The 66,172-nt window shown below is 39.0% G+C and overlaps 1 protein-coding gene across 2 annotated transcripts; it reads left to right on the forward strand.

The window, feature by feature from the left end:
* Positions 1–17,900: 17,900 nt before the first annotated feature.
* TMEM26 (transmembrane protein 26) lies at positions 17,901–60,040 on the forward strand. Of its 2 annotated transcripts, none has more exons than XM_057735614.1 (6): positions 17,901–18,175; positions 34,870–34,948; positions 39,053–39,166; positions 40,834–41,054; positions 56,285–56,361; positions 59,192–60,040. In XM_057735614.1, exons 1-6 carry the CDS (start codon positions 17,985–17,987, stop codon positions 59,614–59,616), a joined length of 1,107 nt encoding a protein of 368 aa, XP_057591597.1. In that variant the 5' UTR covers positions 17,901–17,984; the 3' UTR covers positions 59,617–60,040. The 2 variants fall into 2 exon arrangements, with proteins under 2 accessions (XP_057591597.1, XP_057591596.1); XM_057735613.1 differs by having other exon boundaries at positions 39,053–39,220; positions 59,192–59,737.
* Positions 60,041–66,172: the final 6,132 nt, after the last annotated feature.

Here is a 66,172-nt window from a genome sequence, read left to right on the forward strand (position 1 = left end):
GGGATGTACACTGCAGTATGGAGATGAGAATCCTGGCTGAAGTAGATGCCTGGGAAGTTTGGGCTTCTGTCCATAAGCAGTGATGTGATGCACGGGGAGATAGATGCTTAGAAGAAGGAGAGTAACGAGTTCAAGTTTTAACTGCCTTGAATCCAACGAGATGGTTTTTCAAGATAGTGAGCAGGTCAGCAAGAGGAGATGGTTGCTTTCCCAGAGAGCAAAAGGTCATAATTCTTCCCTTCTGCATCTAAAGGCTGAAGACTCTTAAATGGCATTTTCTCCAGCTCAGACTTTCCCAGCCTTAAGGTTTTTCCAGACTCATTTTTGCTATGTCTTCACTTGGATGCCTAACAGGAAGATGAACGTGAAGTCAGCTCCTGTCACAGTCAGGGTCTTATCACGGCGTATCTGGCATCCTCGAAGGTTAATTTTTGTCTAAGGAGACAAGCTTAATGAGAAACAGTTTACAGAGGTGTGGGTAGAATTTAACGGAGCCAACACAGGATGCTGAAGCACCCAAGGATGGGTAACATCGGGAAGCTGTTATCTCCTTTCAGCCTACGTGTAGGGACAAAGGCAAGGAGCCCAGAGAAAGCTTTGAGCCGTGGAACACGGCCCATTTGATTGAAGCAGTAATCCCAAGAGGCAGTCACTGGCAGAAATGAGGTTAGACAGGAAGGGATCAGAAGGAGTAGATCCTCCTATTTTTCTTTTCTCCTGCCTCCTGCTGTTACCTCACATATAAACATCTTTGGAATACACACACTATCTGTCTATCTACCTATCTATCTATTGGGTTGGCCCAAAATTTCCTTTGGTTTTTCCATAAGATGTCCCAATCTCTCTCTCTCTCTCTACTGATCTCTTATCCATATAACTATATATAAATTCCTCATTCATATATGTGTATGGAAGCATGTATATATGCATGTATAAGTCAACTTTGTTCTATATTTAAAGTAAACATAAGAATCAATGTCTGTACTAGTTACTATAGATCACTGGGCTGCTTGGTCCTCACATGAGGCAACTGGCTTTGAACCCTTGCTTCTCCTAGGTCCCTCCAATGCCTAACAGTGAGAGCCCCCAAAGGCTGAGTCCAGTCCACCACCCTCAGCTCCTTCTCCTTACATTCTATTCCCAGAATTCAACCACTGCCTTTATGCTATTGTGGGTTCTGACCTCAAGGCAAGTGATAATTCACAGGAACGGTATTTGATTAGGAGTAGAGAATTTAAAATGAGGTCTCTCTTTTGCTATGAAAAAGTGTAGAATTAAAAATTAAATAGACTCACTTTTGCCCTTTCCTGATTAAAAATGAAGCAATCCAAACAAGCAAAAAAGAGAAAGGGAGCAGGTGGTCCAACAAGCTAGCAGTGAATGCCTGAATTACATTTTTTAAAAATTTTATTTATTTGTTTGTTTGTTTGTTTGTTTATATTTATGGGCTGTGTTGGGTCTTCATTGCTGTGTGCGGGCTTTCTGTAGTTGCGGAGAGCAGGGGCTATTCTTCATTGCCGTGTGTGGGCTTCTTATTGCAATGGCTTCTCTCGTTGCAGCACATGGGCTCCAGTAGTTGTGGCACGTGGGCTCAGTAGTTGTAGCTCGCAGGCTCTAGAGAACAGGCTTAGTAGTTGTGGAGCACAGGCTTAGTTGCTCCACGGCATGTGGGATCTTCCTGGAGCAGGGCTCGATCCCATGTCCCCTGCACTGGCAGGTGGATTCTTAACGCACTGCGCCATCAGGGAAGCCCCTGAATTATCTTCTTAACACTAGCATTGGTTTGCTCTGTAATCATGAATAAGTCTTGATCGAATGTGGTTTAAGTTGTATGTAACTCAAATGTTCCCGGGTCTCTCCAGCTTGTGGCTCTCCAGCTTATAGATAAAGTCACCAAAAGAGTCTTTTCTCAAGCCTGTGAGGGCAGATGGTTGTCATGTATGACTGATACTCCCTCCACCTGGTTTCAGGGTCAGTGCTCTTGTGACAGATGATCATCTCCAGAAGTACCAGAACTTGCACTTAGAAATTCACGGCCACTTGCCTTGGACTCTTTGGTTTTCTTCCTTAAGACAGTAGGGAAATGCCTTTCATTTCTCACCCCTACACTTACAGGAGATGTGACTGGTTCCCTAGTCACAGCTGGTTGTAATACTCACCCAAAGCATATAGATGACTCAGGGCTGGAGGCGTTACAGAACAGCCGCACGCAGCACCCAGGACCTCTCCTTCCTCCCCTACTCTGGCTGTGCACCTGAGTTTGGCTCACAGAGCAAGAATCCGTCATTCTGCTTGGTAAGTGATTTCTCTCAGGGGTGCTCCTACACGTTGTCTCCCATTTTACACTCACCAGCTCCCCACCCCACCCCACCCCACGCATCAGGCTACATGCCTGTTGTGGATGAAATTCAAGGTCTTTGAGACGTATGGGTCCCACAGAAGCCTGGGGCGTGGCTAGGTCTATGAGTCTGGAATGTAGAGGTGAGGGGTGAGTGTGCAAAGGGAAGAATGAACAGCCTCTTTCTCTCTGACGTCAGGAGAGTAAGTTTCGGTAGCTGCATATGGGGTGGGGCTGGGAGTGTGTGGAGCAGAGGCAGGGGGTGTAGAGAAGGAGTCTGCGGTGGGGGAGAGGGACTAGTCATCTACCTTCCATGTTAGCTTGCCCAAGCCTCAACTCTGCCCTCAATATTCCTTGATAGGTTTCTGTGGTCAGCCGCACCGAGGTTTCATTCTTTGTAATCAATTTTTAGCTTATTCGATTAAGGATATTTTCATCTACGACTAAATTTTCAGCTCTTAGTAGTTTTAGAAAATGGTAAAAATTGTCTTCAATGCCCTTGACTCAAAATTGGACTGGGTTGATTCATAAGAGACTATTTTTGAACTTTCTTGAGTTTCTTGTAAAAAAGCACCACTGTTTATTAACCTACTCCCTACTGTTTCCTTTCATCATTCATCACTCATTTTACCATCCCATCTTGGGGAATGTGTTGTTGTTTTTTGAAGGGCATCAATTTGATACCATAGCAGAAGTGGTGTTGATGTATGATTCTTCTTAAGGCTCTTTGGGATACAAAGGCAGCATTGGTATAATTCTTGGATCTTGGGCTTGTTAAAAAATTCCTTTTATTTCCCCTACATTGGGGATTTTAAAAAAATGCAGCACTAAGAATTGCAGTCAATTTCATGCGCAATACAAAATACTATGAACTGAAAAGTTTTGGAGGCTTCAAAGAAAAAAAAATGTACATATGGTTCATTTTAAACGCATAAAGCTTACCTATTCCATGAAGTAATTTGGAGAGTCCACATAGCTTCAGCCATTGCTGCGAAGTCTCCACAATTTTCTGAAGAAAGTTACTCTTCAAACCACAACTGCTGTTCACATAAAAGATGCTGTAGTTATGGTATTTGTGCAGTATTTCTGCATTATCAACTTTTAACTCAGAAAGGGGGAAAAAAAACCAAAACACTTTAGTTTCTCCGAGGAAAGTCTGTACCAATCTATTAAATGAATCTATCATTGTGCCTATTGGAGAGTTTAGAAATAGTTTCAGAGAAAAAATTGTGCTGCTTTTATTTACAGCTTCATAGGTCATCTCCCAAATCTATGAATGCAGTACAGTGAAAGACTGAAATGGCCAGGGCTGCCGTAGACCACACTCTGGTTGGCTTTTCTTTAGAACTTACAGCATAGAGGTGGTATATTAACATTGAAAATATGTCAAGAGCTCTCTTCAACTTGTTCAAAAAATAGTTTCCTCAAAGAATGAAAAACAATTCCTCACAAATATAGGGGCCGTGCAACAAATGAGGGTCCTAGAAGTTGTGTGATTACACACACACACACACACACACACACACACACACCAGATACTGTGTTCATTAGTCTACTTTATCCTCCAGGCATACATTGATTGCAAACTCCTTAGACCTAAATCAAGTCTTCTACAACCCAGTGGGTAGCACAATGTCAAGACATCAGGTTAACCAGGCACGGCATCTGCTGGCCCTGACGACAGCCAAAGATGTTAAGTGAAAAAGTGTACACTCTCCCCAGTGAGGGAGGAGTAACCTCCAGGTAAGCCTATATGTATAGCTAGGGTTTCTGCTAGAACCTCCAAATAAACTTTTTAAAATCAATGTTTTGTTTTTTTTTTTTTTTTGTCACTACAACCCTAAAGATTCAGAGGAAGAAATACACTACACCCACCCTAGAACCTAGGTCACTTGCTGGAATACTGCCTGCACCTTTTCCCCACTGTGTCACAAAGGCTCAGCATTTGGTAAGCTTTCCAGAAAAGTGACTGACTGCCTCCTCTCTTTCCCATCATCCCCCTACTATGAGCAACTTTGCCATACTACCTTTGAAAGAGCACGAGAAGATTCAGCAGTTAATAATTTATAATCTAGCCCTCAGAACACCAGGAAGGGGGTTTTGGATCTACACCCAGCCTAGAAGTTTAGCAGAATGGATTAGCACATGCGGACGACGATTGGACTGATATACTTCAAATAAATCCCCTCCTCTGTGACAGTAACAAACGTCCTCGGGGAGGGCTGTGGTCATTACTGTAGTCAGCTCAGAAGAAGATACCACATACGGGGTGGTTATAGCGGTCCCCAGCCTTCTTGGCACCATGGAAGACTGGTTTCATGGAAGACTGGTTTCATGGAAGACAATTTTTCCAGGGACCAGGGGCTGAGGGGATGGTTTAGGGATGATTCAAGCACATTACATGTATTGTGCACTTTATTTCTATTATTATTACATCAACTTCCAACTCAGTTCATCAGGCATTAGACCCTGGGGGTTGGGACCCCTGGCAACAGCCATTTATGGTCCATAGTTCTGGAGGCTGAAAATCTAAGATCAAGGTGTCTGCAGGGTTGGTTTCTGGTGAGACCTCTCTTCCTGCCTTGTGGATGGACACCTTCTTGCTATGTCCTCACATGGGCTTTCCTCTGTGCATGCACAGACTGAGAGAGAGAGAGAGAGAGAGAGACCTCTGGTGTCTCTTCCATTTCTTATGACATCTGTTTTATCCAATTAGGATCCCACCCTTATGACCTCATTTAACCCTAATTACCTCCTTAAAAGCCCTATTTCCAAATACAGTTACATTGGAGTTTAAGACTTCAACATACGAATTTTGAGGGAACGCAATTCAGTCCATAACATTCCACCCTCATAGTGCTGAAATTATGACATATCAACGAGAAGAGTAAATATCGCTCAAGGGTTTTTTGTCCTCTTCTGGGAAAAGGCTTAGTGTGTTTTGGTTGTACACACTTTTGTATATACACGCTTTTGTTTGACAATTGTATCATGTTAGGTATACGGATAACCTTGTTATTTGCCTTATTTGGAGATTAAATATGGCGTAAGGAGAAGTATATGGATGACAAGTCAACAAGGGGTGGACTTGTGATGATTAATTTTGTGTGTCAACTTGTCTGGACCATGGGGTGCCCAGATATTTGGTCAAACATTATTCTGGGTTTTTCTGTGAGGGTGTTTTGGGATCAGATTAACACTTTAATTGGCAGACTGAGTACAGCAGATTGCCCTCCACACTGTGATAAGCCTCATCCAATCCGTTGAAGGCTTGCATAGAACAAAAGGCTGACGCGTCCACAAACAAGAGGGAATTCTCCTGAATGATAGCCTTCAAAGTGGAACAGCTGTTCTTCCTGGTTCTACAGCAGGCTACCATTCTTCAGACTCCAAAATCTGTGGACGTGGACTCCACAGATGTTGGACTTGCCAGCCTCCCTAAGCGCATGAATTGATTTTTTATAAGTAATAAATAAATACATAAACACATAAATACATAAATAAATTCTTTTTTTCTGGAGAACTCTGACATAGTCATTCATGCATTCAAAGGCTGGCTATCTCCCACTTGTGGTCACTTAATCATGTGTCCACACATTTATTGTAAATGTGTCCTGTGTAGTCATGTTCAGGTTTTGTTGTTGTTGTTGTTGCAAAATTTAGGAATCAGAAAATCCTAGCCAGAGTTCCCACAGTTCAATGACTCCTAATTTGAGTCAGAAGTTTGAGTGGTTACAAAATATTCAGCTGACTATAAAACATTTCCTAAATTCTCTAACTTACCAGCTGCATGGCCTTTGATGAATTATCTGCTCTGAAACCCAGTTCCTCATTTGGCAATAGGGATAAAAATACATCCCCTTTCTATACTGTGAGATCACTTTAGAATCTCACAAGATGACTGGTAAAAGTTCTTCTAAAGATACAAAGTGTCATCACATGATGGGAGGTTTTACTATTACTGCATGACATGCATATGCATGTGTTACTGTGGGTTTATTTTAATTTAAAGATTCTCAAGCCTTAGGAAACAGATGTTTTCATGACAGACAACCTCAGGTTAAATCAAGGATGGTTACTAAGTGGCTCATCTGCTGCTACCCTCCCTGCCCTCTGCCCTGGCCAATATCCAAAGTATACTGGGATGCACTTTCCCACTGAGCTTGGGAAGAGCTTTAGAATTCTTCTAATGCCTCGTATTCCTGGCAGCTACTACCAGTGGACCTGAGTAGGCATACAAGCGGATACCTTCCTGTCATCTCTGAATCTGTTATTAATTAATTAATTCTGTGGGCCCTACAGTTCCGCCAAAGGAATGTCTAGATTACTGTTAATTTATATAATGCAACATAGATCTGTGAAGAGTGAGGAACATATGTCCAACCTTAATTGCTGCATTTAGCAGCCATCAACTTTACAGCTGTGTCCCTCAGCCTTTGTAACATTTGTGGTTGGAAATACGGCCATGTCTGCTCTCCTCTGCAAATTTCTTTACAAATTCTGCGGTTTGTGGAAGCTGTCTTTGTAGAAGGGAGTAGTCTGAAAGGGAACAAGAAAGCAGAGAGACTGTGCCAAGAGAAGAAAGTGGGCTAAATTATCCACCTTCCTCACCGGACCGATCTCACCTTCCTCTCCCCACTAGAGGCACAACTAGTCCTTCTGGGGCTATTTTCTCAATTCCTCTCCAGGTTACACGGAAAAACCCACAGTGCTCTGATTAAAGTTAGCATAAGATTTTATGTTTCTTTTTTCACTGAGTCATACAAAAGAAACAAAACAAAACACATTCAGCCCAATCGAAATCTAACCAATCACATAGCTTTATTAAACATAGCATCAACTGAAAGAAAATATGAAGTCCTTGCCCAGGAAGGATGGATGCCAAGAACAGAGTAATTTTCTGGCTTTGTCTTTCATATCTATAAATTTTATTTTTTGTGCAAGTCACTACGTTCCTGAATAGCTGTTGATATTAAACACTGGGGGAAACTTACAAATGGACAGTGAAATGCTTTAGGGATTACCAGATGTTAGCCAGCCACACTCTGTGACAACCTTACTCACATCTGTTTTTGACCTGCAGAGTACATAAAATACTTTCTTTTCTCTTCTATTATTCGATCTCCTTATTTTTGTGGCCAAGTATATATTGGATGTAAAAACTTTTTCAGACCAAAACTTGGCATGTGAACTCTTGATTTGGGTTACCACCAATTTGCAAAATAAAGTATGAATAATAATCCAAGCTGCAAGAGTGCAAAGTAAAATAAATCTTTACCATCTTATCAGGGAATATAAATCATTCTGGCACATACGTCAACCTTAATTTCTGCGTAAAAGTTCCAGATGTAGTTATGAGTCTATTTTATAAACATAACCAACTTGTTAGAAATAATGAGAGTGAAAGACCCCATGGATCTCATGAACGGCCCTTCCTCATGAACGCATGAGGAATTCGACTGAGTTCACTTGACAGTGCTGCCTCTACACAGGTTTTCCTCGTCTCTTTGTTCCTGTCCCTTACTCAATTAAATGCCCTTTCCCTCTACTTATTTTCTGCCATGTATATGCTTCCTCTTGACCTACAAACAATAGATTAGCCTTTTGGGCTGCAATCGGGGCCAAAAAGGAAATGTTTTTTAAAGCACATCTGCAGCAATGATTTAGGATACCAACCTCCACTAGTTTTTGTATTTCAAAGTAGGTGTCAGGCCTTCCTTGGTGGCGCAGTGGTTAAGAGTCCGCCTGTCAATGCAGGGGACATGGGTTCCATCCCTGGTCTAGGAAGATCCCACATGCTGCATAGCAACTAAGCTCACGTGCCACAGCTACTGAGCCTGAGCACCACAACTACTGAAGCCCAAGCACCCTAGAGCCTGTGCTCCACAACAAGAGAAATCACCGCAATGAGAAGCCTGTGCACCGCAATGAAGAGTAGCCCCCACTCGCCACAACTAGAGAAAGCCCACGTGCAGCAACAAAGACCCAACACAGTCAAAAAAAAAAAAAAAAGACTTCAATATTAAACTCTTGCTATGGGTTTTCAAACCTAAGTGCTAGGTCATATAGACCTGCCATTGCCTGCCTGGCACCCGGGCATCACCACCTCTCTGGCCACTGGGTGCAGGTCTTGTATAGACTGGCCAGACCACCCAGGATTCTCAGCCACAGTCATAGTTGGCTCTCCTTTATGAGGTACCAAGCACATTAGCTTCTCCTGAGCCACAATAGCCTGTTAGAACAGAACTCTTACAATGAGGAAAGGGGGACTTAGATTAATGTATCAATACTTGCCTGTAGTTACATAGTTAGGTCACTTGGTACCTAAGCCCTTCATTGTGAGCTGCTTCTTTCCTGACCATATTAGAAGCATCTTTTCTGACCATTCCTCCCATTTCAGCAACCCTTGGTCATTGAGCAAAAGGTATTGCCACTCTAACTCCTCTCCTTGGTGTGTTTTTATCCCTTACTGTTCTTCAATTCTGTATCCCTGAACAATCCCAACATGCCAGATGCATTCTCCTGACACCCCCTTGAGCTTCTACCTTCACGTAACTGTCATCTTCTGTCGAAGTCAGTGTCATCTGGATTTAACGTCTTCTGCCTCTCTTAACCCTCCAGACATCTCCTTTTCTTTACTCAGAAGCTTGACACATGGATTAGTTTTCTAACAAATTTAGTTTTAAGAGACTGTGACTTTGCCTTATCCTTATAGGAACACCTGAGTTCCTCCCTCTCCCTTTTTGCCCTGCCTGTGACATTTACAGCTGAGGTCTGAACAGTAAATATTCACCATCCTCGGTTCTCTTAGATCCCCACACTCTGCTCACACTGTCTGGGAAAACTGAACCCAAGATGAATGCTACAATCCACTTTCTCTGTACTCTCTCTACAGCTGGACAGTTGAAGGTTGCCGGAGGAAACTGCGTATTCCTGTAATGTTGGTGGTAGTGCTAGCTCAGCATTGTTCATTATTCCTTTATTTGAGTCTACTCCCTTCTCCCTCAGATACAGGCCCAAGGCTTTACCACACTCAAGAGCCTCACCCTGAGCCTACCCTTCACTGTCAGCTCATGGCCTCACACCCTACTTCACGGTGATGACTGAGGTCCCCAGGCCTGATCTCTGTCAACTTCCCGTCTCCTTTGAGCCTCTGCCTTATCTAGATCCACATGCTTCCTTTCTTTCTTGCAATCTCAGAGGACAAGAAGTCCCTTCTCCTGCCTGGAATCCTTTCCCCTTCCTCTCCATTTGGCTAACTCCTCACTCCTCTTTTAAGGCATCTCAGATGGTCACCCTTCTAAGAAGGGCTCTGTCAAGCTGGTCCCACAGTTGGGTCAGGTGACCTCCTGGAACTTTCTTGGCACAGACGTCTATCCTCGCACTTCCGATGTGCTAGTGTAAAGCTGCGTAGGTGTCTGCTGCCTGGACCAGGCTGGGAGGTCCTCAGGGTCAGAGACCTGATCCTGCTCACCTTTAAATCCTCAATCCAGTGCAGACCTGTCACCTAAAAGGGACACAGTTTTACTAATTTGTTTTTGTTACCAACTTCCTTCCTTCACTGAACTGGATGTGTTTCCTGAACAGTCTAGACAAAAAAAACAAACAACCCCCCCCCCAAAAAAAAAAATCACACCAGACTAACAGACTCACTAAGGATGTCCTATGTTTTTACATCTCATTTCTATTAAAAAGAAAGATTTTATAGATAATGCAGTTTATAACATATATTGTGTTGTGTATATATATTTATACACATACACATTCATATTTTTCTAGTACTTTATGTGCAATAAAAATTATCTTTTGTTTTCCATTCTTAACACTGTTATAGACTAAATAACTCATGACTTTAAATAAGTCACCTGCCCATTCTGGGCCTCAGTTTGCAAAGTGAGGACACTGGACTTGGTAAACTCAGTGGACTCTTCAGCAATGAGATGACTGCTTGATGACAATGACAAGAAAGCAGAGGCTCTATGCATGGGCAACAGTAGAAGAATAACTGACTATGCTGCTGTAAAAGTGCTGGGCTCCCCTGGTGGCGCAGTGGTTAAGAGTCCATCTGCCAATGCAGGGGACACAGGCTTGATCCCTGGTCCTGGAAGACACATGCCATGGAGCAACTAAGCCTGTGTGCCACAACTACTGAGCCTGAGCTGTAGAACCTGCAAGCCACAACTACTGAAGCCCACACGCGTCCTAGAGCCCCCACACTGCAATGAAGAGTAGCCCCTGCTTACCGCAATTAGAGAAAGCCCAAGCACAGCAATGAAGACCCAATGAAGCCAAAAAAAAAAAAAAGTATTTTCAGATTATCACATAATAATCCCCTTACCTGACGTTTCTAAAGTGAGTTTTTGAATTTATAAGCCGCTTTCAAATAAAATGAAAGAATCAGATGAAATTATATTAGCATATCATTATGATTAGTATATCATTTTCTCTATTAGTATCATTTTCTTTTTTTAAAATATGCCTTTTAATTTTATAGTAATTTTAGATTCACATACAATTTACAAAGATAGTGCAGAGAATTCCTATATACCCCTCCTCCAGTTTCCTTTTGTTAATATCTCACATTACTACCAACCAAACTCTAGACATCATTTGGATTTCACTAGTTTTCCACTAATGTCCTTTTTCTGTCCCAGGATCCCATCCAGGACACCACATTTAGTCATCATGTCTCCTTAATTTCCTCTGGGCGGTGAGAGTTTCTTAGTCTTTGCCTGTTTTTCATCACCTTGATGGTTTTGAGAAGTACTGGTAGGGTACCATGCAAAATGTCCCTCGATTTGAGTTCGTCTAATGTTTTTCTCATGGTTAGACTAGGGTTATGGGTTTCAGGGAGGAAGACCACAGAGATAAAGTGCTATTCTCCTCACATCATATCAAAGGAATGTATACCAACGTGACATCACTGTAATGTTAACCTTGACCTCAGTGTCCTTCTATGGAGCAATTTCATACTCATGACCTCATGGGACTCTTTTTAATGATCATGGCGTATACAAGCCTGGCCTCCTCAGCTCCATTTGACAAAAGAAGAGCCTGAGGTGGGGGCTGGAGCTAAGGCATTATGACTGCGGCCCTATCAATCTCCCCCAAACCCCCAACCACCTCTTCTAAGTCACACCTAAAAGAAGCATTTTTAAGAAGCAACATCTTACAGTGCTTTCCGGTATATGTTCACTTCAGTGCTCCTGTGGTTGAGAAGCTCCATGATTAAATGACAATGTATCTTCACAGCTGCAGCTAAAATTCTAGGCTTATATGGACAAATCCAAGACGGATCAACACGTCCAATCAACCAATCCAGTCACCAGCAACAAACTACATAATCATGCTGTAAACGCACGTGTGGGATGAACTTTCTGTTTTCAAGCCGATTATTTTGTGTTTGATAGTCACACTTTTTCTTAAGGATTCCAGCCTTCTTACCAGACCCCAAAAACCCTTTAAAAGAGAGTTGTTTCCTCATCTGTAACATAGGCTTGTGATTTACATATAGATACAGTACTTGGGGTGTGTAACAATGTTGCTGATTTTTTCAATCAGATAGGAAGGGCGCCTGATAACTCTCTCTGGAGACACTAAGAACAACAATCATCATCATTGTTACCATTGTGATAGCAATAATAATAACAGCTAACATATCTAGCCCTTACAATGAGGCAGGATCTGTGCCAAATGATAATCTCATTCCATCTTCGAAATCTACAGGTGAAGTGCTACTTACAGCCTCATGTTGCAAATGACAAAACTGAGGCTGAGAGAGAGAAAGAAACCACCAAATGTACACAGATCATATTCTTGGAGCATTTAGTTTGCTAGGGCTGCCCTAATAAAATACCACACACTGGGTGGCTTAAAGAAGAGATATTTACTTTCTCACAGCCCTAGATCACAGAGCGCCCACGATCAAGGTGTTGGTAGGTTTGCTTCTGTCCGAGGCCTCTCTCCTTGGCTTGCAGATGGTGGCCTTCACCCTGAATCCTCACACGGTCTTTCCTCTGTGATGTACATCCCTGCTGTCTCTGTGTGCCCAAACTTCCTCTTTTTATAAGGACACCAGTCAGACTGGATTAGGAGGACCACCTCTTTAAAGACTGTCTCTTGAAATCCAGTTACATTCTGAGTTACAGTACTAGGGACTGGGACTTTAACACATGGGTATTGGGAAAACGTAATTTAGCCCATAATGGGAACTGTGACTCAAACCCACGCTGCGTGACTCCCAAGCCATGACTCCCTTAACTATTTAGCTACCCTGGGAGGTGAGTCTCACGTTATGCAGGGTAGTGAAACCGCCAGCATTTTTAGACTTACTTATCATCACAGCCAGTCATGCAGTGTTTCCACTGATCTGTGATCTCCCTTCGTGTGACAGAATGAAGTACCGACCTCATATCAGTGACATTCACCGCTTTATTATTTACCCCATCACTTACAAGCAGCTGGCCTTAGAAGAGGACTCAGCTACGATACCAGTTGGGGAATAACACATTTCTGTTTTGGGGTGTTGTTTATCCAGCCCTCACTTGTATCTTCATCTATTTATTCAACAAATACTTACTGAGTGCCTGCTATATTGGGGGCATTTTTCTAAGCACTTGAGAAATATCAATCAGTTTAATTCTCATCATACATGAAGGTATTATCATTATTCTTATTTTATAGATGAGAAGTCAAGGCTCAAAGAGGTTAAGTAACTTGCCAACAATCATTTTAGAGGTGGGGCCAAGGCTTGAAGGAGGCAACATGAAGGCAGCCTCACTCCAGACCCCTTTTCTAAAGATTCCTCTTCCCTGGGACTTCCCTGGTGGCACAGTGGTTAAGACTCCATGCTCCCTAAGCAGGGGGCCTGGGTTCGATCCCTGGCCAGGGAACTAGATCCCACATGCCGCAACTAAGGAGCCTGAGAGCTACAACTAAGACCTGGAGCAACTAACAAACTAACTAAATAGATAAATAAAAAAGATTCCTCTCCCTTGGTAGCTGTTAAAGTGTCTGAAGATTGACAATTACCCCTGACTTACTTTTTTAAAATAAAAGTAATTATTACAGTTATTAGTAACTTAGTAAAGCTCTGGTTTTCCTCTACTATTATATATAATGTGAAACAGTTGCAATTATACTTCCTATTTAATCCATACTTCTCAGAACAGTAAATAAACCTTCAGTTTTCTGGTTCAAATTTGTGATCTAGGAGCCAAGACTTCACCTTTGAAATAACAGAAAAGATTTTTAGAGCCAAAAAGGATGCCATTAAAACAGTGCTAGAAAGCATGGGGGAATGGACCAGCCATTCTGAGGAATTTCAGGAAGATAGAATACAGATAGGACAGGGTCAATGGAGAAACCAGAGCAGAAGAGAACAGCCTAAGAGAACAGAGGTGAGCACAGTGCTCTCTATGAGAGCTCCCAAGAAGCTCAAGTCATATCAGCAAGTGTCAAGGGCAGCTGTGCTCAAGGTATTTATTCCATAACTATATTCAGACCATCTATATTGGGGACCATCTCTACTCTTTACCTAGAGTCATCAATGATCTCAAGCTAAAATCGGAGAAATGTGCTTTAAAGAAAGGTAGGGGTGGGCTGGGTGAGACTCCTAGTGTGGGTGTAAAGAGAATCAGAACAGCCTTGGTGATGGACATGGGTCTCTGCAGCAACCAGGGCTGGGGGAGGGGATAGAGAAGTCAAGGCAGCTCTACCAAGGCCTGAATGAGACGCATTAAGCACCAGCTCTCAGATGGTCAAGGGAACCCTCCTTTCTTTGACACCACTGCCTGCTTCTGTGTGTGCATTTCTGTGTTAGAGTGATGTCTGAATAGGATCAAAATAGGGCTAAGGGAGAAATGAACATTGTTAGGAGGTTGTGGCTTTTGAGACCAGCCTCCAACTTTGGTGGTCCTGGATGCAGACATGACTTTGGATGACACTGTTATTGGGAGGCCATAGGTGGGTCAATAATTGTGTGCACAATATTTGGATAGTTTCAGGCAGAGACATCTCTAGCACTGTAGGTGTAGGATGTGCGGGTGTCACCCCAGGGCTGGATGGTACTAGGTATGTCAGTCAATGTGCCTGCCATGTCTCCTTCCTCTCCTGCTCAAAGTGCCCTGCCCAGATCGAAGCATGAGGGTGCTTTCTTGAAGGATGAAGAAAGAAGCACTAAATTGGTCTGTGCACAGGCACAGCCAATGACTGGTCTGCAGTTAATCAATAGCCTATTCAGTGGTCCATGCTGTGAACTGGTACTTAGAATTGAAGGAATCCAATCACATTCTTTCTCTCAGGAAGCTGAACTCAATATGGAGAGATCTGGCTAGAAGCCAACAATATTAGAATTGCTGTGAAAAGTCCACAAACTGTAACTATAAGATCCCTGGAGCCACTTAAGTCCACAGCTGTCCTCTAGCTCTTGTTGCCCAAGGCCTGTCCTATTATACCTCCCGTGCTTGATTTCCAAAGGATTCCATCTCCCTCGTTGGAACATGAGTACCCTTCCAAGAACTGCTTTCTCTACTTGAGCGAGCTTGAGAAAGACTCTTCTGTGCAACCAAAATCACTCCAATCGTAGGAAAACGTCGACAACTGTGTTCGCTTTGCATTCAGCAGGGAAGAGAAGCCTGGTGCCTGCTGTCCCCTGGGTCTTTGGAATGAGCTGGTCCTGATCTAGTTGTACAACACCAGCTTGCACCACAAGAACTGGGAGCTTGAGGCTGCGATCACTCTTTCAAGAAGAGTAGATGTTTAAATTGCTTAATTTGTTTTTCTTTTTAAAAGATTATTGGACTATTGGCTTGAAGGTCTTAAGATATTTTTCAAAGCCTCTAGTTTTCTAAAATGGGTTTAGGAGAAAACTAAAAAGAACTAACCTTAAAGTTCTCATTAATGACAATCTTGATTTTCAGATCCAGAGACAACAGAACCTATACTGAATCTAAACCTTTGAAACAGAGAAAAACAAAGATATAGGGAAGATGTCAGAGTGACCTCCTTCCTTTTTTGTGAACCCCTTTTCCTGGAGAGCCCTTCCTAGGAGACCTGAGAAAGAGAAAAGCAACCCCCCTAAAGCAGGCAACTGGTCTGGCGACGTCAGCCAGGTCTTGTGAACACAAAAGTTTTATAGAACATCCGCATCAAGCAAGGCCACTGTGTGAGCGTGATGGATCGAGACAAAAACAGGACCACTCTGCAATCATGTCTGAACACAGACAAAACATGAACACTGTCCAAACCACAAAAACGACCAAACACTCCCCACCTATCTAAATTAGCTATATTAAGACACCCACTTGTAGAATTATGAACCCCACTTTCTGACAGCATCCAATGTAGAGTAAAGCCCCACGTCTTCAGCCCTCCTTAAAATCACCTAACACAAACCCAATCCGTTCTAGTAAGTCTTTTCTTACCTTTCTAACAGCTTCTTAGTGAGATGCCCCACAGTGCTCATGGAGTGTTCTCCCCGCCTACAAACATAATAAACCCAAATTGTTCAGTGACAGATGTGTTCCTGGTGTTGTCGGGCTGCAGGATTTTGACAGGTCTTAGGAATGTCACGTTTCTCTCTCCACTTTTATTATTACTTGTTGCAGATCATCAAAGAGCAGTTCCCCTGGACTAATTATCTTGGCCCAGATAGTAATTGCTAAGGTTTATCAAGCTCTCATGACCTGCAAGGCACTTTATATGAATTAACTCATTTTATACTCACAATGGCCCTAGAGTCGAGAGGCTTCATACCCCACTTACAGACGAGGAAACGGAGACACAAAGAGTACAACACAACTAAGTGGCTGAGCTAGGAGTCCAAGACAGCCAGCAGACCCAGTGTTAGGGGTCCAATGTCCACACTGTGCTGCCTCCTGCCATACAGTGTCACTGATGTACAGTCACTGGTCACTGTGCCATCAGCCTACATTGAAAGGCACTATAATAAACAGCCCCAGGATATCATGGCTGGGTTTCCTGTAAGATATGGAAGAATGCAGACCCACAGGGGAAAAAAATCTCCCTAATCACAGCACCATAAATGAGTTTCTTTTAAGCAGTTAGATTTTTTCCCTCACCTAATGAAGACAGTAATCACATAATTCAGAGATGTCAACCTAATTTTAAGAAAGATATGGGATGATTTTAAATTGAATAAACCTAAGCAAGGAAGATATTCTCTTTGAGTTTCACTTTCAGTTTTACTAATGTGGTCAAGAGAGCATTCCTGCTTGGTAGTAACAGGACTAACTTTTTTTTTTTTTTGGCTGTATCACGAGGCATGAGGGATCTTAGTTCCTCGACCAGGGATCGAACCTGCGCCCCTGCAGTGGGAGCGCAGAGTCTTAACCACTGCACCACCAGGGAAGTCCCAGGACTAGCATTTCTTTATTTTCCCAGGAAGAGGGAGGTTGAGGCACAGAGGCTTGGAAGGAAATAATATCTAGCAAGTGCTCAACAACTTAGCTTCATTTTATTTTATTTTTGTAATTACCTTCCATTTATAGCCTACAACACTGATTTTCCGTTTACAAGTGATATAAAGTTTCCTTTAAAAATTATTTCAGTAAAACTTTGAGTTCGTTTAAGGAAAAATGTTAAGTAAATAGTGGTACAGGTGGTAGGAGACCAAACAAGGAAACAAAAACCACAAAGGTGTTTTGGGAAGCCCTGACTTCAGTTTCCTCTTTGCCTTGGATGCTGTAAAGTCAGAGTTCACTCCATTAGTCATTGATGTCAAGGGTACAGTTCCCCACTCCATGAATTCTCCTCCTAATCTAAGCCTGACTTTATCCTCCATCTCCTCCAAACTGTCCCCTGTGCCTTCCTGTATTGGTACCCTGCTTCCTTTCAGAAAAAAAAAAAATAGTTGGGGTAGAGGGGTGAGGGTGGGGGAGACAATACAGAATATCTCTTTGCTTTAATAACACCTTGTCCAGAGAGCAGAAGTGACCCAGGCTACCCATCCACTATGGAGGTGCAAGGAGCTCTCGGAAAGCCCAGAGCACCTCATTTCCTCTAGTCCTGGGAAGTTTTAATTCCTCAAACTGGGCTGGAACTGTATTTCTAAATCTGTCTGGACAGCAGATTCTTTGGCTCTCCTGCATCCCATCTTAGAGTCACCATGAGAGCCTGTTCCTGTAAGAAGTGTGAGTGAATTAAAGTATTTCAGTGGAAAAGTAAGGGACACCCCCCCCTTGCATCTTCCTCCCCCTTTCTGGCTATGCAGCCCCACGACCTACAGTCCACCTCCCTCTTTCCAATCCCTCGGAGTGGGGAAGTTCTCAGGGACCCCACGGAGGCCTGGGAGTGGGGGTCGACGGCAGGGACGGAGAGAGGCCCTCCGGGATTGGGAGGGGGATGGGCAAACGTGGGAGAATAACACCTGGGAGCCCAAGCGGCGCGGCCCCAGACTCCCCGGAAAGCCCTAAACGCTGGATGTAGAATCTCAGCTCTTTCAAGAGTTCTCAGGAAGTTCGGGGGAGGGGCGCTCCGCTCTCCCCTGTTCGCGGGCGAGTGAGGGAGGAAGACAGCAGCGGCAGGTTTCGGAGCTGTCACGTTCCGCCCACGGGCAGGCTCGGGTGCTCACGGCGGGGTCTGCGGGGCGCGGGCGCCGGGCGCAGGGCAGAGCGCGCCGGGCAGCATGGAGGGACTGGTCCTGCTCAGCGCCCTGGGCACCCGGCTGCTCTTCGTCCTGCACTCGCTGGTTGGAGTCTGGCGAGTGACCGAGGTGAAGAAGGAGCCATGGTACTGGCTGCTGGCGCTGCTCAACCTCTTGCTCTTTCTGGAGACGGCGCTGACCCTCAAATTCAAGCGCGGCAGAGGCTACAAATGGTGAGCGCACCCTGAGCTAGGGAGGGCGCCCCGAGTCCCCGGGTACTGTCCCCCGAGGCACTCTCCGGCAGTCCAGGAGCCGGTCTCCTTGCCGATTCTTTACTGGGATGCGGACCCCCTTTGTCCTCACTGGGAGCGTGGAAGGAGCTTGGGATGCTTGAGCGTCTCTTGGATACGCCGGAGTGCCCCAGGGTCCCGGGGCAACACGGGAAGGCTCCATCGCAGCCACGCGCCATCCAGTCCCAGGTCTGGCAAGAGTTGAAAGATGGGAAAAAAGAAGGGACGCGCGTGTCTGCTCTGCAGAAAGTGCTCCAAAGTGAGAGAGTAGTGGGGCAAGGGGGGTGTCATGGGCCCTGCGTTCTGAATGTGGGGTGTGGGTGTGCACGGCTTAGCCTGAGTGCATGCAGTGATGGGAATGCCATTCGCCCGGCATCAGCGACTTGTGTAGGAGCGTGTGCGCATCAGGCAGCCCCGGAGGCAGCCTCCCGTGGTGAGAAGCCACTGGCACCACGTCTGTGGTTTCAGCCGTTTCGCTTCGTACCAGCCCGGGAGCCCTGGCGTAGCACCAGCTTCGGGGTTCTCCGGGCTTGATTGCTTCGGAGCCTTGGTTAATGGTCAGCCTATCTTGTCAAAGGTGGGTTGCAATGCTGGTGGAGGGACTAGCAGGCAGTGGTGCAGCAGTAACCTCAACGTGCCAAATTACAGGCTCTGTGTGATGCTTCACTTCCTCCCCAAAGACTTGGATGGCAATCGAAGAAATGAGAAAAAGATTCCCTGCCTTTGACAAAGAGCCTCTACCTCCATTGCACCACTCCCAGGAGATTTTCATCCCAAACTTGGGCCTTTCCCTGTATTATTTTTTAAAACAATGAGTCTGTGTTTTCATATATATGTCCATATTAAAAAAAAAAACCTACTCCTATGAGAAAGAGTAAACTACTATTAGCCAATTTAAGAATTATATACATAATGGCATATTAAGAAAAAATAAAAGAAAAAACCCCTCTCAACAGTTTTACATACTAAACTACTCAAGACTGTGTATTTCACGACAATCCAAGGGAGAGAATGTGTTGTCTCTTACAGTGATGTGAATTCTTGCTTACATTTTTCACTGTCGAAAAATTTCTAGAATTATCAATGAAGAAATTATTCAAGTAGAATCTTAATACAATAAGGATTAGAGGCATGTCACTGCCCCTTCCCCCATTAACAGTTTATGAAGCTGGAGAGATGTGAGGTACTTTCCAGCATGCCTTTCAGAAATCTCAGAGAAAAATGGGATTAGTGCCCCCAAATAAGCCTTAGGGTCAAAGAAACAAAAGGGAGAAAAGTGTTCACCCAGCAAGCAGGTCACATGAGATTTAGTTTCTACTGAGTAGCTTTAACATGCTAGGATAAGAAATACCTTCAATATCAGGAGGATGAAATCTGAGGCTGAAAAATGTTCCATGGAAAGTAGTCCTACCACCATCATCAGAGCTTCTGGGAGAAATGTCAATCTCAGAAGAGGGACCAGCTCAGCCAGCCCTGAAATATCCTCCTCCTTCTCCAAGAGTGGACCAGAGGGCTTAGCTCACATTAAGTCAAAACTCCATGCCAGTTGTGTATAAATACTGTAGCCAATGGTACCTTTATGTCTACATCACTGTTGACTGCCGGCTGACTCAGACTGATGTATAACTTAAAAACAAGAGAGGAAAAAAGGTTGGGGCAACAACAGGTGATGGTCAATGCATCAAGTTAAACAGGAAACTGGGGACATGTTTGTGCATAGACTGTGGACTCAAAATCAGACACATAATGAAGTAAAATATGGGCTTTCCTACTCACTGTTGTGAGGCATTGGCAAGTTATGTAACCATTTCGAGTCTGTTTCCTCCTCTATAGATACTTACAAATTAAATGAAATAATATATGTTGATGATCAATGAATACAAATAGATGGTCTTTTCTAGATCCTAGAGTTTTTCTTATTAAAAGATATTCTGTGTCAAGTGGACACATATTCTAAGTCAAGAAACTTTACTTGAGAGACTGGCTAATAAACTATTGGTTCAGAGCCAGAAAGTACAAAATAATTCATACCTTTATTTCAGAACGGGCCCATGATGTATACTGTATATTACAGCACTAATTAAAAAAAAAAATTTGCTGGCTCAATATCTAGATTACATTTGAGGATAAGAAAAAACAACTTGATAGATTTGGCTTATAAAATTTCAGGAACAAATGCGTCTTTGTAAAATGATCTAAATAGAAATGTGATTAGCATGCTTTGTTCTACTGATGGTACCAAATACAACTGAGTCTACATATATGGTCATTTTCATGATGGACAAAGCTCACACAATGTTCTTTCATAAATTTGAGGAAAAAATCAGAAAATGGAATGCTAAAGAATTATAGAAAATTATCCCTGATATAACATGGTGACAATTAAAAAGGGTTTGATTTGGGACATATTTCATTTCTGGGTTAACGTTCTCTGAGAAATGCAAAGCATAATTTTTTGTTGTTTTTGAATGTTTAAAAAAAGTTTTCATTAAAAAAACAAGGCTGGTGGAATAAAACAAAGATAAAGTAAAAGTTATGGCAGTATCTATACCTCTAAGTAGGAAAATGTCACTATAGAGATCTATATGTAGATCTGTATAAATATAAATATGTATGTATCTTTTGATCCATTGGTCTTATATTTTTGAATATACCCTCTAGAACCAAAAGTACCTGTATGTAAAGACATATAAAAATACTAATTTTCATCTTGTTAGTGGAAAATAAAGATAAAAGCAACCTGATTATTCATCAATAGATTGGTTGAAAAACTGTAATATATCCATACTACAGAATATTTTGCTGGTATTAAAAATAATGAGCTAGATTTTAGCTATTGACTTTGAGGGATGTCCCTGATATGTTGTCAGCAGAAGAAAGTTACAGAGTTATACATATTATGGCCTCAATTTTTAAAAAAATGGGCTTGTCAAAGAATTACCCTTTGTATCAACTGAATACTTTATCTATTTACCAGTCAAGAAGAAGGAGGAGGGGGAGAGGAGGAGGAGGGGAGGGAGCTGGGGAGGGAGGAGGAGGAAGAGAATGAGGAGAAGAAGAAAAAGGAGAAGAGCAAGAAGAAGGAAAAAGAGGGAAAACCCTCTCATACTGAAAACCAATCAATCCATCCATCAGTCAGTGAAGGGCTGAATGGTGGACTAAACTCTGTAATACACATGAAATGAAAATTTCTTTTCTGGAACATCAGATCCATGAACCTCCTTTAGACTGCTCTGGGCTAGTCTGAACACTGTTTTTTTTATTAAAATTTGCACCTGGCCCCAAATAAATCAAATCTATAGAAATCATGGAGCAATAAACAGAGCTATAGAGGAAAATGTGAACCAAATTTCTTGAAACATAGCAAACATATTACACTTGTCCAAAGAATGTTTCTTTAGCTATTCTTTGGAAGGAAACATGGAACTAGAGCTGCTGAGCTCAGCTGTCCAGGGAGAGGCAACATTACATCAACACTAAGAACTTGCCAGTTGGAGAAGCTTAATTTGTTGGAATCCTATAGGATAAAGAGGGGAAGCCAACGCACATTCCTCGAGTCCAATGAATGTGTGCTGGTGGAAACTGGCCCTTTTCCCCTTGCATGTATTAATTTCATCTGCTATTCACTTACATTTCTTTAAGATGAAAATTAGTATTACTGCTTTATTTTTTCTTGATTTTATTTTCTGTTGTCTGGGCATCAAATCCAAAGGATCTGTGAATTACCACTTAGGTAGAGTCAAACAGAAGACAAGATCTCCAGTTGCTTTCTAGCTAAATACTGATAAAATATTCCTCAGGAGATAGAAAAATGATCAAGACTGTGACAGATGTGAAGCCCATTCACTTAAAAGGAAGTGGTATCTGAGAATAAGTAGAAATCTAAGTTGAATTTATTGATAAAACTGTAGAATTGTAAGCACTCAGCTCTCTTCATCAAAGTTTCAAGAATACAAGGTAAATATCATTGAGTTAATAAAATACCTCACTCACTCGGTCACCTTTCTGCATTATCTCTTTCCCTTCTCCTTTCTTAAGTTGAATCAGACAATTACTCATTGGCCTGCCTAATAAGTAAGCGTGACACATGCTAGACACTATGCGAAGAAACAGAAGACAAACACACTGGATATTTTAAAATAAAACATAGCATTTCAGTGAAGTGTTCAAATGTGTGAGAATAATTATGAATATTTAGCATTTAGTGATGTTCAGGCTCTTTGAAGTGTTTTACAGAATTTCCCACTTGATCCTGACAACAGCTGTAAGTTATTTTCTGTTTCTGTTTTCTCCCAGTTTTAGATGAGGAAGCTGAGGCACAGAGCTGTTAAATCATTTTACTTAAGATCACTGAGTTGGCAATTGGGAAAGCAGGATGTTAAGATGAACAATTTAGCAAAAGGATGTGAGGAGGAGTGATGGGGGAGGAACGTGGGCAGGGGGTGGTGAGTTGGGAGGGAGAGGGGACTTTACAGCATTTGAGCTGGAGCAGGAAAAATAGATACAAGAGAGAAGAGTGCCAAGCTGGGTAGGGAAAGGATATCCTGAGGGAAACGAGAGCAGATTTCTCTTTGGGAAGCACAAAGCCTTACCATTCTTCAATCAGCAAAAATACCTGGAACATCTCAAATGTGCTAGATATGGACTTTTTTGTTTGTTTTTGTATTTTTGTTTTTTTCTTAGCATCAAGAATATGGAGATGAATAAAGTAGGTAAAATCCTGCCCTGAAAGAAGCCCTATTTTAGTCAGGGGACTCAGAAAATACAGAAGTAAATAATAAACTGTGCTGAGGGGGGAATTGGATGAAGGTAGTCAAAAGGCACAAATTTCCAGTTATAAGATAAATTAAGTACTAGGGATGTAACGTACAACACGATAAATATAATGAACACTTCTGCATGTTGTACATGAACGTTAGGAGAGTAAATCATGAGTTCTCATCACAAGGAAAAATTTTTTTTCCTATTTCTTTTACTTTGTATCTCTATGAGATGGATGTTCACTAAACTTACTGTGATAATCATTTCATGATGTATCTAAGTCAAATCATTATGCTCTACACCTTGAACTCATACAGTGCTGTATGTCAGTTACACCTCAGTGAAACTGGAAGAAAAAAAACCAGGTATGCTGATAAGTAACAATAAGCAAGTAAACAGATGAGTGATCAGAACTATGAAAGGCCTAAGTGGGATGGGTTATAGAGGGATGGAGGAACCGGGGGAAGGTTTCACTGGATGGAAAGAGAGATGTCTAGCTGGGGAGGCGTCATGTGAGCTGAGTCTGCTAGAGAGAGAAAGAGGCAGGCATGGGAAGAGCCAGGGAGACAAAAAAAGAAGCCACAGGAAGAAGAGTTATGCGTGCTTTGGGACACTTCTGACATCCTCCCAGAAAACAGAGAAATACTGACTTTCTCTTCTACTCTTCATTTGCTCTTCTCCCCATGGTCCCCTGCCTCCAAGTGAAAAATTCCTTCTAAATTTTATATTTTACCATATATCATTTTAAAAAATTGAAATATAGTTGATTGATAATGTTTTAGGCATACAGCAGTGATTCAGTTATACATACATACACACACATATATATAGTCTTTTTCAGATTCTTTTCCATTATAGGTTATTACAAGACACTGAATACAGTTTCGTGTACTATATAGTAGGTCTTTGTTGTTTATCTCTTTTATTCACAGTAATGTGTATCTGTTACCATATCTCATTTGAAACATGTGTTAGAAAATGTTTGGGGAGCCCCCACCTAAAAACAGGAAAGATAAATTAAGAATCAAAAGAGGTTCTATCCTAAATTGATTGCAGATTCAAACCAAATGTGTAAAAAAATCCAATGAAATCTGTGTTGATTATTCAATTATATTTAGACAGTTCAACCGCAGAAATGAAAAACCTAGGCTTGATAGGTATCATATGAAGTCTGATGTTGAACAAGTTTTGTGTAGTGTAGAAGAGCTCTGTAGGATATAGTGCTGTAGTATTTAATAATACGTATCTTCCTCTACCAAAACTTACAAAATGCTTACAAAAATGCCGCAGAGAAAGTTGGGAAATAAAAGCACTCTTTTCTTGATCTTGCTGGATAGCAGGGAGGATGAAATGGAAGTGTTACCAAGTCCAAGCTCATTCTGCTCGCCACACAACAGGCCAATGCATCGGAGATGAGGTGATGAGGCAAGGAATACAACTTTATTCAGAAAGCCAGCAAACTGAGAAGATGGCAGACCAATGTCTCCCCATCTTATTGGGGGTCTGGATGCTAGTTTGTATTACAGAACCAGAGAGGGAGGGGCCGTGGGGAAGTAAAGTTAAAGGGCCATCAGTCTTACAAAAGATCCTCTGTGAGGGGATATGTTAATTTCCGTCATGCACACAGGTGGGCAGGGAAGGTTGTCTGCCCATGGGCCGAACAGAGGCACTTTAGTTCAACAACCAGGCAGAGGGGCAGTGCTCCCGGGGGCAGGCCATCAGGTATGATTACGACAACAAAAGCAAAAAAAGCAAAGGTTAAAGTCAAAGAAATAGATCTAACACGGAGTCCGATTTAGTTCCACGCGGTAACAGGAGCATTTGGAAGGAGACTATGATTTCCACACGGCCAGCATGGGCACTGGAAATTCCCCCAGCAGATAAACTGTTTCTCTCCGTGTTCACATTTGCTGTCCGGATTTCCTAATCTCTCTCCTTAACTTGTTAGTTATTCCCACAATACTTTCCACTGTGCGCTGGGTCCATCAGCCCTGCCTGCAGCGTACATCCCCAGCTCTGTGATATGCATTGCCTTCACATGTGTTTGTGTGGATGCGTTTTCTATCCTGAGCCTTGAGCTCAATGCAAAAGGATGACTTCCATGTGCATCCTTTTTGTAGGCATACACTGAATGTTACCAGCAAATGACTTTGTTTTTAGTGATCCGAGTCATGGTTTAGGAAGAAGAATCTTACCCTATCTTGGGTTAGTACTATGCTTCACTCCCAAGAAGAAGTCATATTTTCTTCTTTTATTTCACAGTGGACTTGGGACCAAATCAGTAATTATGTCTGTGCTTAGAAGGGGACCCCCAGGAAGCTGAACCATTGGAATCATGCCCATGTTTTTCTGCATGGGCATGTTCAACTGAGACATTTAGAACTGAAAATTAAGGCTAAAATATTTTGTAACTTCCTGTACTTGACTGGGAGAAAAACAAAGTGCAGATTCGTATGGGCAGCTCCCATGAGTCAGCACACACACATATATATATCCCTACTTCTAAATCTCATGCATTTCTCCTTCTCATAGCAGTGACATTATTAGGCAAACAACATCACGACAAATCTGGATAGCTTCACTTTTTCAAAAACGGAAACTTCCCCTTTACATCAAGGTTTATTTTCCCTATGTGCCTTTCCCTCCCAACTCCAGAAGTTCCTCTAAAGTGCTGGTATCATGTGTGTTAGACCTGGGGTGTACAAGTCATTTTGTTAAAGAAAGCCAGTGTTTTTAAAAAATAGTTTTTAGAATATGTAAGTATGAGAAAATGTACCTTCTTTGAAAGTCACATTAATGATTATTAACAATTCACAACTGTTAATATAAAATGCCAAAGTAGGGGCTGATCTTGTTTATTTTCTCTGAATATAAACTTACCACCCACAGTTGTCCAGGGAGAGGGGTTATATTTTATCTTTGGGTTGTCTGACTTCCAGAAGGTAGCTGGTGTACAACTGACTTCATGTTCTATGCTTATTAGAATAAAAATGAATAATCCTTAGAAAGAAAAGAAGTCCTCTCTACGATGGGTGCCCCTGCCAGCCCTGGTTTGGTCCTGCAGGTGTCCTTTGCTTTCTTATTTCCCCGATGGAGCCTCCTGTTCCACGCACCTATTATATTATTAGGAACAGCCTCTTAATAAATTGGCTGTGCCATTTTCTGACAGTCTGTTAATACTGGGGCCGAGGAGGATGAGGGACGTGATGGTGATGGCGTTCCTGGTGGAGGCGGTAACAGTTGTTCATTATCGAGTGCTGATGATGGTCCCAGCCTGCTCTACAGCCATAATCGCATGTTATCCTCACAATGGCCCGATGAATTCGTTTTCCCCTCTGTTACCATTTTATGATGAGGATGCTGCAGCACAGCAGGCCCAGATCACTTATCTCAAGTCACAACTAGTAATAATAAGTCACAAAAACAATGCCTAGCCTCTGGTGAGCCCTCGCTTTTACTGAGCCAGGCTTTTGCACTGAATGGATGACCTTGTTCACGCCTCACAATAGCCCTGGTGCTACTATTCTAACTCCTACTTGCAAATGAGGAAGTCAAACTCAGAAGGGTCTTCCCACGCCAGCATAGAGCTCTATCAGCCTATTTGTTGTGCTCTGCATTCAGTAACCAAACCGGGTTTTGCCTGTGGACAGTACAACTACATACATTTTTGGGGTCAAGGATTCCCTACAGTAGAGAAAGGGTCAAAGTATTTTCTCTATTTCAAAACTGGGTAGGTGACTTGCTAAGGGGCACTAGGATGGTTTTGCTTAGCACAGAATGTAGAAAATTTCAGACTACACATGGCCATGGCTCAGAGACACTCTTGCATAAGCAGACATCCCTGTAAAATCAAAGCAGATGCAGAAGAAAACAGAAGAGAACAATTCCAGACTGTCTTCATTTTTGGTCCTAAAGTGAACAACCAATCTCTTCCACAGAACAGAAATAAATACCATTGTCTTTTATGGAGTGAAATAAATTAAAGTATTATACAAATAACATTTATAATGCATTAATCCTCTGAGAGACCATTAAAATTCCTATAGTCATTAGCACTTAGGTTCACTCGTTCATTAAACAGTCATTTATTATAGTTGGTGCTATGATCGTGTTTTTGAAGCAATATAAAACATATGCAATTATAGGGGGACAAGACAAAATAATACTCTGAGAATCAAATAATTTCCTACAAATTAAGTGCAAGAGTGCAGAAATGCTGCAGACTAAAGATACAGTCCGTGCAGCAGGCTGGTTAGACAAGGAAGATCTCTCAGGTATGTGCTTTATGTCCTGGCCTTTGAAGTGGCTGGTGGGTTTACAAGAGTGGAGAGAAGAGAGAAGGGCTTTTCAGGAATAGCATGATGGCAATACCTAGGGTTTCAGTTGGAACCAGTTTATTTAGGAAGATGTCATGATATTCTTTGCCTCAGAAATTTTATGAGAATAGTATGTAGATCCTAAAATGAATGCATGAGGTTTGAATGTGAGCAACTTCAATTTTAATAGAGTTTTGCTCTTGCCTTAGATATCCTCTTGGAAAATTTTCAGTGAAATATACAATCCTAATTTTGCTAGTGGTTGATATTATAATTTGAGAATATCATCTCTCTGAAAAAACAATCAGCAACAACGAACAAAGAAAGTTATAATTAAGAGCCCTAGTATTCACCTCTTCTTTACAAAACTTAAATGTGGGCATTCTTCAAGGGCTTTGGAAATATGAAGAATGATTCCATTGCAATAGGTATTCTTAACCCATTTGAAATTCCACCCTGTCTCTTCTGTTCCCGTTATTAGTCTGCTCCCCATAAGATCCCGGACAAAACAAACCCATCATCTGATCTTGGTACCAACTGAAACATACACACTCCATATTCAATTTTCCATTTGTGGGGAGTTCTCACCAGCTTATGGCCATTTGGTTGTGGCCTCCTCTCCCCTTGCTCCTTCCTTATGCACCGGCCCAGGCAAAGGACTCCAGGAGGGAGGTGACAAGTTAGTGACTTCCCAGGCATTCGGGGGTTATGTGTTCTGCAGGAGCACTGGGTGCATTCTGAGGGGTGACAGAGAGGTAGAGGCTATGTGGAGGCTGTCGTGTTGATCACCCTTTCCCCCTGTGCTAACAGAAAGCCCTCCTGAGCAGCCCAGATGGAAACCATGGGTGTTGAGGCCCACTTCAAGAAGCCAGTCTACATGTAAGGAGGACAGACAGTCCTTAAGCTGTTTGGCAGGGTTTAGGGGCTCATGAAAGGATATCTTGACCTCATTTCTTGATTTCCATGAAAATAAGCCTATTATTATAAAGTGCTCCAGAAATTCTGAGGACCATTTGAGGACCCTCAAGGCGGTTTAACATGAGATTTTGAAACTTGGGTCTAGTATATCCTGACAACTCCACTTTGCCTTTGTAGAGTGGGAAATACGGAGAAATGAAGTACAAATAAAATTACAGTTCACATCAGAGTAATTTTGGAACATTATTTTTGCTTTATTTAAATATTATCTATCTTCAGATTTATGCATATAATTAGAAGATTAGAATCCTTATTGTTTGCAGAGAAAAAAGCTACACAGGGTAGTGGGTGATATTATGGTTAATTTTTCTTCTATTTGCATACTTTTATTGTTATATGTTTCTAAAATGAACTAATGCTACTTTTTCAATAAGAAAACAATAATAACTATCATTTTGGGGAAGAGGAAAATGGAATCCTAATTCTACACTAATGGTGAGTTGAAGTATACATAATCCACTGCAGGGCTAAATTGCCAAATGTCATGACATAATCATTTTGTGAAAAATATTATGTCATGTTGAAATGACAACTTTGTATGATAAACAGTATTTTAGTTTGGGATGAACTGAACAGAAAATAAAGCAATGAGTATAGCTCTTTAAGAGCTCAGAGCAGTGTCTAGCATGTAGCGAGGCCTACAAACATATTAGTGAACAAATAAGTACATGAACAAATAGAGGGAAAAAATCCTTTAAGATGGTGCTCCTGCTGTGTATTTAGAGAGAATTGGTATGTTGGCTAAGGGCTATGAAATAAAAAACAAACAGACAAATAAAAATTTCTGTGGAGAAAAATTATCTTTAGGGAGGCTTGAATTTAGAAAAAAAAAAGCTGAGCAAAGGGAAAGCAATTTGGCATTAAAGTATCAATGTTGGGCATCTTCTATATTGTGATAGGGTAGTAATAATTGGAATTGTAATAAATTTGTTTCCCAGGGCAGAGAGCTCATTAGCATTTATCAATTTTGTAAAAATATCCCACCTGGACGTGTCTTATTCATTTAATCATATATTTATCAGTTTTTGTCGGTCTATGAATAGTGTAACTTATTTTTATAAACAAGCATCCAGAAACCCGATTTAAGTTATTTCTGAGATGGCTAGACCCTTCTCTGGTACTAGTGCTTGTGGCTGGCATCTACTTACTTTTGATACAATTAAGACATGAAACCTGGAGTAAAATGATTTGTAGCCCCTAAGGAAGGACATGCAATTTGATTAATTACACAGAAAAAGGTGGGATCAGGCTTAGTTTTTAATTTTTAGAATTCACATTCTCCTTGGTTCCCAAAATGAACTGCACTGACAATGCACTATCAACAATATGGCAAACCTTCAAAATAATAAGTAACAGCTAAATGTCACCTTGAAATATTAAATCCTTCATTGTGGCAAAAAAAAAAACAAAAACAAAAACCAAATTCATACAAGAACAGAAGAATTAGTTTCCTTCCAGAAAACTTTTGATAAGCATCAATTTATGATATTTCAACAAGAGATTTCTAGTCACACCAGCAACAGAGCATCAAGAAAGTCGGAATTGTAAATCAATTTTATGAAATCACTATCTATTTGGGGGAGCCTCCCATGTGCCAGGCAGGAAGGAGCTGAGGGTATGATGATAAGCAAATAGACACAGTTCTTGGGCTTGTATTACTTAGAATTGCTGGGAGACATCAAATGACCACACACGCACGCACGCACGCACATATATCGTTATAAATTTGGAAACTCTGTGGGTAAAAGTGAAGAGTAGTATAGGATAAGCACAACAAGGAGATCTAATTTAGGCTGGAAGGACAAGGACAGTTTTTCTGTGGGGTCCTACAGAGCTGACGTGAACTTTGAGAAGGAGATCATCAGGTGAAAAGTGAGGCAGAGAGGTATTTCGGGGGGAGAAATACACATGTATTTCTAAGTGAGTTAGGAACTCACTTAGCTTTTTTACAGAACTGAAAGAAAATACCGTCACAGGAGCACAGTGAGGAAGGATGCAAGCAACAGAGCCCTGATGGTGCAGCATTTCATAAGTCATGATGCGCAAAGAGCCCACGCCAACCCTGGCTGTATGACAGTAACTGCCCTAACCTTGAATGTGGAATTACGCAAAAGGATGCCCGCAGCAGTGCAAACAGCTTCCCTTTGTTCAAGGACTCTTGAATAGGTTTAGTTTTGAGAACCATGGTTTAAAAATGGGATTTATTTTAAGTTATTTGAAAAAACAATCTTCTAGAGAGGCGTCCTCTGGGCCTGCTGTAAGTATAGGTGCTGAATGGATGGCCATGAGTGTATCTGCAGAGCTAAGCCTGGGTAAGGCAGCAACTCACATGTATTGAGCATGTACAATACCAAGCCCATAACACTGTCTGATTTAACCACCTTCAGAACCACCCTATGAAGTGGACATTATTATACCCATTCCATAGCCAAGAACACGAGTCTCAGGAAAGGTAGTGACTTTCCAAAGATGAATGAATGGAAGAAGCAAGATTCAAGTTTGGGTCTCTCAAGTTTGAGAAACTTCTACTGCAACATAACAGTTCCTCAAGGGACACAACTTAAAAATGGACACATACTTGCTACCAGACCTGTTGAAATGGGAACAAAAGGTCCTTGTAGATGCCAGCAGCCTCCATTCGCTTCATTTCCTCAATCCTCCTTTATTTATAAATTCAGGGATTCAAGCACTTAAGCATTAATAAAAGACTTAGAAAGACACCTAAGACCACTGAGGAGGGGAAAAGATGAAGGAGAGGGGAAGAGGGAAGGAACATATAGATATATATGGCTCAGGATCTGCCTTCAAGGAACGTATATTAGGAAAGCAAAGTCACATAAACACATAACAAAAAAATAGTGGAGAATGTGTTGGGTCGCAAGAGAAATACAAGTTAAGATTGGCTCCTGTATTTCAAAATATAGGAAGAATGTTGATGGACAGAGATATAAGAAGAGGGCTGTCCAAAACAGGCAGTTATAATTTGAAGGGACATTTGCTCCCAAAGCCATGTCAGAACCTCTCTTCTCAGACGGACCAAGCTGAAGGGGCAGTAGAACCCTTTGCTCTCACGCAGGGATGCATGGTCCAATAAAACATATGTTACATATGGCTGAAATGTATTCTTCATGTCCAAAATAAAATGTATCTATACATGTTTTAATACTTCTCCAGGCCATACTTTTATTTTCTCCATAATTAAAAAAAAATTTTTTTTCAGTTGTACAACTACCACATCCTGCTGGGGAGAGAGAAAGAGGAAGGAGAGAAAGAAACTCCTGATTCTGATTTGCTCTTGATCACTTTGCAGACTAGGCATTTCGTGGGTAATTCTACCTGGAAGCCTTTGGAAACTCCAGCGAATCTTCTTAGATGTCGGGTTAAGAGGGTGAGAAATAGGGGGGAGAAAGGGAATGGACTCATACACTCTTGAGATGAATATAATTAATTTTCGGTGCTCAATGTGATTCCCTCTTCCCACCCCCTTTCCACTTACATCACATAGGTCTGATGAAGAGGGACGGAGGTGAGGGAAACTTTCCAACACAATTTGTTTTGGTACATTTTAAATACACAGCAGGTTGAAACTACTGAGTTGCTCAGCTTGATAGGATGTGGTAAAGGAAGAGGCAGGGGAAATGGAGATAAGATTAGATAATAGAGGTTTTGAATATCAGGGAATTTAGATTTTCTGTAGTAAGCAACACAGAAAATTCTGGATTTTGAAGGTTGTTTTGCTTTCATTTTCCTAATATAACTAGATTCCAAATTAGAGGAAATACGCTAAAACCTGATAGCACTTTTTCCAATTATAGAAATAAATCTTACGCATGGAAGATGTTAAGGGTTATTGTCTGTTTTATTCTTAATCTCTTTCAAGAGCTATTATACGTTCAGTCTTTAGTTTCCCTAGATTATTATTGTAACAGCATTTTTAGGGGGGTTAATCCCAGAATTAATCCCGAGAGAGTCAACAAAATTGTAGTCCAGCCAACACCTGACGTATCCAAACAAATATGTACATATTCCTCCAACTGTCCCTCCAACCAGAATTCACTGACTTTCCCAATTTCACAGGGGAAATACTCTCTCCTGATGTTCCCTTGATATGGAAGGTCAAAGAATTAAGTGTTCTTTTTCTTTTTAAAAGCACGTCCAACATGGGGGCCTTTGATATCTTTCTGCAGCCCAGCCATTGTCTAAGTCAGATTTTAATGATGTCATGACCCATAACACTTGTTTTAAAATTAATTTTTGTAGGAAATCAAAGGTAGGGTACTGTCCATTTAAATACTGAGTTTTTAAAAAGACTGTTGTCCTTTCTCCCTTCTTCTCCCCAGTAGTTGAAAGGAGATATTAATAAAAGGGTGAACAACCTTTAAAAAGTCCATTCTAAAAGTTCTCCTCCATTTAGGTTTGTTCACTTTCCCCCCTAGATTATAAGAGTATGACTTGAGTAGCATTTCATCTCAATTCTACTTCTGAGCAATTAACATTTCTGTTTTTCAGGTCATTTTAAACCATCAAATGTGTGTACTAAACGTATTTTAATAAAATTATATTGGCTTACAATTTTGACTTTAAGATGACTTATAAAGCAAGAGTCCAATCTAAAATAAAACGCAACTGGAAAAAATAAATTTGGAAAGCATGTAATTTTTATCTTATTTCAAATTTCAAAGCACATGTTTTCATTGCATGATGTCCCATAATTATGTAATAGCTACTTGTTATTGAATGCCCAACTCTGCCAGGCACTGCTTTATAGAAAATACAGTTGACCACTGAACAACATGGCTTGGAACTGTGCAAGTGCACTTACATGCATGTTCTTTTCAATAAATACATACTACAGTACTACACACGACCCATGGTTGATCGCGTCTGTGGATGTGGAACCATGGATACAGAGGGCCGACTACAAAGTTATGTATGTGGACTTTCAACTGTGCAGAGGGTCAGGGCTCCTAACCTCCATGTGATTCAAGGGCCAACTGTGAAATAAAAATTCCTGTGAGATAAATGTGACTGCTGTGGACTGAGCTGTGTTCCCCCAAAATTCATATGTTAGAGCCCTAATCTCCAATGTAACTGTATTTAGAGACAGAGCTTTCAGGAAGTCAGTAAGGTTACATGAGGTCATAAGGGTGGGGTCCTAAAATAATAAGATTGGTGTCCTCATAAGAAGAGACGAGAGAAAGAAATCTCTCTTACTCTCCTTGCTATGTGTGTGCACTTAGGAAAGGCCATGTGAAGACACACTGGGAGTTGGCTGGCTACAGGCTGGGAGGAGAGCCCTTACCAAACCCAAACCATTGTGGAACCCTGACCTTGAACTTCTGACCTCTAGAATCGTGAGGGAATAAATTTCTGTTGTTTCAGCCACCTAGTCGATGGTAGCCTAAGCTGACTAACACGTGACTGTTCCCATTTTGTAGATGAGAAAGCAAACCGAGGAGTCAGTGGCAAAACTAGCATTTGAACCTGACGTGTCTGACTACAAACGAAAGTCCTCTTTGGATTGCCCTCTGAATTTTGAGTCTGAAAATAATTAATATACATAGCGCTTTAAAAAAAAAAAAAGCAAACCCTTCATCTGTGGTTTGTTTGTATAGGCACACCTTGGAGATAATTGCATGTTCAGTTCCAGACCTCCGCTATAAAGCGAGTCACATGAATTTCTTGGTTTCCCAGTGCATTTAAAAGTTACGTTTATACTATACTGTAGTCTTGTAAGTGGACATTATGTCTAAAAAAACAATACACACAACTTAATTAAAAAATATTGTTAAAAAATGCTCTCATCTGAGTCTTCAGTGAGTCTTGGGAAGTAATATGAAAGAGCACTGATCACAGATCACCATACCAAATACAATGATAATCAAAAAGTTTGAAAAATGTGACACAGAGACATAAAGAAAGCAAAATGCTTTTGGAGAAATGGCACCAACAGACTTGCTTTACACAGGGTTGCCACCAACCTTCAACCTTTTACCTTTGTAAGAAATGCAGTATCTGTGAAGTGCAGTAAAGCAGAGCACAATAAAATGAGGTGTGCCTGTATTTTTATTTTCACGAGGTTTAGCAGGAACATACAAAGCCAGTTGATTTTGTTCAGTCTGTATCATCTGATTTTTGTCTTCTAGCAGTACATTATTATTTGAGCTCTCAGAATTTCAGGTTAAGGTTGAAAACGGTAGCCAATCTTCCCGAAAGTACAATGTTCAAAAATGCAAGACTTACTATTGCTGTATTTGCTTTTTCTAAAATATATTAAACACAAAATATCCAGTTTTGTGCCTGAAATTAACTGGCAGTGTCCCACTAAGCCATATTAAAGTTAACATCTATTCACTGGGTTAGGAATTCAGTGAGAAGGACAGCTGCTAGGGCCTTTCGCAGTTACTTTGTTTCTCCATAATCCATATGGCAGGGATCACATGGTGCTTTTTTCCCCTTTGAAATAAACACTTGAGAGAAAAAGGTCTGAGTCAGTGTGGTCAGGGGATGTGCACTTGTTTTCTTTTTAAAAAATTTTTTTTGCAAAAGCTGAGCTATCTTTTTTTTTTTCCTGTTTCACAGGTTTTCACCAGCCATATTTTTATATCTGATTAGCATTGTTCCATCATTATGGCTTCTTGAAATGCACCATGAGACCCAGGTACGTCCTTTTGGAAAGTAGAAAAGTGGAATACTTGGCAATAAACTACATTCATGTTATAATCCAATTTCTGTCAGAAATGCACTTTTCTAAGGAACTGGAGTTATCAAGATTTGAATAAGTAAGAAGCCTCAGCAAAAAGGAAGTGAATCCATGATCTGTCAAAACCAGTAAACATGTTGGATTCATGTAAGAGTTACGATTACATCATTCATTAACAATTTGGGTTAGAGACCTCGTTCCTTAGACTCCCCCTCCAATATGCTACAGTTTATGTGGGGGTATACAATTTTGGTTTTAACCCTCGCAGCTTCAGTAAGTTACTGGGCTAAGAACTGGCAGGGCTCAATCATCTAGCATCCTATATACAATGATATTTTTAGGAACAACAAAGCAAAAAGAAACCCCATCATCTGCACGATGCTATACAATACAATAAAACTTGGAGGGGCTATTTGAAATAGTCTGTCTTAAAACACAGGCTTTGCAGGTTACAGGAGATTCACTTTTGAGGGTCCTATGAGCTGTCTTAGTAAAATAGGAATTTCATTCTAGGGTCCTGAAGTAAGAGTAAAGGAGAGGAGTCAAGGGACTCACCATCAGGAAGGGTGGGCTCTATGTATTAAGACCACACTGACCTAGAAGACAAACAGCGGCTTCCGGTAGGAGTCCCTAACCTATATACAGAGAGAGGTCCTGACTTTTAAGTGAGTTGCTTCTTACACAGGCAACCCTAGGTAGCAGGCTTTAGGCTGGATTCAGCCATCGATGATTCTTAGTGCTCCTGTACTATACGGGGAGCGCCAGGTGGTAAGGTCCATCAGACTGCAGCCTGGACTACACATCTTCAGGGTTCAGGTTACAGGACTATGTTTTACAGATGAACTGTAAGTTATAAAATTATTGTAGTACCTTTACTGGTAAAATCTGTGAGACTCTTTCACAGATTTCTTTGCTACAGTTGGCCATTTTATAGTAAAGTTAAGCCTCTGATATATGTTTCAGATATGCAAACCTTATCTGGGAAATGCTTGCTCCAAATGTGAGGCACACAGAGGGGAATTTATTCTGTAGAATATTTGTGAATTCCACGAGCACGTACCAATGACGTAGGCATGAAGAAAACATTTGTCTGCCTAAATCTCCTGTTTAAAAAATATTGAAGTCAAAGGCTACCTCTATGTTTGTAGCAAAAGTATTTTTGTCACAGTAGATTGGTTGGTTCAAGTTATCATAGCTTTTAAAAAGTGTACCATAAGGATTAGGCGACTGTTTCAATTTCCTTACTACTTACTACTTTCAGGAGTATGGAAATAAGCTCTGGGGATTTGAATCATTTTTTTTTTCTTTCACATCCAATTCTGTGACATGGCTATCATCCACAATAACAATTTGTTTCCCCAAATGCTTTTATAATATAAATGCGTTGCACAGCTAATTGATATACAGGTCAAATCCCATTACAACAAATAGCATGCAACCAAAAGCTCTCTTTTTAATAAAAAAAAGACTTTAGAGCCCCAGGCAGTACCTCTCTAATTTTCATACTACAAAAGAAACTGGACCTTTAGTGGTAATGGATTTGACTCATTTTGACACTGAGAATTAAAATGAATGCCCAGAGACTGAATTGGGCAGGGTGGGCAGAGATTGAAGTAAAAAAAAGTGAGAGAGACACAAAAAAGTACTGGAATTGCATTTAAAGAAATATGAAATGGCAGAATAAAGGGAGGTACAGAAATTCTTAGTCCATTCATACAGGAAATTTTGGTTATGATAATAAACCCTTTTTTCATAGAGTCCCTTTATTTCAAAGTATTTTCAGATACATTTTCTCATTTATACACCCAGAAACTCCTTAAGTTAGACATGGTATATAGATTTCTATTTAATAGAAGAGGACCCTGAGACTAAGAAGGGTTAAGTAATTTTCCCAAGGCCACACACAGCTAATCAACAGCAGTTCTGGGGCTTAGAACCAAAGTCTTGACCCCTAGTCGATTAAGCCACACTGCCTTTCTCAATTCCTTGTTCTGTGTTTTACAGGAATTTACATCAAAATCATCTGAATTTTTCATGATGGGAAAGGATAATTTAATTTCCTTTCACATTTTCCATTTACTCTATACCCTGAATGTTCTAACCTGTGACTTGGCATTAGAAAAACATCCTGACCTATTTCATGAAGACATGTCTCCTAGATGATCAATTCTATATACCTTCATTTCTGAATCTGGCTGGGTCTACATGAATGGGGAACAAAATGGTTATGACAACAATTATGGCCTTAACTCTTAGGCAAGTCTGTTTCTGAAATGGCACGATTAAAACAATGGAAATTCTCTGGTCTTGATGGCATCACAGTCCAGTTTGTCCCAAAGGAATATTTTTGAAGCTATTAAAATTTGAAGACATCGCCCATGAAAAAGTGAATTGTTGGCACCCTTATCTTCCATATAACTCACTTATACAATGCTGGAGATAAACAGCAGTGCTGTAACAACAATACAAGTCAGGTTAGGTCTTAGGAGTCAGACCCATTGTTCTCTGCAGTCCTAAGGCAGCTGCTACTTAAAGGAAAGTCGCATCAATTTGTAACAGAGTTCTAAGAATAAAGGGGGACTCAGGTCTTTATACCATAACGTGAACTACAAAACTATTTGCTATCAAGTTATCTTAGGCTGCAGTATAGATGACGATATTTAAAAACAACAAGAGGTCTATGGATTTTCAGTGATAAGAATGTAAGAAACATATCAAGGTCACCACTTTTAATATACAATCTGCTTTCACGCCTGCAAAAGAAGTGGTCAAATTTGTTTCTTATTGAACATTAGGTTCTTAGATAGAGTCACAAAACTTCTCTGCAATGAGGATCTGTTGCTTGGTCCAAAGCTTTAATTTGTTATCTGTATTAGCTTTTCTTGGAGCCTTAGCTGTATAAAAAGAAAAAAAAAGTGTGCAAACAACTATATTTTTGCTCTTAGAGATATGGCACATGGCCATTTTCTTAATTATTCTTGTCATTTCACCCGTAACACTAGTTGTTTTGATGGAAGGGAGGGAAAAATAATAGCTTCTTGACAGACTTTCTTTTCTACTTTTCCAAGTAGCTCATAGAATGATCAATGAAGTATCCAGAATAATTAAGAAAAAGACATCTCTCACAGTGTTAGCATTTAAGAAAAACATAACTGCTTTCTAAATCCAAATGTGTGATCATGAATGTGAGGTGGTGGTGGTGCATGTGTGTTTGTGCGTATGTGTTTTCGTAAATATGTTAGCTCTGCAGATGTTTTTAAAAAATCAGCCTTATTTTTTTTAACCCATTTGTGAATTAATCATTGGCTACAGTACACTTTCAAGTGCCACCCCTTTCCTTTCTTATGTACTTTTTTCTTCTCTTTTTCTACCTCAGATTCCCAGCATCTAGCTGGATAAAAATCGTGCACAGGTCTCTTGTAGAAATTTACATGCAAAATGAAAGAACAAGAAGGGGGAAAAATGCCATTTATTTTAGGTCTACTGCTAAATTTTCTATAAACCTAAACTGACTTCTGAAGTGACACAAAATGTATATGTTGGTGAGTGAATATGTTAATTTATTATCATTATTATTATTATTATTATTTGGTTATTACAGTGCTTAACAGGCACGGTTGAAAGTAACTGAATTATCTACATGAGCAAAATGGTATTTTAGATAAAGAGGCTCTGGACAAGAAACAAAATCTGAGAATGAGTGCTTTGCCCAAGATCATACATGCTTTCATTGCTTGTTGGTTTGTTTTATAATTGTTCCAGGGTTCAAGGAAGGGACCACAGGGATCAATCCATAAATTCTACAGCTCTCCACAATGAACTCAGAGCATCTATATCCTCATAGACTTGTGGAAAAATAAGACATGTATAGTTGATTCTTTTCTTACATTAATTGAAAAGTGGTTTTCTATCTCAAGCCTATATTCTGATTTTCGGAAATGCTTATGCACGCTATAGAAACTTCACATATTTGCTCATAATCTCTTAGATGCACTGAAGCCATCTTAAACTCTACCTACTGTGATATTTTTTGACATATTGCCTTTAAAAAAAACTTCTTAGTATTGCAGTAACCAATCTGAAGGAATGTCAAGGAATACCAGCAGCAGAGAAGACTTCAATCAAACTCTGTTGTCAACTGGACAAACCAACAGAGCGGATGATCTCATTGAGACGGTGAGAGCTTTCTCACTGTATATTAAAGGATCTAGCAGATCACCTTTTCACTTGGTGAGGATAACATGCTCTATACCTTTCAGCTCATTCTTTCCTAGGGAAATTTGCCAATTGTTTGCCTCAGGAATTCACAAGATAATTGTATTTTATAACAGTATTACATATTTAACAAGCATAGAGGCGTATATATCTTACATACATTAATAAATACATTTAACCTGCAGTATTAAGGAACCTTTAACACTTAGATCAGACAATCTATAGACAAAGAGAGATACACACATTTGTGAAGGAATGATATAACGAAAAGATTGGGATCTGCCCTATATATTTTTCAGGCGTTTATATTAATAAATCAGGGAAGGTTTCCAGCCAAAATAGAATTGCTTCTTTGTTCTTCTCATGCTTGGTATTTGGCAAACTAACAATGACCCATCAGAAAGTGATACACTGGAGCGATTCAAGGCCAAGGCGCCTACCACTGAACCATGTCTTCAACAGTAAGACAGGCTACTGATTCTGTGAGGTTTAACAGAACTAGCTTTGGGTTCTAATTCAAGTTTCAGTAACAGCTTACCCGTATCACTGAACAAACCCATCTCACTGTCTCTCAGTTTATCATCTGACAATTGAAAATATTAATATTTACCCTGCTAGTATGCTTCCTCTAAGAATTAAATAAAATGTATGAGAAGTCTCATAGAAAATATATGAAGAAGTGTGCAAATGAACGATTATTGACCTTCACGCATGGCTTCAATGAGGTTGGCATCCTTCCTTGACCTTTACACATGGCATTAGCACGTGATCAAGAGGGGTCAAGAAATTTTACACAAATACAGTGAAGTCATTTGTATAAATCAGTTGGAATCACTATCCAATCCACTTGAGATCTACACCCCTGCAGTCTTTAAAAGATTATAACCTTATATAAAGTATATTATAACCTATAGGTTATAATACACGTTAAAAGTTATTTAGAAGTGGGCAAGAGATGGCATCCAGAATACATAAATGGGATGTAAATTTTTCTCAGAGTCCAAGAATAAGGGCAGAATAAAATTTGGTTGCTAAGCTTATGGATTTTTGAATAATATGCTAAATGTTCAGAATAAAAATAACCTTATAGATATTCTCTTTCTTTCCTTTTAGGTAATGAATAAACATTATTATATATCTTTTCCTTTGGTATAAGTGTTTTAAAGCAATAAAAATCAAAAGAGAAGATTTGTACCATGCTGAAAATATTACCAGATTAGTAAATTCTGATTTGAAATCTATAAAAGAAAAATATAGGAATTTTAAAAATGTTGCTATGTGTTTATACTTGTTACAGAGACTGATGAAATGATAAAATGAGAAATTATCTATAAAACATTGCAGAATTGGCTTTTAAAATATCATACTTACAATCCCACTAGTAAGTGAAAGGTTTAAATTACTTTCAGTTATAAAGCTGCCCTATTTAAGGACCACATTAGCCCTTTTTTTTTTAAAGAGTGTTCTCTTGAAAAGAATTTTACTTTCTTTATTAAGTGAAAAATCATTTTCTGAAAATTACCTTCCACAAAAGCTAACTCTTGATTGAAAGCCATGGTGAAGAAGGCCTCTCTCTCTAAGATGGTAGCTCATAATCCTTCTGTCTGTATGACATTTCTGTTAAACAGGCCAAAGTTTTTGTAAATAACTTATCTACAGTATGCGAGAAAGTCTGGACTTTGGGACTCCATCAGACATTCCTGCTAATGCTAATAATTGGAAGATGGCTTCTACCCATTGGAGGTGGTATCACTCGGGATCAACTCTCTCAACTTCTCCTTATGTTTGTGGGGACAGCTGCTGACATCCTAGAATTCACAAGTGAGACCCTGGAAGAAGAAAATGTGAGGTAAGCAGGCCCTGCAATGAAAAGACCTTCTTTTCAAGGTCAGGCCCACACATCTGTCTTCTTGTCTATTATTTATATTTTGCATGAATGGGGGATTTTCAGTATATCATATGTCCAGTGGTAGAATCATAGAATTTGCTGCTGTCCAGGTACATGTTAGGTACCAGCCCCCCAACACACACACGCACACACACACGTATATATGTATACACACACGTATGTGTGCGTGTATACATGTATGCACACATGTATGGATATGCGTATACACGTATGTAGCATGTGTGTCAATATAAACTTTGTATATGAACATGCAAAGGAAGTTGCTGCTAGAGAAAAAGGGTAGATAATATTTCTCGTGGGTAAGAGCAGAGAAGCTCTGCCTGTTTGCATGACCACAGGTTAGAAGAAGCCATGGTTATCTGAAAACTTTCTGGGGGTGGAATGCCCATCCCTAGCTCCTCTTTCACATTCTCGAGTGTCCAGGAATGTAGCCAATCATAAGCATCTCTTCTAGAGCAGAGCAGAGCTACCATTCCAGGAAAGCACCTAGAGGAGACATGGAGAAATCTCTCCCCTAGCCAGTTGGAGAATTTATATTCCCTGGTGTGAATGGAGAATGGGGCAGATTAGGTTTTATTTTACTAAATTCGATTTTTAGTCAGTTTTGTTCGAAGGGCCCAAAGGCTATCTGGTACAGATGCCTATAAATTAAAACTTATTGAGTTGGTACTTTTATTTTTGCCACAAGCAAATAAACTCAGAATCCATGATCACATCTGTTTATGGAACTACTTTTTTACCTTTAGGGATTTAAGTCTCAGTGCCTGAATGTACTTTCAGCTTTACTGTTTTGCACTATGCTATAAAAATAAATTGCAATGAGGCTGGCTTTTAATGCTACAGTTTACTTTATGCTATGTTTCTCAAAAAACAAAACATAAAGCTGAGCGAAATACACTAACTTACTGAGTAAACTTAATATCCCAATTATAGTACAAAGTGTATCTATAACCGTAGGTTACCTTTACATGAACATTTCCTGTTCCGTTTATACTAAATTTTCTTATACTGTAAGTAGACACAGAATTTTTGAAAGAATTCAATCTAAGTTGATCCATTATCCTCAAAATGTTGATTTTAAAGCTCCATAGCTTTAATACCAAACATTTGGTCAGTGCTTTACATTGTATAACATATTTCCAGATAGGTTAAAATACTTACAATACAATGAGGTTACAAGAAAACATAAGGAAATCATGATGAGCACATAACAACAATAAATGACCATGGGCACAGAGATAGGGACATGGAAATATAAGGACAACTAACCAGCTGTATAGAAATAAACACATAAATGCCAAATATCTAGCAAGATGCAAGGGATATAGGGTTGGAGAGGGGGTTTAGGAGGAATATGTTTTGAGGGGCTGGTTATAAAAATGTGAGAAATGCCCAACTCAGCTACGTTAATGGCCTGTGTATTAGGCCCAGATACAAGTGACACCAAGAGGCATTTTATAGATCAGTGTTTGCCAACAGATGTTGAATATTAAATAAATTAATGATTAAAATGTCAGTTGCCCGGGGTGGGGGAAACACCTTGAAAATCACAAGGGATCATTCATTCACCAACTCTTGACTGTTATCTAGTGTGGGCCAGGCAGTGCTAGTGGAGATTTGGGAGCAAATGGTGAGAAAGTGATGAATCAAAGGACACACACGCCTATCCTAACCCAGGTGATTCCAATTCTGCAATTTCTTCTGCCACCTATACATTAATCTGAGTGTTTTATAGATTTTTTTTTCTCCTTTTAAACTTATACCATGTTCTGAGAATAGAACTAAATAAACTCTGTCCTGGTTATTGTTTTTAAATATCTTTTCAGGTTTCATGATCTCGGATGAAATCATTTTATTTTTAATATAAACTGCATTGTGTTAGTGACCTTCTGTGGCCCCCACTAGACTTCTGTATGTCTCCATCATGACCCAAAGACTCCAAAATCAAGGCCCAGAAAGAACTGAGAGTTCTTCATTTCCTCCTAAGGCCCACCTCCCAAGTTCTAATTTCATCTCAGGCCCCATCTATACTGCAAGAATTAACACTGTAAATTTCCATCTCTTCAAAGAAAAGACTGAAATCCTTTTCGCTGCAGCAAAGCTTTTCCCTTTGCCCTCAAAAAGACAATCGTGAAGCATAAACTTAATATACATGTAAAAGATGTTTACACATAAAACAGCAAAGGGAGTTCATTATAATCTACTTAGCATCAATTATTATTACAACATTTTGTTTTTTATTTTATTCCATAATTTCAACTGATAGGTTTGGAGAAAACCTGCAATGATGTCTACATCACAGTGATGTCTACATCTCTTTCCTGCATCCTGGCTAATACCTGTTTTGTTGTTTTTTGTTTTTTTTAACTTAAATCAGTTTCCTTCCACATGTCCACATGAAGTTCATCTTCCTAATTTTTATGAATTTACATGGACTCATAAGATATTGCAAAATTTTCATAACAGCTTCACTTTACACTTCATAAAATTCATCTACTGTAATTCAATGATGAATGATATTTAGTAAATTTATAGATTTGTGTAACTATCACCGGAATCCAGATTCCTTGCATCTGTTTGCAGTCGATTCTCACTGCTACTGCCAACCCTAGACAGTCACTGATGTGCTGTATGCCTCCAGAGAAATTCCTTTTCTAGAAATTTCATGGAAGTGGGATCATAAAGTATGTAGTCTTTGTGTCTGGCTTTTTCACACAGCATAATGTTTCTGTGGTTCATTCCCATTGTTGCATGTGTGGGTAATTAGCACCTTTTTAATTGCTGAATAGTATCCCATGCATATACCACATTTTATTTATCCATTCAATAGTCAATATACGTGTGTATTTTGATTTTCTTGCTATTGAGAATGGTATTGCTGTGAACATTCAGTTACATGCCTTTGTATGGATCTGTTTTCATTTCTCTTGTATAGATACCCAGGAGTAGAATGACCGGGTTCTATGTTAAGTACATGCTTAACTTTTTAAGAAACTGCCAAACTGTTTTCCAAAGTGCTATACCTTTTTATATTCCCCCCAGCAATGTGTGAGAGTTCCATTTTCTCAACATTCTCACCAACACATTTCTTTCCAGTCTTTTTGATTGTAACCATGCTCCCGGGCTCATAGTAGTATCATATGGTGGTTTTAACTTGCATTTCCCTAATGACTAATGATGTGTAGCATCTTTCCATGTGCTGATGAGCTATTCACATATCTTCCTTGGTGAAGTATCTGTTCAAAGTTTTGCCCATTTTTCATTGGATTAATTTATATTGAGTTGTAAGAGTTCTTTATATATTCTGGACACCAAGTCCGGTATTAGATACATAAATGTAAATATTTTCTCCCAGTATACAATTTTTCATTTTCTAATGTTGCCATTTGAAGAACAACTTTTTTGAATTTTGATAAAATTCCACGTATCATTTTTTCTTCTGTGTAGTGCTTTGGGAATCATAGATTCTAAGGAATATTTTTCTCACCAAAATTAGAAATATTTTCCTCTGTAATATTTTGACTTAGTTTTTGTGTAGTGTGAGGTAAGGGTCTAAGTTCATGTTTTGTCTTGTTTCATTTTGTGTTTTGGCATTGTCCCAGCACTATTTTCTGTCCCAGCTGGAACCAACTGTCTTAGCACCATTTGTTGAAAAGACTATCCTTTCCCTATTAAATTGCCTTGGCATCTTTGTCAAAATCAATTGACCACATATATAAGGAGTTTTTCTGGACTTCCTATTGTGTCTGTCCTTATGCGAGTACCACATTATTGTGATTACTGGAATTTTATGGTAAATTTTGAAACTGGATACTATAAGCCCTCTAACATTATTCTTTTTAAAAAATTGTTCTGATTTTTCTAGATCCTTTGCATTTTCATATAAGTTTTATAGTTAGGTTCTCAAATTCTACAAAAAAAAAAAATCCTGCTGGAGTTTTGATAAGAATTGTAAGAAATCTAAGCATCAATTTGTAAAGAAGTGGCATCTTAATAATATTGTCTTCCAATCCATGAACATGAACTATCTCATCATTTATTCAGATGTTCCTTAATTTCTCTCAGCAATGTTTTGTAATTTTCAATATATAGGTCCTGTACTTTTCCTAAATTTATTCCTACATATTTTTTCTTTTTGATAGAACTGTCTTCTTAATTTCTTAATATCATTTTCATTTTTTTTTCATTTTCATGTTTTTTAATTACTACATAGAAATACAATTGACGTTTGTGTGATAATCTTGTACTCAGCAACCATGCTAAACTTGCTTATTAGTTTTGCAGACTCCTTAGGGCTTTCTACACTGTAGGATAATGTCATTTGAAAGCAAAGATAGTTTTGATTCTTTCTAATCTGTATGCCTTTTATTTCTTTTTCTTGCCTTATTGCACCAGCTTGAATTTCTTATACAGTGTTAAACAGAAGTATAAGAGTGGACTTTTCAAGCTCAAAGGATAAGCATTCTTCCTTTCACTATTAAGGATGATGTTAGCTATAGGTTTTGCACAGATATTTTTAATAGATGCCCTTGATCAGTTAGAGGAAATCCCTATCTAGGTTACTGAGAGTTCTTTCTTCCAATCTCTCTCTCTCTGGACAATGAGTTTTCTTAAATGTTTTCCTGTTTCTCTTGTGATCATTATGTGGTGGCTGTCCTTTACTCTATTAATATGGTGTATTACATTAACTAATTTTCAGATGTTAAGTCAACCTTAATTCCTGGGATAAATATCACTTGGTTATGGTGTATAATCCTTTCTGTATGTTGCTGAATTTGGTTTGCTGACATTATATCTATACTCATAAAACATACTGATTTTTAGTAATATTTTTGAATGAGGTTTTTCCTGGCTTTGGTGTCAGGGTAATATTCCTTCAATGAATACCTCAGGAAGCATTCCTTCTTTATTTTCTGAAAGACACTATGTAAGACTGGTGTTATTTCTTCTTTACATATTTTACAGAATTCACGTAGGAAGCTACCTAAGCCTAGGCTTTTCTTTGTGGGAAGATATTTTATTACTAATTCAATATCATTATTTCTTATAAGTCTATTCAGTTATTCTATTTCCTCTTAGGTCAGTTTTGATTATAATTTTCTTTTTAGGAATCCTTCCATTTTATCTAAGTTTATTTTTTATAAAGTTGTCCATAATATTATTCCTTTATACGTGTGTCAGTTTCCACTGGGTCACTTTTTATGCATCCCCCCCACCCCTTTCATTCTGAGTTTGGTCATTTGTGTCTTCCTCTATTTTTTCCTTGATTTCTCTATTTAGTCAGTCTTTTAAAATACCTAATTTTTGGTTTCATTGATTTTCTCTATTATTATTCTGTTTTATATTTCATTGGCTTGTGTTCTGATGTTTAAATTCTCCTTCCTTCTGCTTACTTTGGATTTAACCTGCTCTTCTTTTTTCTAGTTTTTTAAGATGGAAACATTGATTTGAAACCTTTCTTCTTTTCTAATATGGTATTCAAAGTTATAAGTTTCCCTCTAAATACTGCTTTATCTGCATCTCAAACTTTGATGTGTTATCTTTTTGTTTAATACAGTTCAAATTATTTTTCAGTTTCTCCTGTGAGCTCTCCTTTGACCTATGAATTATTTAGAAGTAAGCTGCTTAATTTCCATATGGGGATTGCCCAAATTTCTCCCTGTTGTTTTCTATTTTAATTCTGTTGTAGTCTGAGAATATACAAAATTATTTTAACCCTTTTAAAATACTGAGACTTATCTTATGGCCTAGTACATGGCCTCTCCTGGGGGATGTTCCACGTGTGCTTGAGAAGAACATGTTATTTGGTTGAGTGTTCTGTAAAGGTAAGTTATGTCAAGTTGGCTGATAGGGTTGTTCAAGTCTTCTATATCCTGACTGATTTTCTGTCTAGTTGTTCTATCAATTATTGAGAGTGAGGCACTGAAATTTTCAACTCTGTTAAATTGTCTATTTCTTTTTTTCAATATTGTCAGTTTTTGCTTCATGTACTTTGAGGCTCTGTTTTTAGATGTGCACACATTAACTTTTTAAACCTCTTCCTCATGTAGTAGTTGTTTTTCATCATGAAATGTCACTCTTTTCCTCTAGCAATATTTCTTGTCTGAAAGTCTACTTTGTCTCATATGAATCCAGGCACTCTATTTTATGATGACTATTGGCATGGGATATCTTTCTCAAACTCTGTATCTTTACATCTAAATTGTGTTCCTCTTATACCACAGATAGTTGGAGTTTACATTTTCCTCTCAGACAATCTTTGTCTTTTAATTGGAGTGTATATTAATTTCCCAGGGCTGCTGTAACGAAATACCACAAACTGAGTGGCTTAATACAACAGCAGTATATACTCTCTCAGTCTTCAAGGCTGAAAGTCCAAATCAAAGTGCCAGCAGGGTTGGTTTCTGTTGAAGGCTCTAAGGGAGAATCTGTTACATGCCTCTCTTGTGGCTTCTAGTGGTTGCTGGCAATTCTGGTGTCCCTCAGCTTGTAGACAAATCACTCCAATCTCTGCCTGTGTCTTCACATGGCATTCTCCCCACTGTGTCTTGTCAGTGTCTGCAATTTTTCCCCTTCTTATAGGGACACCAGTCACTGGATTAGGACACACATTAATCTATTACGACCTCATCTTACCTTGATTACATCTGCAAAGACCCTACTTCCAAATAAGATCACATTCTGAAGTCTACGTAGACATGAATTTGGGGGGACATTTTCCAAGCTTTTACAATGTGTTTAATCCATTGATATTTAATGTAATTATTGATTTGGCTGAATTTATGTCTGCCATTTTGCTATTTGTTTTTCTCTACGTCTCATTTCCTTTTTGTTCTTATGTTAATTATTTACTGCTTTAAAAATAGTTTTAATGAACAACTTTAATTCCTCTATTGATTTGTGTATTGTTTTATTAGTGGTTACTGTAGGGAATACAATATGATTTTAAATCTTCATATTCTATTATAAGTTAATAGCTCCATTTCCTCCCCCTCTTTTTTGCAATTATTGTCATATATATTACATCTTTATGTGTTATAAGCCAAACAGTACAGTTTTATAATTATTGTTTTATAGACTCATTTTTTTAAAGAAATTAAGAGAAGAAAAGATATGATTGTATATTTATATGTTCTCTTTTATTTACTTACATATTTGAAGATGTTCTTTATTACTTCTTGTGGATTTAAGTTACCTTCTGGTGTCATTTTCTTTTAGCCTGAAAGACTTCCTTTATTGTTTCGTCTAAGGCAAATTTACTAGCAACAAATTCTCCTAGTCTTTGTGCAGAAATGTGTGTATTTTTCCTTCATGTTTGAAAAATAGTTTTGTTGCATAAAGAATTCTTCCCCCGCAGTTTTTATTTCCGCATTTTATATGTATCATTCCACTTTCTTCAGGCCTTCATTATTTCTGATGAGATGTTAGCCATTACTTCTTGTTACCCTGTACAAATGAGTCGTTTCTCTTTTGCTGTTTTCAAGATTTTCTCTTTCTCTTTGACTTCCAGTAGTTTGTGCTGTGTCTACGTGTGGATTTCTTTGTCTTTAATCTTACTACAACTTTGTTGACCTAGGATCTGTAAGTGAATGTTTTTCCTCAAATTGAGAAATTTTCAGCCAACATTTCTTCAAACATTTTTTCTGCCCCATTGTCCTTTCTTCCTTCTGGGGCTGCTATTACAAATAGAAATGCTTAATTGCATCCTATACGTCTCTGAGACTCTGTTCATTTTTCTCCTCTCTGTTTTACTCTCTAGTCTTCAGAATGCATAGTTTTCACTGATTTATTTTCCAGATCATTGATTCTTCTACTATCTCCAATCCATATGTAGACTCAAATTGTAGAGTTCACCTAGTGAATTTTTCATTTCAGTACCCATATTTTCAAATCTAGAATTTCTATTTAATTCTTTTTAGTTTATACTTCTTATTTCAGTTATTTATTTGTTGCATCATTGTCATCATAGTTTTCTTTAGTTTATGGAACATAGTTTTCTTTTGTTCTTTGAAAATATTTATAATAGTTGCTTTGATGTCTTTATCTGCTAAATCCAATATCTGGACCCCATTAGAGTCAGTTTCTCTTGATTGACTGATTGTTGTTGTTTTCTCCTGAGCATGGGTCACACATTCCTGTTTCTTTGCATGTCTTGTACTTTTTTGTTGAAAACTGGATATTTTATATTTTGTAGCAATATATTATCCTTGGGCTTCCCCACATGCCTCAGGCATCTTCTTCTTGTCTGAATAAATTGCCTGAACTTATTAACCCGAGGACTCTATCTCCCCTTGGATTGTAGTCACTGATGTCTCTGCTTGGTCTTATTTTGTTTTTTTAAATTCTGATTTTTGTCTTTAGCATGGTTATTAGAGGCACACCTATAACTACAGAGCTTAATGGTTAGCCAATGATTTGAGCAGGGTTTGCGATCAAACACTTCGAGCCCTTATGACTTCCATCCTCTGCTGATGGATCTGTGTATGAGTTGGATAGCACGTTCGAGTTCAGAAAGTTTTCACATATGACCAGTTTTAAGTTTCTACTGTGCCTTCTTAGATTGTCCCTGCACAAGTCTGGTATACATGGAGATGTCATCTAGCCCTTCTATGTCTCTCTTATTTTCGGGATCTCTCCATTAAATTTCAAGTTAGTCTGTCACTCACCCCAACTGGGATTGCAACCTCAAAGTAGCAAAGCCAAGGGCTTCCCCATTCATTTCCAACTACATTTGTTACTTTTACTGACCACACCTTTAACCACGGGATTTCATACTTTACTCCAAATCAAGTCAGCATACTCTGGTCACAGGGTCCTCTGGTCTTCATTGCCAAGCTCTCCCTGGTAAAACCACCACTCTGATTGACCAAGATAGCCTTAACATTTCCGTCAGCTTGACTAAACTGTAAAAAAATTTATTCCTGAGAGTAGGCCTCTGATCTCCCTTTCCTCAGAGCATTTATTTCAGAAAGCTTGCAATTGTAAATTCTTTCTATGTCCCTTTGGCTAAGTCTTCTCGTAGCCTCTTTCCAGTTTTACAACCCAGAAATAGCTTTCTCAAGGATGTGAGAGCCATCCCTTTGAAATGTGATCATCACCTCTATCTCCTAGTCTCTTTGGGATGATAGGAACCTAACTTAGATCAGTGCCAGTTAGCAAGCACAGATGGCCTACTCACATTGACCAACTTCCCTCTCTGACGACCTCTAGTACTTTTTCAGTTGCTCACCCCAGTATTTAAAAACTCTTGTGCTTTTTGTTTCAGTGGGGGTGAATTCAGTCTTGCTCCCTTAATGCAGTAGTCTTCAATAAAGTCTTCATTGCCTATTTAACAGTCTCGTGCAATTTTTGCTTTACATAACAAAGCTGGAGGGATAAGGGAACATCCCTTAGATGCTCACTGTTCTTAACTGAAGTTCTACTAGCTTTTATGAATAAATGTTACTCAGTTTGTTATTTGCCTGTGGTTTATTTCTAGAGATCTGAAGTGGTTGTTTTTGACAGTTTGTCCATTGTTATGTATGTTTGCTGGGGAGAGGATTTGCTGACCATTTCATTTTGCTACAGCCACACTCCAACATTTTAATAAGTCTGAATTTCAATATAATTGCCAAGAAGAGTTAAGTGGTTATTTACACCTTTGGAGATCATTCTGTGCAGTCTTTTTTTGAACACAGATCATTCATTAAAAAGAAAAAACACATTTGGGAAAATGTTCCCATAGCATTACTGCTACTTCACTGTGAATATCTGACCAAAGGAGAGTTTTTCTATGTTTACACTGTATGCTCTTTTAATTTAGCTCTTTTTGCTCGGTGAAACATTTCTTCCATGTTAGATTAATATTTCATTTTCTTTCTTTCCTTTTCTCTCTCTCTCCTTAATTTTTCCCCCCTCTGAAGAGGTTTGTTGGAAGCTTTTTAAAAAGCTAGAGGAATTCTACCCACTGATTATCTCTTATTTACAGGAGTCTTTACACTTTCAAAAAGAAATAGTCAAGCAAATTAGCAATGCATGAGAACACAGCCTCACACCATGCACAAAAATAAACTCAAAATGCCTTCAAGACTTAAATATAAGACAAGACACCATAAAACTCCTAGAAGAGAACACAGGCAAAACATCCTCTGACATAATTGTACCAATGTTTTCTTAGGTCAGTCTCCCAAGGCAATAGAAATAAAAATAAAATAAACAAATGGGACCAAATCAAACTTATAAGCTCTTTTCACAGCAAAGGAAACCATGAACAAAATGAAAAGCAATCTATGGAATGGAAGAAGATATTTGCAAACGGTGTGACCAACAAGGGCTTAATTTCCAAAATATACAAACAGCTTATACAACTCAATAACAAAAAACAAACAACTCAATCGAAAAATGGGCAGAAGACCTAAATAAACATTTTTCCAAAGAAGACATACAGATAGCCAATAGGCACATGAAAAGATGCTCAGCATCACTAATTATTAGGGAAATGCGAGTCAAAACTACAATGAGGTATCACCTCACACTGGTCAGAATGGCCATCATTAAAAAGTCTATAAATAACAAATGCTGGAGAGGATGTGGAGAAAAGAGAACCCTCCTACACTGTTGATGGGAATGTAAGTTGGTGCAGCCACTATGGAGAATAGTATGGAGGCTCCTCAGAAAACCAAAAACAGAATCACCATATGATCCAACAATCCCTCTCCTGGGCATACATCCAGACAAAACTATAATTCAAAAAGATACACCCCTATGTTCATAGCAGCACTATTCACAATAGCCAAGACATGGAAACAACCTAAATGTCCAGAGACAGATGAATGGATAAAGAAGATGTAGTACAAACATACAATGGAATACGACTCAGCCATAAAAAGGAATGAAACAATGCCATTTGCAGCAACATGGAGACAACCAGAGATTATCATGCTAAGTGAAGTAAGTCAGAAAGAGAAAGACAAATACCATATGATATCACTTATATGTGCAATCTAAACTGTCACAAATGAACCTATTTACAAAGCAGAAACAGACTCACAGAGAACAGACTTATGGTTGCCAAGGTGGGGGAGGGATGGACTGGGAGTTTGGGGTTCGTAGATGCAAACTATTACATGTAGAATGGATGGACAATAGGTTCTACTGTATAGCACAGGGAACTATATTCAATGTCCTGGGATAAACCATAATGGAAAAGAATATAAAAAATGTATATCTATGTACAACTGAGTCATTTTGTATAGGGCAGAAATTAACACAACATTGTAAATCAACTGTACTTTAATTAAAAAGTTAGCAATGCGTGACTTTATTTTTACTTTTCACCCAATAGTTGTGGTGCACTGATCTACCAAATGCCAGTCTTTTATCCCCCTCAGTTTTCCAAGTAGAGAAGTGATACTCGAATCTATAATTATACTTCAAATGATCTTTTGTCTCTATATGAATAGAGTCCATTGTCTGCTCACATGCTTTTCAGTTGACATTTATGAAGACAGATTACGCACGAGAAAATGGGGCAAGACAGGCGGGGGAGACAATTACACAACAGAGACAATGTCGGAAGAATTCACTCCAAAATTCCTTCACGAATTTGGAATGTGTGCCATTTAAGCTCAGAGATTTGTTTATATTCTAGCGTTTAACTTCCCTGAGTAAATTTTACTGTCGGAATCAATAATACAAATCTGTCTGCTTCAAAGATTTTCTGGCCTTTTCCAAAGTTATTTTTGATAACTTTAGTAATATGTTTCTCAACACCCACATTCTCCGATATTGTATGTGCTCAGATAATACTTGCAAATGCAAAAGACATATATTTGGTATCATAGGGTTAGAATCTGACTTACTTAGGGCTAAGGTCAGCTTATCATTCATCCCTATTTTGTATAATAATGAAATGAAAACACAAAGAGTTTAAAAAGTATGTTGGCATAGTAAAAATACAAATACTATTACTACTACTAACAGTAGCCATATAATATTTATTTATCTGCTGCTGCATTCCAAGCACTGTCCTAAGGGTTTTAGTTGTGGTAAGTTATTTAGTCTTTACAACACCACCATGACATAGATACTATCACTGTCACGATTTTATAAGAGGAACAGTGGCCCACAAGAGAAGCTGCAAAAATCTCAAGGTTACAGGTTAAAAAAAAATAAACTTGTAATGATCTACCATGCTTACTCTTTATCAAGTGCTGTTCTAAGAGCTTCATGTGCTTAACATATTTAACAACATACTTAATAAAAATGATCACATGAAATCCAATTACTCTTACTATTGTCATCCTCACATGGAAGGTGGGTAAACTAAAGCACATACGTGTTAAATTATTTGTTTATATTCATGTAGCTGGTAAATGATTAGTCTGGGATTGGAGGCCCATATCCTATCTCTCTGGTGAGCATTAGAGCTGGTATTTGAACTCTGGCAACGTAGCACCAGAGCTCATGCTTTAACACTTCCTTCTGCTGCCTTGTAGACAGATTGTACATGAGTTTTTGGTAGAATTATTGAAGTTTGAGATGAGAAGAAACTTCAAAAGTGACCATCTATTGAGAAATCTATTTTACATCTGTTGCAAAATCCTCTCCAAAGTTTTCTCAATAAGTTTTTGTCCAGACTTTCTTTGAAAGATTTCACTAATAGAGAATATACTAACCCCAGGGGCAACTCATTCTATTTTGAGTTAATATTATTAGAAAGTGCTTTCCTCTATTGTGATGAAATTTGGATTCTTATAGGTTCAACTAAAATCCTTTGTACCTGAATTGGCCCTCTGAAGTCATAAGAAATAAGTTTAATCCCCTTTCCACATGAGAACCCTTTAAAGTTTTTAAGGAATCTTCTCTAGTTTTTAATTCCTTGAACTATGCCACATCTAACATGGCTCTGAGTTCTCTCATCATCCTAGTCTCTCTCTTTTGGACCAAAAACATTTTCAGTGTTCCTCCTAAAACATGAAGAACAACACATAATATTTCAGATATACTCTGAACATTGTAGAATAGAGCAGGGCTAAAACTTTCCATTTCCTTCATGGAAATAGTATCATGTAAAGGTTAAAAGGGTGGATGCTGAAATCACTGGCCAAATAGGGATAATAAGTGTATCTACTTTGTGGAGCTGGCATGAGGATTAAGTGTGATCACAGAGTTAAACACTTAGAAAACTGCCTGGCACATGGTATGAGCTCAGAAACTGCAAGTAAGATTATTTAAAAATTCAGGCACTTATTGAAGGTCTGCTATATATAGACATTGACAATGCAAAGGGATAAATTATAGACTGCATCCCCTAGGCATTTTCACTTAAAATTCTAGACTTTATACTCCTTGGGAAGCGACCTATGACTGCATTTAATTTTGGAAAATCGTAAATCATGTCACATTGTGGACTCATAATTAGATACCATGAAAGGAAAATCCTTGAGCCTTTTTAATGGCTGCTGCTGTGAAGTGCTACCTCTTCTATCCTATTCTAGGTCATCCAGTTACATCCTGTCAAGATCTTTGGGGATGCTGGTTGTGTCTTCTGGGGTACTGGTTTCCCATCCAACCCCCAATGTCACATGTGCATATGAGAAGCCTTCCATCCATGTTGGCAATCAACTCAGTGATGAAATGTGAAGTAGAACAGAATCAAAGGCAGAGCCTGCAGCGACCCGCTGGAGAGCTCCCTTTGGGGAGCCATTTACACAGTTAGCAATCCACCTAACTGTACTCACACCCAGAACATTTCTTAATCTTGCTAATAAGAACACTATGGGAGGCTTTTTCATGAGCCTTGTTTAAAGCCAAATGTCTATTATTAAATTATTAATTTATATATCATTACCTGCTTAGTAATCCTAACTCTTAAAAAAAAAGAGAGAGACAGAAAATAATCTTAGCCAAGTCTATTGTTCTCAGGGAACCTGTGCTGATTCCTTATAATTACTGTCTTCTTCAATAAGGGCTCTCAGAAATCTTTCAAATAATCAGTTATATAATCTAACTAGGGATTAATAGCAAATGTGCCTTTATAGTTGAAGATATACTTCTGCTTCATTTTGAAAGTTAAGACTTCATATTTTTATCACCAACCTTGTCTTCACCATTAACTGCCAGGACAGATGATGATGGCTTAGAAATCTCACTTACAAATTCTCTCAGTTTTAAAATCTGATTCTTCAGGGTCTCAATACTTGAAGCACTTAAAGATATCCCTTACAATCACATCATTGAGTTTGGTTTCAATTACTCTTCCCTGATGTTTTCCTACCCCTCTCCATTCTGGAAATCCCTCTTGACAGAGAAGCTGGCAACAAAATCTGTTATTACACCACTAACCTCAAACTGATAACTTCCTTTGGGTTTTTGCTGTAAAAAAACAAAGTGGCTTTGCTACTTCTTTCATATCCTTTGTATTTTTGTAACCTCTATTCATTCTGACTGTAGTCTTCGAGACCATTCTCCTAGGTCTGTGATATTTGTATATTTTCCAAGTACGGATCCTTCTTTTGTTTGTTCAATAATTCCTTCCACAAATTTATTCGCTGACTATTATTTGCCAGGCACTGTTATAGGCACTGGGGATCCAATGGTGAATGAAACAATCATATTCCTTGATTTACATCCTAGTGTCCAGTGTAAATCTTGGATTACTGGATTCATCTCCCTACTTTTTTTTTTCCAGCTGAGGATAGCTTTCTTTTACATGCTAAGCTCTTAATTTTTGAGCCCTATCTAGCCCTTTTGAGATGTATTTTTAAGTTATAGTCTTGGGATCTTGGAAGAGTTTTCACTTTCTCTCCTTGAAACTTCTTGCAGTCATCCCTCTGAATTTCCAGGTTAATGTCTAACTTTTGTCCTAGCATGTCGCTCCCATAATGTTTCCATGATTTTGTAAGAATAAATACAGCAATATGGGACCAAGAGGCTTTGCCTTAATTCACACAGATGTTGACACATGTGGAAGTTGGGTTTTAAGTCCCAGATTTTTTTTAACCTTCTTTTTCATTATTCCATTTTAAGCATGCATGAATTTGTCATGGAGATCTTATATCACCAGGATATTCTGACAACTCTCAAGAGGTTTATTAGGATATGGTCAAATATGAGGAGAAAAGAGAAACCACTGTTCTGCATGCGATCGTATTTTCCATCGCTGATTTAAAATTGTGTCTGCATTCTAGGAACAGCCCTGCCCTGGTCTATGCCATCCTTGTCATATGGACTTGGAGCATGCTGCAGTTTCCACTTGACCTGGCAGGTAAGTGTCTGATGTTTGCTCAAAGAAACAGAAAATTACTGCTCTTGATTATAAACGGGAATGAAGCGAAGGAAGCATTTGAGAGGAAAATCTTTTTTTTTTTTTTTTATCACTTTGATATCTCAGTGTTAGTTCCAGTTCAGTTTAGACGAAAAGCAGGTTGAAACGTAGGAAAGCCATGATGCACTCTGGTACATGGTGAGCCTGAGACAATTAAGACAATAAGAGCACAGCTTTATGTTCATTTCGTACCGTGGTTCCATCACTTACAATTTGTAAAACCTTCTGCAAATTAATTAACACATCTGCGCCTCAGTTTTTCATCCATGACATGGATGATGATTATTGTCGTGAGGGTTGAGGGTTCTTGTGATGATGCAAATAAGACATATTGTGTAATGATTGTGCTTAGCGCAGCTCGTGGCCTACGAAGGTTATCTCTTGACTTTTTTAAGGGGCCATTTTCCTTCCTTTGTGAGACCCTCGTATTAGAACTTCAAAGGGAATAACAGCAGTTTCAGGGCCACATGGAAAATTAGATTTTTCCTCAGTAGTGGCTCTCATACTCTCATTGGGCTTATTTTAATAAAGACATAAACCCCTAAGACTTTGCAAGAAGTAAAGTATTTTCCGGGAATTTCATACTGATGATCTAGAGCTGCAGCATCCAGTTCAGTACCCACTAGCCACATGTGGCTATTTAAATTAAAATTAATTAAAATTAATTAAAATTAATTAAACTTAAATAAAATTTAAAGTTCAGTTCCTCAGTCACACTAGCCTGCTGGCCGCATACGGCTATGATGTTGGACAGCACAGATACAGAACGTTGTTATTAACACAGATGGTTCTGTTGAACTGCACTGACCTGGAGTTAATCCCATAATTTCTAGGAGCCCTGGTATTTTGATTTGGAAATTCTCCTGGATGCCACTTTACTCTGAAGCAATTCTAGGACTGAATAGTTCCTTTTTTTGAAGTCTGACTCCTTTTTTATGGTACCCTACCTGATGGCCTCAGAATTAGAATTAATCTTTGTACAGAGATATTTAATTTTTTTCTGCATCTTTTTTGGTCCACTTTGATAGGCCCAGAGGTTTCAGAGGCCAATTTAGACCTTAGCATCCACTTTGCAAAACAAAGTTGTCAAGAGAATAGATGCAAAGGGTGGCTGTGCCTTTTTGGAAATGTGCAAAAGCTAATTACTAGTTAATAATTGCAAACAAATGTATGCCAATAACACACACACACACACGGAGATTTTGTTGTAATGTTCCCCAGAAGGTTTTCTATACCCATTGATCAGCTGGTGTCCTCTGAGAGAATATTAGGCACCTTCAGTTTAGATGGCAAATAATACTTTTAGGAGGTCCTCCGGGAGCCATTTCCTGACCCTAATTTCTTAGGAAAGGCGACTATTGACTTTATGTTGGTTTTTCTTTTGTCATTTTTTTTTGGTTGGTCCTTACCCTCCCACATCTTGTGGTTTATAGCCTTACTTAGAAAATTTTTATTTAAGAAAGAAATTTTGTAAACTTTCGGGGTGATAATGTTATGCAGCTGTTTGGAAAACAAAGACCAAATGTTACTTCTGACTAAATCACTATTGTATTTTCCAACAAATAGTACATTACGTGTACCCCTATCAAAGCAGCTTCATAATATTTGCAGGCTCCAGCAGACGAGGGCATTCTTTGTTTGAAAATGCCAAATGGAAAGCTTCTTTATTATAAAAGGATTATTTTCTGCCCTTGACCCTGAATTAAATTTACATTTTAGAAATTAAAACAAAAAAGCTTCATTTGTTGATTGGACCTCCTTTTGTTCAACTGGAAAATCAGTAATTATATCCAGCCTTTCTCGTAAACTGTGAAACAAAACCATAAGGAATTAGACAAAATAAAATAACAATGGCATTTATTTGGGCTTCTTTTTCACCACCATTAGAGAAATATGTTTAACATGACTTCAGTTTGAATTTGAATATAAGCGCTTGAGTTTTCACAACACAATTTTTCATAGAGGGCTGAGTGTGAGTCTGCCAGTAAATAGGTAGATCCCTAAGAGAGAATGCAGAAGGCTCTGGGCCATGTACATGTTCTTTCATCTCCCAAATTTAGCAGCCAGGTAAGTCATGAATAACAGTAAGAAAGGAGAGGTGCCAGGGGTGTTAGTCTAACGGAAATAAAAACAGTCAGGGGATAGGGGCCCCTCTCCTCAAAGATATCACTGTTCTCCAGTTTTCAAAGGAGGAAACTGAGGCCCAGGCAGCCTAAGTAACTTGGCCAGCATCTCGCTGTTAGAAAATGAGGAAGCCAGGAGAGGAAGCCAGGCTCCTTAACTCAAGGGCTAGAGCACCCTGCTGTGCTGCCTCCCTCCGCTGCAAACTTCAAAGACAGAGGAGGCGGCTTCTTCTGTTCTTTATCCTGTCTAGCGTAGTTAATTGTGCTTTCCCCAGTGGGAGGACTTCAAGGTGAGCTGAATTTGGGGGGACTTGAAGGTGAGCTGAATTTGGGGGGACTTGAAGGTGAGCTGAATTTGGGAGGACTTGAAGATGAGCTGAATTTTTTTACGTGGATAGAAACGAGAGGTTGACTTTCTTTCATGTGTCTCATTGGACTTATAACAGATGATCCATCTTGAAGATAAAATGACCAAGGATGTCAGATGGTAGCGTGGTTTCCCGTCTCCCTCCAGAATGAAATTACAAACTCACTCCCAGTCGTGAACTAGTGTAGCCCCCGTGGTTGATGACTTGTTCCCACTTCATTCTGTTTTACTTCTCTGCATTACAGAGAGCTATGTTAACTGGTCTATCTTGTGTTCTCAGTGCAGAATGTCGTGTGCCCCGTGTCCATGACAACGAGGGGGTTCCCCAGCCGGTTCTTCTGCCACTACAGTGCCGACCTGTGGAACATCGGAATCAGCATCTTCATACAAGACGGTCCCTTCCTTGTTGTGCGGCTCGTATTGATGACCTATTTCAAAGTGATGAGCCAGATGCTGGTGTTCTTTGCTGCCAAGAATTTCCTGGTGGTGGTGTTACAGCTCTACCGCCTGGTGGTGTTGGCCTTAGATGTCCGTGCTTCCTTGCGAAATCAGCTAGAACGCCTGAAAGGAGAGCGCAGATGCCCGGGTGTACCAGCCGAGAGTGGGGTCTCATCTGGGGCCTGGGCAGGTGGTTCCAAGGAGTGCTTGGCTATTCCTTTACAGACCTTGCCCGTCACCTCTGACGACTCTCACCCGACACCATAGTTAGTCACAGACAGCAGCGTGCAGCTAGAAGTCTTGACTTTCTGGTTCTTCTTAAAGACAGAATCTTCTCTCTCTCTTTTTTTAACCTTGGCATATAATAATTTTCAAAAGAACAACATAAAAAGTGATCTTAAACCAAAGCCAAGGAATTTTCTTCTTTTAACAGAATGAAAAGAACTTTGATGAGTGGCTATCGCGACAACTTCTGTGTGATGGTATCAGATGTTAGAGTTGTTCAACGACTAAGTGATTTGTTTGTCTTGAACTGTTTGAAAAGCTGTGGACAGGGTTACAGTGACATGCCCTCCAGAGATTTAATGCAGACAAACTGTCGCGGCTGTTACCTGAAAATAGAGAAGCTTTGAACTTTGGCTCTATTGTCAGACGATCTCATCTGATCTTTTCTGCAATGTCCCTCTGACATCAAAAAATGTACATTCAGTGAATGCAGAACAAATGAAGGGAAAAGTGACTTTAAAATTACCTCACTGTGGGCTGGAAGCAGTGAAAACCTCTGCCCAGCTGCCACAGCATCAAGAGCCCTATTCATCGCTGCACAGACCTTCCCAGGAAAAAATCATTTTTTCTGGGCTGCTGTGGTCCTCTGTCATGGCACATATGCTCTGATGGAAATGTCAGTGCTTTGGCTTGGGTGCTGCAAAATTCAAAGCAAGCCATTCTGGTTACAGATCTATTGCTTGGGAGGCGGGAAATACTGGTAACGCCAGCAAAGTCACAGTTTCCACTCTGAACGTGATCTGCAGTGTTCCTCAGAATGTTCCTCAACTCCACTTTACCATTTTCTATATCGCCAAGTCGAATTGTGTGGGTTGATGCAAGAAAGCACTGAAGCAGTGACTAAAGGTGCTTCGGGCCCTGTAAGTGTCACCATAGTCGCCGGGGTCCACCAGCAGTGGAGGTAGCTCCTCTGAGCTGCCACCGCTGGAGCCGGCCTTTGGTCTCGGGAAGCATGATGGAGATGGAGACTTGCATTAGCCCTACTCACGGCCAACAGCCCTTGATGAGTGATGGGGGTCAGAAAATGCCACAGCATCGTGGAAATCAGGAAATTCGCTTTTCATCCCTGCATTACGACTGCATTTCCCCGCTATTGAAATAGCCGTACTTTCCCTTTGTATGCCTCTGTACTTTCCAGAAGGAGGTGATTCAGAACCTTTTAAAATGATTTTTGCTTTTCAAGATACAGCGTGCAAATTCACCTGGCTTTAGAGCAGTAATTGTATAAAGCAAACAGCTCCAAAACTGTTCCTTTAGGGTTCGAAGCATAATTCCTCCTTATTATGCTGAGGAATTGAAAGGGACATTAAAGATAAGGCACGGTGTGACCTTAAATTGGGTGTGACCTACTGACAACCAATTGGGATCATTTTATCTATAAAAATGTGTGACAGGATATCTGTTCAAACCATTTAATAAAGAGTTGCATAGGCAAACTCTGTTTTTCTGCAGAGAAATTAATATTTTCCAATTAATAGCTTCTTCAGTGCCTGATAACGTTTCTATTTCTTTCTTTTTCTTGTGTTTCTAATTTTAACAATGTGGTGACTGTAAAATTACACACGAAGCTAATGGAATACACTTATAATTTTCCATAATAATTTTGTGAAAGTTAAGATCAGGAAATTATATTCATATAAAGAACTTGACAACTTTTAAGGGCATGTTATTTAAAATGCTTAGCAATTGAAAGCAAAATAATAACTGCTATTTATAAAGACGCCTCAGCAGAATCTGTTTTTATGTTGACTGTCTTACGTTGAATGTTTTCTTCCACAACATGTATGTGCTGCTTATTATTGCAGATTTGCTCATGGGCATACTTTTTATGTTTCAATTTTTTTCTTCCAGCAAAACAAACACTGGGCCTCTAAAAATAGATGTATAAAGTAGTACGGCTGCTGCAAGGATATTTTTAAAATGCTTTCAAATCTGAGACTGGGCTTGGCTCTGTGAGTGAGTTTCTAGTATTTAAGTAAAGTGTCTTGTAATAAGCACTCCTCCAAAGGCCTGGGAAAGAGAAAGTCCAGAGTCTAGTTTTACTACAGTGCCAGGAAGGCAAAGAGCACCACGGCTATCTCAGCAAGTGCTGGTGGCAAAACAGACAGGTGCTCCGCAAGGCTTCCCAGGAAAATCTGTGAAGGGCAGCATTTGTTAACCTCACTGCCAGTACTGCCATTCTCTCCGACCCCTTTTACAGCCAAAAAAAAAAAAAAAATCTGTATTACCTTAGTTTGTTAAAAAATAAAACCTAAATCCAGGTTGTATACCTAGGAGCCCTGATGAAAAGCTCAAAATCGATTCAGTTAATTGTATGTTTTTCTTGCAAATTGCTAAATATTGTAATTGTGAAAACATCCAAGTGTTTGCTATAATGTGCCCTGGACAGCAGTTACTTCCCATAGGTTGACATTCTGGGACTGGCTTCTATTTTATCTGTCATAACATAACTGACTTATATCGTCTATATAATGCGTGCAGGCCATACCTCTCTACCAACCCCACCCCTCCCTGCAACAGACACAGGACATGCATATCCCCAACCACTGAAGAAAGGGGCTTATTTGTGGTTGTTGGTGCTATTGTTATTATTGTTGTTGTTATTTAATTGCTTGATTAAAGCTCACTCACATGTGCTTCCTAAAAACCTATCATTCCATTCTGAGAAAACAGTGTGCATGTTTTAGTGATGCTGTATAGAAACACACCTCATAACCATCTTGTGGGCTTTCTTTACTTATTAGAGGAATCTCCAAGGACATGACTTGACACTGCAAGATTATTGAACAGCCTTTGTCTTTGACTGTTCTGTTCATTTTTATTTAAGCTGGAATAGATAACAAAAGAAAATGGAAATTTTTATTGGCTAATAACATTCTTTCTCATCTTCCAAAATGAAGATTGTTACACGAATTCATCAATTGGCTTTGTTGTAGTTCCACTAACATGTAGCAGCACTTCAGGCCTTTTAAGACCAAAAAGATGTGGCCAAGAGCTATCAGGATTCACTATCATAATATTAATTGTTAACTTGTTATTTCATAGAGTTTTCAAAGCCCTGGGAAGGCACGCATTTCAGTGTACGTGCTTTAGGATTTCCATCCAGGTTTCAGAGTTCCACACTGACTCTTATTATCTTTGGCATTTGATCTCAATGACCCTTAACTCTCCTGTTAGAGAAAGGATTGCATAGGGCCACTGTCCGCCTTCCCTCTATTCCAGTGCCAGGAATGTGACATATACGCTGACATACATCTAGAGCCTCAGAGACGTAAATTGAAAAGCCAAACATCTATAATTATAATAATAGAGGAGACCAGTACTTTTTTTTTTTTTTTTCTAATTTCAGACTGCTTTTTACTTAATGGACATTCTGATCCACTCTCAGAAACATCTGATTTGGGGTTAAACTAGGCAGCTGGAGGATGTTTATAGCTTTGAGGCTTTATAACTTTCCATATGATGGAAGTAACTCTAAACAATGTTTGAATAATCAATTCCTGCATTCTTACATTTCATGGGTGTCCATCCTCTGAGTCTTTCTTACTAGAATATTTTATAAGAAAATTTTCTCTGAATTATTTATATTTATACTATTTTGCTATGAATGACATTTTATTGTATTATACACATTAAATAGTTTGTGTACAAATTTATCCTAATGTCTGAGTTTTGCCTGCGTTTCCTTTGTTCTCTACTGTAATTCATTTTATTTATTTTTTAAGCTCTGGTTTAAAAAGAAAACTGATCTATTTAGAACATGACTAAAGTGGCATTTCAAACTGGTGAGGAAAGACTGACCAATTTTATAAATGATGTTGGGAAATTCTGCGAACCATCTGGAAAAAATAAAGTTAGATTTCTATCTCATGCAATATATAGAAATAAATTCCAGATGGATCGAAGATCTAAGTGTAAAAGTGAAAACTATAAAATATTAGAAGAAAATATGGAATGTGTCTTTAGCATTTGGGGAGTGGGAAATATATTCCAAAGCAAGATATAAACCCCAGAAGCTATGAAAGAAAAGAATGACAGATTTTCCTATGTAAAGATTTAAAATTTCTAAACGGCAAAATGTATCAGGAATACATCTTCTTTCCTGGAGAAAGGTGTCAGTGCACTCAGACAAGAGAAATGAGAGGTATAGAAATTCGGAAGGAGGAGCCAAATTTATCATTTACTTATAGAAGATTGAGTCTTGTATGTCCACAAAAAGTATAGAAAAACCTAAGAAACTATTACAAATAATCTGAAATCACACAATAATCAATAGCTTTTCTATATACAAATATCACGTAGAATACACATTTGAAGAAGAGATTTCCATTGTAATATAAACTAGAACCATAAACTACATACGAATAAACTGAATAAGAAATGTACAAGATTCATGTGAAGAAAACTTTAAAATGACTTTGAGGACCCTCAGCAAATAATTTAACACATAGAAAGACATACTCTATTGGGGAGTGGTAGGAAGTCTTGATATTTTAAAAAATACCATTTTCTCCTAAATTGATCTATACATTTAATACAATCTCCATAATGAATCAATAAGATTTTAATTTTTAATGACTACACAAGCTTATTCTAAAGGTATTATGATTAAACACGTATGAAAGAATAGCTGGAAAATACTAAAAGGAAGAAAAAAATCAGAGAGAGTGCTTTCAGCATATTTAAACATATTAAAGAGATACAATAAAGAAGAGAATCTGATTCTGTCAAGAAGAAAACTGGAACAGAATAAAGTCAAGAAATAAACTGAATTACATAAGGATTCTGATACATGATAAATCATGGGATTGGGGGTGATAGACCATTAAAAGTGATTTTAGGTTTGAAAAATATCGAATTGGATCCCTACCTCAATCATTATATCCAAAACATTTCCAGATAGATCAAAGAATTAAACATTAAAAATAAAAAACAGAGAACTTTGCTTTTACAATTGCAATGGTGAGAATGTTTTCAAAGCAAGATACAAAACAAGTAACCACAGACAACTCATATTTCAACCTGTAAAATTAAAAATTTTACATCTTAAAAATACTAAAAGTGAATTTGGGACTTCCCTAGTGGTCCAGTGGTAAAGGATCCACCTTCCAGTGCAGGGGATGTGGGCTTGATCCCTGGTCAAGGAACTAAGATCCCACATGCTGTGGGTCAACTAAGCCTGTGTGCCACAACTACTGAGCCCGCGTGCCTCAACTGGAGAGGCTGCAAGCTGCAAACTACAGAGCCCATGCATTCTGGAGCCTGAGCGCCAAAACTAGAGAAAACCCGCATGCCACAACTAGAGAGAAGCCCACATGCAGCAATGAACAGCCGGTGTACCACAAGGAAAGATCTTGCATGCCTCAACGAAGATCCCGCATGCTGCAACTAATACTCGATGCAGCCAAAAATAAATAAATAAATAAATACCATAAGTGAATTCAAAAGTTGAACAACAAACTGGGTAAATATTTTTGCAACAAATGTAATAAAGCCTTAGTTTTCTCAATGAGCAGTTCTTATAAATAAGAAGAGAAAAAATACCCATTGGAAAATTGAGCAAAAGATGTTAAGTATATGATTCACTGCAAAAGCTATAGTTAAGAAAATGGAAATAAAACCACAATGAAATACCATTTTTCAAATGCACACTAAACCACAAGACACCATTTTTCAATTAGCAGGTTGGCAAAGATTCACAAAATGTTTAGAATGCTGGATTAGAGGAACCCAGGGAAGCAGGCATTCTTATTCATTGGTGGTGAGGATATAAATTGGTACAAGTCCTTCGGAAGACAGTTTGGCAATATCAGTTAGAATTAAAAATACATTTAACATTTGACCCAGCAATTCAACCTCTAAGAATGTATCCCACAGATAAATGTGTGCAAAAATATGTATACAAGCCTGTTCAGAGCACTATTTTCTCAGTATTTTCTACAATAGCAGCATAGTGTCCATCAATAGAGTCATTATTCAATGATGGAACATCTATACTACATAATACTACGTAGCTTTTGAAGAGGCTGGAGTAGATCTATAATGCTGATAAGGAACGATCACTTACATATTTTATTACATCAAAGTAAGGGAGAAAACCACAAGGTGAGCATGTCAATCTTTTAAAGTGTTATCGATGCCTTTTCCGGTGGCTAGAAGTGGAGGAAATGATGCTCAAGTTTCCAATGAGCACGAACAGCCCCACATTTTTTTTTTACCTTAATGCTTTCTACGGTTTGAAAGTTTTAAGTATGCATTACTTTTGTAATTTTACAGACGATTATTAACAAAGAAATCTCACCAGCTTACAGAGCCTGCTGCCATGTACAGATACTCTGGTATCATTTTGCAAATAAAGAAAAAATGCACCAATCTTTTTCACCCAAGAAAATAAAGACTTTGCCATCATAACTAAGGATGATTTTAGACACTTTAGATAAATCAAAGGTTTAAAACATGTCCAATTCTGCTTGCCTTATGATGTGTTAAACCTTAGGAAATGAAATAATGAATAGATCTAAAAGAACCCGGAAAAATC

This window comes from Hippopotamus amphibius, chromosome 5, assembly GCF_030028045.1.
Source record: "Hippopotamus amphibius kiboko isolate mHipAmp2 chromosome 5, mHipAmp2.hap2, whole genome shotgun sequence".
Taxonomy (NCBI): Eukaryota; Metazoa; Chordata; class Mammalia; order Artiodactyla; family Hippopotamidae; genus Hippopotamus; species Hippopotamus amphibius.

Bases quoted from the DNA above. Each gene is read 5' to 3' on its own strand.
- TMEM26 (XM_057735613.1), top strand. From the start codon at position 17,985: ATGGAGGGACTGGTCCTGCTCAGCGCCCTGGGCACCCGGCTGCTCTTC. The intron at 34,949-39,052 runs GTACGTCCTTTT...AAAACTTCTTAG, and splicing joins AAATGCACCATGAGACCCAG to TATTGCAGTAACCAATCTGA. The intron at 39,221-40,833 runs GTGAGGATAACA...TCTGTTAAACAG, and splicing joins GCAGATCACCTTTTCACTTG to GCCAAAGTTTTTGTAAATAA.